This window comes from Aquila chrysaetos, chromosome 5 (genome assembly GCF_900496995.4).
Source record: "Aquila chrysaetos chrysaetos chromosome 5, bAquChr1.4, whole genome shotgun sequence".
Lineage (NCBI taxonomy): Eukaryota > Metazoa > Chordata > Aves > Accipitriformes > Accipitridae > Aquila > Aquila chrysaetos.
Window position 1 is genome coordinate 60,593,947 of NC_044008.1, and position 71,206 is coordinate 60,665,152.

The window sequence follows — 71,206 nt, forward strand, 5'->3', positions numbered from 1 at the left end:
CCTGCTCCTGCTCAGCTCCGTGGATGGGGAGAGCGGTTCGTGACATGGCAGGACGGTCCCTCGTGGGAGCATCAGCCGTGCTCCAGCACGGTGCCCGGCAGCCCTCCAGCAGCCGGATGGTCTGTGCAAAAAGCTGCATGGGCATTTGGTCACGGTGGTGTATTTAAGTTTGGGCTTTAAAATAACCCGGTCCCAGCCCTGCCTTTCTCGTATGCTCAGCACTTGCGCTGGCTGTCGGGTTTGCGTGTGTCTGAAGTGTGTGCCAGCAGGTTTACGGACATTGGAGCGCTTGGGGTGCAGCTTCCCCTCTCCTGGAGGAGCTGAGGCTGGCAGTGCCGAGCTGGGCTGGAGTTTTCTTCGCGGGAGACGTTACTGTAAATAAGAGCTTTGGTGCGTGCAGAACTGGGGTTTGGGGAACTCTTGTGTGCACCCGTGCAGGACCGACCCCCTCCTCAAACCCATCTTCAGGATAAAGCTGCTTGAAAGGAGCTTTTCTCATCAGCAGCGTAATCATTCTAACTCAACTAGGTGTGTCTTTATTGCACTCTAACACATGCCCTGTTATGTCTTATTCTTTAATGGGTACTTGGCATATCCTTGGTATAAGTCTGTCTGGGACCTATTGGAGATAAACTCTTCCTCCATTAACATCAACTGGAAGTTTTTATGGCGTTGATGAAAAATATATCTGGGACAAATCATTGTTTTATGTCTTAGAGAAGTAAGACCTAAGAGGCCTCCAGACACGCAGTGAGAGAATCATCAACCATTAACATGAAGGTATAATTTGTCTCTCATCCTCTTTAACATAGGGCTGAGGGATACTTTCTAGGTAAATAGAACGTTCAGCTGTCTTCTTGGCACGGCAGATAAGGGCAAATCCACTTCCTTGGCAGATTATAATGATATACATTAGCCACCCAATTTAGTGAAAAATATTGTTTTCTCCTAATTAAGCAAATTGTTGCAAGCTAGGTCGCTGACTCCTGGGGAAGTTACAGTTTCTGCCTTCTAGGCTTGCTGACAAGAGAATAGATTTATCTCCAATTCAGATCACTAGAGAGGGTTCCTGGTATTTTATTACCACATGCAACTTTCTGGATGTTACTAGGAGATTAATGAAGAAGGGAAGGCGGGGGTGAGGGGAGTTCAGCAACAGTCTGTGCATGACAAATATTAATTATATTTCATTTCATATGCAGATGATGCAATCAGCTGTGCAACGCTGGAGATAACACTTTTGTCTAGGTTTGTTTCTTGACCTTGAGAGGCCATGTTCCCCTCCCCCCCTTCTTCCTACACATCAGAATTCACATCTTAATTACGCTCTGTGATTTGAGTTCCCTTTCATACGCACAGATTAGCGAATGTTAACACATGGGATAGACAAGATAACTACCTGCAGGTCAGCTAACTCTCGCCCTGGAAGGATCCTCGTGCAGGATAGTCCCATAGCCCCAGGGAGATGGAACCATCACCAGCTTCTCCTTCCACCAGCTCGGAGTTGCCTCGTGAGGCCACATTAACTAACTCAGCAGTATCGCACCCGCCGGGGATGAGCGGTGGCATTTACCTATTGCAGGTCTGGGCATGGCAGGGTGCTGGCTGGCAGCACCCGCTATCCTGAGCAGGTGCCCAGCACCCCGCGGAGGCTGCAGACATCACCTCCCGCTTACCTGAGAGCCATCGCTCGGGGGTGGTGATGGGGAAGGTGTCGGCGCGTCAGCCCACGGTACTGCGTTAGCTCGTGCAGGGGAGCCTGGGCTCGGAGGTGGGAGCTGGTGCGGCAGGGCTCAGGGATGCTATTAATATTATTTATAGTAGTTAGGATAATTGTATTCCCGAACAGAGAGGAGTGAAGGAGGGTAGCAGGCACAAGGGACTTTTAATGGTGCTTTATTTAGGTTTGAGCTTTGGCGCATGCCTGGGGTGCAGCTCAGCATGGCCCCATGGCAATGCCTTACCTGCACCCCTCGGGAGCAACCTCCTCCAGCACTAGCATGGCAATGCAGCCGGGGAGAGCCAGGCAGGCTGTAACGAGCCCACCTTCGTTTGCACGCGAGGGGACGCTGCGGAGAGGACAAGGCTGGTGGCACACGGGCAACTGGTGAGCGGTCACCTTGTTAGGCATGGCGTCGCGGTTTTATTTGACAATGCTGCTAAGCACTTAGTCTGAGAGGCCAGAAGTATTTATTGGGAAAGCACTGGGTCAGCTGGATTGCTCTACGTCCTGCGTTAATGTTGAGATAGATACTGGTTGAATACAGAGTAAAACTCTCCCTTCTCGTATGCGTGTGAATATACATATGTACATGCTCTGCCTTTGTGTGTGTGTGCATATATATATATATATATATATGCATACATGTCCATGTATGCATATGTGTAATTAGAAGTGTCTTTAAGTGTCCCATAACAAAAATGGAGCTAGTAAAGAGCGTGAATTTTCTTAATATTCCAGCAGAGCAGCTCTTGGCCGGAATTCCAGCTTTTTATTAAAATTTGATTCAAAGCCTTCATCCACGGTAGTATTTTTTCTGTCTTTAAGATCTTAGTGCTTATAAATGTCATCACCCCTGGCTTTTATTTTGTTCCATGAACTCTCGCAGACTCTGGGAAGCGGCGGCGGTTTATTGTTATAAGGAGCCGCTCTGCGGGTCGGGAGCTGCCGGCCCCGGGTAGCGCCTGGCGAAGCCGCCCCGGTGCTAATGCACTATAAATAATCATAATGTAAAGAGACGCTGTCAGCTTAAATACATCAGGCTTGTTTTCTCACAGAGTGGCAATTTGCTCTGTCATTTATAGTTATGCAAAGTAAGGGTAAAATAGTAATATCCTCATCTGCTAATAGCTTACAAGCGGCTCGTCAGAGGAGAAATGGCTGTGCAGAGCCGGGGAGGGGTGCGTGGGGCAGCAAGAAGCCTGGAAACTCCTCGTGTCTGGCACCATGGGCTCTGACAGCTGATCGGCTTTTAAGACTTCTTCACTCGGGCACGTTTCCTTGCTGTTTGTGTTTCCCCATCCTCTTTCATTTGTTTTTCCAGCCCTTTGCACCCCAGGCTCCTAATTTTTCTCACTCTCTTAAGTGAACTTATTATTCCAAGGGATAGTTTTCTATTAAAGCTTGGTAAAGCTGCTTTGCTTTAACAGGTATTTTGTCCATAGCTATCAGTTTTGCAAAAATGCTTGGGGTGCTTAACACCTAAATGTTGAAGTTGGTTTTTTTTTCCTGCAGGAGCCCTCGGGGTCACCAGTCTGCTCTCAAACACATGTACCCCAAAGCCACAGCAACCACCCGGCACAGGACCCATGTCCCCGAGCCTCTTCCACTGGCACTCACACCCTGCAAGGCAGAGATGCTGGAGGAGGTAAGGGGAGGCTTTCTACACCAGTGAGGATTTTGAGATGTAACAGATCCTGTTCATCAGCTAATTACCGGGCAGCCAAGCACCAGCGGCCTCCCTTGCCGAACATGGCTCTTCAGTAAGTGGCTCATTAAGTAACGAGGGGTTTGCTCCGTTGGTGGTGTTAGTGTGGGCTGGCGATGCCACCCTGTGCGTGGGGAGGACCAGGTGCCTGGGAATGGGTGGCTTACACTGAACTTCTTTCTTATTCTTCTGAGCTACTCCCCCGGGGAACGTAGGCACCGCGCAGGCTGGGTCTGGCTGTTTCCAGCCTGTTCTGGCTCTGATCCCCCCTCCCCCCGAGGGTTTCTTCCAGGTAAGTATTATTTGCTTCTGTCCAGGATTAGCAGATGACTATTTCCTCTGGGTCCCCATTGCCCGAGGGATCCGCTACAGATGATGCTAATGCGCTTGTTTGAACAGTACCAGCAAAAGTGGCCTTTGCTTGTGCAAGGAACCCACCTCACCCACCCCCCACCCGGTCCTGCCATGTGCCCGTGGGTGCTCAGCAAAACTGGAGGAGGATTTGGGCTCCTCTTGCTGGTCTCAAGGTCAGAGAGACCCGGGTTTTGGGGACAGTTGGGTCTGGGAGCATACATTCCTGACAATACAGGAGCGTTTAAGGCCACACAGCGAATCCCCGGTTGTCAGTTTGCTTCAAAGCGAATCTGCAGCGTGTGCTTGATATGCAGAGCCATCGGCATGTGGAAGTGGGATTTAACGTCCAACGAGCCATAAGAAACAGCAGCGACAGCCCCAGCTTCCCTGCGGCGTGGCGGAGAGGCTGGGATACAAACCCCTAAATCCAGCATAAATGTTTTTCCACTATTTCTCTCTGATGGATGTCCTGGTTGAGCATCCTCCTGCCTGGCTCTGCCCCAGCTTTAGTCCCAAGCCATGACCCCTGGGCATCCCCCAGCAGCTGAGCAGCATCAGGCTTGTCCCTTGGGATGCTCCGCTCCCCCCCAGGCTGCTCCCCTGGGAGCAAACTAATCCATTGAGTATTTAATTGATTCATCATTTTCTGCCTTCCCATTATAGGTACGAGTGTTTTCCTAACCCTTCTAATTCATACAGGCTTGTTTTTTCCACTGTGGGGCTTTTTTTTTCCCCTCCTCTGTGCACAAACAGACAAGATAGCTTAAGAGCTCTTATCTGTAAAGGAAAAAAAAAAAATAGTCTTAATCCCCATTTAATAACATAATATCAGCAGGTAACATGTTCAATATGGCAAAAGAACTCCAGCACCAGGTCAATAGGGTAGCTATAATTTTTGGCAATAAACAAAGCCTGCTTTTAATTACTTCTGTGAAATTGCTTGATCCATGCATGATTAAATATTCATTCTGTGTAACTAGACAGTTTCTTTGTATATAGATCCATATTAAATTTAGCTGGCATCCTGCCCACACAACACATCTAATAAATTCCTTTTAATGTGCTGCAGCTTTGAAGACGTTTTCCCTCCCCTCCTCCCCCCCATCTAATTTGTATAAATAGCTGATGTCGCTGCCTTACCTGGGCGACCACGCGCTTGGGATACACATGGAATCTTTTAGGAAGGGAAATGATGGAATTTGGGGGAGACATGGGAAAAATAAACCTTCTGATCGCTTGGTGATGGATCTGCTAGGGGAAAAAGTGACTCTCAGACCTTGTTTTTTCACTGGCTTGCCAGCTAACTACTTTGGCAGCGTGTACAAGAGGAAAAAATCCCTCCTTTTAAAGTGAAGCCAGGGCTGATGTAAATATTTATGTAATATTTTATTACAATCTGAATTTACTTCTTGATTGAAAACATTTCCTAGAAACCTTCTGGAAAATCAAATTAATATGTAATTTAAGTATCTTGATTTTTTTTTTTTTTAATAGTGTTTTTACCAGGAATGCTGATGTCCATAGGTAGGGTGGAGAGGTTGGGTCTCAAGGTACACGATCGGTCCTGGATGCCCGTGGATGAGCGGACCTTGCCTTGATTTAGAGCCCTGCTCAGGAACAAGCTGCGTGCTTGGGAAACCCTCACCCTCCCCGGGGTAGGGGCAGCTCAGCCTGTCACCAGCGGCAACAGCAAACCCCTGCTGCTTTTTCTGCCTCTTTCTAATCGCACGAAGGCACGTTGATTGATACAGCGCAACGTTGACCCCAGCCAAGTGCAAGCAGGCAGGCACACGCACCTCGCACGTGGGCTGCGGTAATTAATAGGTTCGGGATGTTCACCTAAACACAACCAGCCCGAGCACTTCTTCCCATCTGCCTGGCACGGGGACGGGGCTCCTGGCTCACACCAGGGGACATTCCCCTTCCAGAAACGCCTTCAGCCCTCTGTCAGATGCGTGGGCTCTTGAGCAGTCTCCATTTATTCTCTGTTGCTGACACCAGTCCAAAAGGTGTAAATATTTGTACGAAAGAGGTGACGGGTGAGCTGCGGCTGGGTGAAAGCCAGCAGCGGGCTGCCAAGCTGTGTGCACGCGCGTGTGCGAGCACGGGGGAGCGCTGGGCGTCACTCAGCATCTGTTAATGTTCGAGGCTCTTTGGGATGAATCTCATATCCCCGATGGCTAGCCTTTTGGATGGGCCAAATTCAGGAGTTGGACTCTTGCTAAAAGCTGACAACTTTTCATTTAGTCCAGCAAATCCATCTTGCCTCCCACTGAAGGCAGCGGGCTGTGCTGGGGGTTGTTCCTGCCTGCGTTCCTGCCTGCAACCTGCCTTGGGGGGCTGCCTGCCCACACCAACCCCTTGCCGAGCATCCCGCTGGATCTGGTGGGACCAGGGGGTCTGGGCGCGGGAGGACTTTGAAGCCATGCCCCCCCCCCAGAGGGACAAGGGCTGGTTGGGAGTGTGAGTGGCTTTGAGATCTCTGCCTCAGCTGATGGGAATCACGGAGGATAACGATTTCCAGCTGGCGAGCGCTGTGCTCTCAGGGTCCCTTTTGCACCTCCCATCCAACCTGTAGCGTAAAGGAGAACCTCACCTGCACCTTCCTCCCTTCAAGCCAGTGCTCAGGCAGGGACCATTGATGGAGACACCCAGCTGTGATTTAAAGGCTTCAAGCGATGGCAAAATCATTTGCCCAAGCAAATAGCAGCAATGATTTGTGCTCCTCTATTTCTAGAAAGAACAACAGGACAATCATGCAATCCATCAGTCAATTTGGGAGAGAGAATCAGTTAGCTGAGCCATCTCTAACATCAGCAACACCTCCAAGTAGCAGACCAGTGTCCCCCAGATGCATCCGATGACTGTGGCACTTGAGTGTCTTGGTGTCACCCACCTGCGGTGGCTCCAGCACCCATCACTCCTGCTGCAGGGGTCTCCGGGCCAAGCCTCTGTCTGTCTGTGTTTGGTTTTCCACCACAAACCTCTTTATTGATATTGCAAATTGAATGAAATAGCTAGCAGATTTTAAAATTAATAATGTATGTGTTTCTGTCATCAAGACTGCATTGTTTAATGAAATCTAATTCAGCAGAACATAATTACTCAATGGGAAAAAAAATATCTCTTAAATAATCAAATCTGCACTGATAAAGCTAAATCCAATCCTGCTTCCAAACAGACTAGCCAAAACAGTGGTTTGGCTTGTACTTATAGAGCTCTACTTGCCCATGGGATGGGGCTTGGGGTGTGCGGGGCCAGAGCATGGAGCTGCTGCTCAAAGCACAGTTCTGCATATCCCCTACTCGCCCCGTTACAGTGAAATTTATCTTAGGAACAGTCCAGTTTCTAGCTGAATTCACAATATTAATTAGCAAGCCTGCATTTCAGACTAGAACTTATTATGCGTTATCTTCTGTGGCAGCAGCTTCTATAAAAGACTTTCTCTGCTTTTCTCCCCCTTTTACTTTTAATCTCACATTCAGGATTTTCCAATCAAAACAAAAGGGTGTTTCATCTAATGAGGATGCCACTAGTGTTTAGGAAGCATTATTTTTATTGTATGGTACCAAAAAAAAAAAAAAAAAGAATTCCTTGGAGGCCCAATACTTAAAGCTGGAGTAACAGACTGCTTTTAAATTTGCTTATAAGGAAATGTAAGAGTTGTAATGAGCAGGCAACTGAACTAAATGACTGGCAAGCCAATTAGCTTGCTTTAAAACATTGTATTCATTAGAATGAAAATAAAGCCAAACTTTTCAAAGATAATTGTGTCTTTTAAATATCAGTATTCTTGATCCACAGTTGTCTCATAAATATGCATTATTATATAATCCTTTAAAAAAAACATGCTCCCATTAATAAGGAGCACAAAAAGTACGCTAAGTGTTTGAATTTATTACATGAAACAAAACCAAAAAAGTAACAAAAGCAAAGAGATTTGACTTAAAAATCTCAGCCTGGCACTTAGCTGTCCCCTGGTGTGCCCAGGCATTGTGGTGTGCCCAGTGCTGGATAAAACGAGCCTTGGGAGGCGAGATCATGTGGGCCAGTGGTGGAAGGGAGGGATCCTGCACCACTCCAGAAGCCCTCACCAAGCTGTGCTGGATGGACCCAGAGGCACCCGGGACCTGGATCAGCACCAGGAACCACCCCCGTGTATTGCAGGTAAGGGACTGCTGGGCTTTGGCTTCTGGGCTTCACTTGGGCTTCTCTTGGCGCATCGCCGCATGATTTTGGTCACCCAACAGCAGTCGGGATCCCCTGTGCTGTCCTTGTCTGCATCCCACCCCAACGTCAAGGCCCGTGACCTCTGTTAGCATCCTTGCTCAAAACTTCTTGGGCTGAGGCTTTTCAGCCCAGCTTTGAGCCAGAGTAAAGGTTCAGTCCTGAGCCTGAATATTCAATTAGCGTGCAATTAGCAGCCGGGTTGGGTGGGGGGAGAGCCAGCTGCCGGGCTGCTCGGGGGTGGTGGCTGATGGTGGCTTTGTGTTCCCATGGCCTTTGCTGTCCTCCCCTGGGAAGGGGGGTCAGGAGGCTGGGAGTGGTTGGAGTATTTTCGTCTCTTAAAAGGTTTTGACCTTGCAGAGCTGTTCAGGACTCCTCCAGTCTGTAGCATTTTCTCAAGAGCACACTTGAGGATATTCTTACATTAAAAATGCAATTAACAGTAGTGGAGCCTTTCCCAAGGGATGCATGGGAGGGCGGGGGGGATGCTGTGCCTGGACCCCGTCCTGCACGGCTGGGATGCCTCGCAGCCGCAGCAAGCGGGAGCAGGAGTGAAGCCCCCGCTGCACTCAAAGTAGCGGCTGCTGTGGCACGTGTCCCTTTGCCCCAGCCGGGATGTCCACGGTTACAGTGAGAAGCCCAGGAGCAGAAGTTTATGGTAAATTTGGGCCAAAGTTGTAGGGTTTTTCTTGCCTGACCCACCGTGGGGCCGGCTGCAGGGTTCCTGCTCTGCAGTCCCACGCCCGTGTTTTCTGTACTGAACTGGAGACTCAACCTTGCACCTCACGAGCAGCTTTTGACCCTAATACATACAGAGAGGCCGCCTTGGGGAAAAAAAGAAAACCTGCTATTTCCCAATGCTTACTGTCCATTGCAAGCATCCTAGCTGAACCCTGGTATCCCGGAGAAATACATGATAAATGTTGGCAAATACTACTGTTGAAAACCCAGCCGCGGGGTGGAAATGGGGAACATGGGTTTGTTTAAGCCAGCGGAGCTACGGGGCAGTCACTGCGGGGTCCCCGCGATCTGATTAATTGGCTTGGGGGGGGGCAGGGGGGGGAAACCACCCTCATCGCTCCGGGAAAGTGTGGCTCCGTGGCTTCCTGCTCGCTCAAACAATTTCCTGATTTTATAACCCAACAGAGAGTGCGTGATAAATTACTTAAAGTGGGAAAGTTTGAAACAGTCTTAATTTTGCAGTTGTGCCGAAGTTTGCCACGCTTGGCACGACAGCAAAATGAAGGTGTTCCCCAACTCCCTCTAAAGCATCCCCATGTGACAATTAGGATGAGCAGGAACTAATCAGACGTTGCTTTTTTTTTTTTTTTTTTAACAAGAGAAAATATAAAAGGCATTATATTCCTGGCAAGAAAGTGCAGGTTCTGTGTGTGAGGATGATGGCAGGTCCCTCCGGTGAAACAGAGCAGCTGCTTTTGAAGGGAAATATTTTTCGGGAGGGATTTCACCTCACCTTGCAGCCGGAGGGGCCAGTACTGCATCAACCAGTGATGCTAGAAATGAAAGCGTTGAGAAGGTGAATAAAGACAGAAAGGTAAATTTTTCTTCTCTTTTCCCCCCTGGAGGTGATAAGTGCTACCTGCACTCCAAGCTTTGCTGGAACGTCGCGCTTTAAGACTAAACTAATAGAAGTTGCTAGCATGTGCAATTTGGAGCTTACACTGTAAAAACCTAACTTAGTTGTCCCTTATGGTTTTATTTATGGCTCTGGGAGAATTAGCCTGTCAAATGAAGAGTGTCACTGGAAGAAAGCAATCCATGGTTACTGCTTTACCTGGGAAATACTGAAGCCGCTCTTGTATTTCAGTCCGCCTGCTGACCTCTGCGCCGTTAGTGGTGGGAGAAGTACTTTTCCCCCCAAAACCCCCTGTGATTTCGGGGTGATGTCCGCCTCTGTCTGCTCCTGGTGTGGCATTGGAAGCCAGCTTTCACATCAAAAATACGCATGGCTGAATAATGCCATGAATGTCTTTAAACCCCCGTCCTCCTGCTGGTAAAATTTGCAGTGTTTAGTCCTTGTATTCCTAAGGACTGGCCTCTCCAGTGGCTTTTGCTGCACCAGAAGGTTGCTTCTGTCTTTCTCTCTCTCTACTTACCTGCAAAATCAAGATTTAAAAGACTTATTTAGTTGCCAGACAAGATGAGACATGACTTAATCAATGTATGTATGATATTTTGAGAACATAAAGCTCACGCATTAATAAATTATTGTTCTATTATAAGTGAAGTGCTGTAGGTTCAACCTGACAACGTGGCACAACGCCGACTAAGTGCAGCGTGATGTGGAACCTGCAGCATGTTCCTGCTGCTTATTTTCACTCATTATTCCAGTAATAAGTTGTTGTTATATGATAGAACAGGATAATTACCAGCTACCTTTTGGAAGGCAACTATAAGCAAGAATTGCAGACTATATAGCAGATTGAATTAATTTTCTGCCATTTTGTTTCTTTTCCAATCTCTCTCAGGGTAAATAGGTTCCTGCGGCTCCTGCCATTTTCTATTCGTTCCAGGCTTTGTTAAGAAAATGAAGCTTCAGAATCGAGCATCTCATCTATTTCGTGACTTGCAGGTGCTGTGTGTGTGGCTGGGAACGCACCATCCCTGGGCACAAAGACGATGCTCATCAGGCTGCGTCCGACACCGGCTTTGGCACCTGGATAAGTTTTTTCTCTTCTTTTTGCCTTTTGGTGTCTCCAAAAGTGAGGGCTTCTGGTAAGAGCCTGGAGGTCAGGCTGGGCTGGGGCAGGAGCAAGGGACAGCGTGGGGGGGGAAGCACCGTCCATGGCACCGGGCACGGGCACCTGGGACCACTCTTGCCTCAAATTCACCGGGAATTAACCATGCAAACTCTGCTAGCCACATACATGCGCAATTGGCTGGCTAATCTGCATATCCAAGTACCAAAATCACATACATAAATCAGTTAACCGTGTGGAAAAGCTTATCGTGATTCACCATTTGCAGGCAATAACCTAATTTTGGTACATGCATTAGCTGCAGCGCTGTGCACGCCTGGGTTATGCAGCAGGGCAGGTGCTGCTCCAGCAGCTCTGGCCGTCCGGGAAGGCACCAGACAGAGAAGCGTGGCTGTCCAGGTGTCTCAGGAATGGCCAGCGAGGCCGGCAACCTTCCCAGGTCCTGCCGGCAATGCTGCCCTTGGCTTTCTCTGGCTGCACAAGGGACGTCGGGGCAGGATGGGAGCAGCACAGCAGCGACCGTCCCACCAGCCAGGGGGGTACGGACAGATGGAGCAGAGCCGAGGGAGACAGTTGTACATGACAGCAGCACTGCAAGTGGCCTGAACTTTCTGGAGGCTTTAATGCTCCAAGTAAGCATTTAAATAATCTTACTTCTATTTATTTTTGTTGCCGTATGGCTGCTCCAGAAATGGCCAGAGAGATTTAAAATTGCTCCAGATTAGGAAACATAAGAGCATCATCCACTGCGGCACACATTCTTTTTCTGTCTATCTTAGTTATACACTAAATCCATGGAAATTGGATTTATAATAGAAATGCTGGGACAACCTTTGCTCCTGTTTTGCTACTGGCTGCTGCTGCAGTGTATTTCTAGTGCATCTTTTCTTCCCTCCTTCCTTCCCTCCTCGCTCTCATCTCTCCCAGCAGCAATTGGGTGCTGCACTTTACCTGGCATCCCCCCTAAGGTGAGTGTTTTAAAAACCCAGCAGCCCTCTATGAAAACACACCCTGCCCTGGCAGGTACCCCAAGCTCCCTGACTCGCCTCCCGGGGTGTCCCCAGCTCGCACTCACTCCAAATCATGGAAATTCCCCTTCTTTTCCTCTTCAGGAGCTGCAGCTCTGCAAAGTCCTTCCGTAGCACCCGAAGGATGGCTCCCAGCGCCCGCATCCTTAAACACCAGCCAAAGCACAGGCAGCCCTGGGAACTCACCCCATACATCGGGACATGGTGAGAGCAAGGAAGACCACGCGTGTTGTAATTCCCACTAGACTTTTCCCACAGCTGGAGCTGGAGTTTGATGGCTCCTCATTTTTCCATTGCTTATTTGTGGTGTCTGTGCTCTGCTGAGCTCATTTCCATGGGGAGTGACACATCCCAGACCTCTCTTGGCTGTTTCATGCTGACAAAACTCTTTGTCTTGCTGTAGGGTTTCACAGGGACATTGGGAAGGAGGTGTCCCCATGATGTGGCTCTGAGGAACATGTGCTCCTGGCCATTGCTCCATGCTTCTCTTCCCAGCTTCTGGTTTTGCAAAATGCTCACCCGTTTTGAGCAGTTTGGCTCAAAACTTTTATCATCTTTGGTTTGAAACTCCCAGAAAGTGATTTCCTGAGAGGAACAAAGCTTGAATGGTTTAGATCCCATCGGTGCAGGGGCTGGCCTGGATAGCCCAGCAAGGGCTTTAGCACACAACAAAATACCTTACAGATGCCTTAACAGCAGATCATCTTGTTCTTAGCGCCTACTGCTGAAGGGGATAGTGGGGGAGATGCATTATCGGGTTTCCTTCCAGAGATATTCTGCTTTATGGTTGGCTTCATAAGCTGGTGTGACTGGAGCAGCCCACTGTGTTGCTGAGTGCTACCTAAGTAGGGCCCAGCATTAAAGAATAATGCTAATTTTTCTTAAGAGTTGGCAGCGCTAATGGCTTTTTTGATTACACTGCATGCTTTGTTCTTCTGCTTGGCCAGCGAAGAACAGACACTTCCCAAGTGAACGTGCAGCACTTCGAGGGGAGGAGAGGAAGGGGCAGGGATGCCCTCGCCCATCGCTCTGCGGTGGCTGCGGTGGCATGGCATTTTCAGACGACAAGGATGGGTCCCCCTACTCAAACAGTGCCATAAATCTCACTTGCACAACGTGCTCATCAAACTGGGCCTATCTTGTTTTTTCCCTGAGGTCACTGGAAAGTTTCCCAGTGATTTCAGGGAGCTGGATGCGACCCATGACGGTGCACAACGAGGAGGAGAGCTCCTGGGAGCAGAGGGTGGGCAAAGCTCTGAGCATGGAAACTCTCTCAGAACGCGAGGGCTTGGCAGGCTGTGAGCTCTGCCAGCTCTTCCTGGTGGGTTTTGTGCAATTGGAAACATACACTACTCGGGTTTAATAATTAATCGGGGCTTTATTTAAGTCCATCGCTACACTGTACTGCAGTAATGATTCATCAGATACGTTCTTATAATGTGTACATTGTAATTTTTATTAGAAGGTAATTCTTAAGCAAAAAGCTGGTTGTTACCTGTTTGTATTCAAACCCATCATTAGTTACTATGTAGCGTGGGTCAATACACAGGCATAGAACAATCCCTTTTCTTCTCTTACAATGATTAACCCATCTATCAACAGTGTCTGTTTAATATCTCTCACTATAAACAGTCGTTATTTGCAAGCATAGCCAGATGGGCAGATAATTTAAAACATAACTTAGAATCTATTTTAGTTTTTAGAGGCCTAACTTAAAAAAAAGAAAAAAAATCATAGAAATGCCCATGCAATCACACGCCCAATTTGTGTGCGTAATTACCTTGATTACATGTGTGCTTGTGGTAATTGTCACCACAGATGGTATTTGGATGCATGAATGGTCACTTGTGCATGCAAAACCGCGCCGCATACCACACCAGGGTAATTGCACATGCAAATTGAATGTATATCTCGCGCACCCTGCGCTGCAGAGCGCGGCATGCAGCGCTGGAGCCAGGGCTGCCACCGCGGGCGGCCGTGCCAAACCCGTGCCTGGCCTCCGGGAGCCGGCTCCGCTCGCGGCCGGGGTGGCCGTTTCAGGCACTTTGGCAAATACCACGGAGAGATGGAAGGAGGCTGCAGGGGGGTCCGTAAGGCACCGCAACCCGGCTGCGTGTCCCAGCTGGGAAATGCCACGGGCAGCTGCCAGCAAGCGGGTGCTGGGCCGGTGCTGCCTTTTGTGCCCTCGCTGGTGCTGACGGGGCATCACCCCATCTGCCCTTTTCCACATGACAAATCCACCTTCAAACGCCTTTTTCAGGGCAGTTTCCTCTGCAGAGCATGCCGGATGGCTGCCCAGCGCCACGACCCCGCGGGCCCCGCGAGAAGGCACAGCCCTGGCTTGCCCTGGGGAGTGCTGCTGTACCGGGGGTCGTGCGAAAAGCCTCTGAGGGGTGGGGTTTGCCCCATGTTGTGCCACCCCATTAGAGCGTCCCCGTGCCACCCCATTAGCACACCCATGGGCCAGCAGCTCTTGAGGCCGCGGCTCCTGCTCGCTGCCGGCCACCACCCTCGGCTTAGAAGAATTAAAGATGCCTGATGCTGTACTTACCAGGGGAGGAGAGAGAGACTTGGGAGGCAGTCTATCTAAAAGTTATTATTAATTTTTATTGCTGCATGGATTTAGAGATTTGGAAGAAGATAAATTCCAAACAGACATCCATTACCCAACCGACAGTGTAGCTTAAAGATAACATTTACATTCTGACGGTGTTTATATATATCTGATCCCACTCAATCTGCTCCCTGTTCAAACTTTTTGCCACCTTCAGAAGGATCAATACCTACATCAAAGGTTATATGAAGGTGGCCAGATTCTTTTAAGCTGTTTGCATAGCCCTCAGTTTACTGTGCTAACACAGACTGGTACTTCTTCCAATAACTCTGTTTGCCTTGTATTAGGGCTGTTTGCTGAAACACCTAGCAGAATCCAATAGAGGACAGACTTTCTAAACATTTGGTCACATCTGTCAATCAATAACACCAATTGGTTTCCTGATACAAACAGCAAACTCTGCCAAATCTAATATTTGCCCAAACTTTTACTGACTCTTGCTGGTTTTAAACAGTAAAAGGCAACTGAGCAGACATTAGTGCAGAAAGGTTCTTGCTAATATTTAACTCTGGGCAAACAGAGAATAATTCCAGCAATGAAAGGAGCAAAAACAAACAGTGTAATTATTGTCCCCTTTTTATTTGAGATAATTTGCTTAAATGTACAGCTATTATCTGTTAATATGGTGAGGGATAATTAGAAGGGACCAAATCAGGGTTTGGCTGAAACTTACACACAGGCGCGCAGCGGTGCAGATTTCAACTCTTGAACCTTGCCCCTTGGGCTGAGAGCGTGTTTGTGCAGGTGATCTTGGAGCAAACAGGGTGATGTTATCGGGGTGGAAAACACCTGACTCGAAAACAACTGAAAAAAAAAAAAAGAAAAAAAAGAAGAAAAACTACTGGGAGGACTCCAGGCAAATCTGAATTCCTGCTTAAAACAAAAAGGAACAATAGAGGCCAAATGTTTCTCTGGAGTGACTGCCAGGCTGGGATGGCCAGCCAAAAATTGGCGCGAGTCTTTTCCATAAAACCAGGAGATGTTTTTCATCTGCAGCTGAAAGAAATCAGAGCTGGGCCAGCTTCGACACCCCAGACGTGAGCGGGGCTGCGGGCCACAGGCCGGATCCAGCCCATGGTGGGGAGCCGGGGACCCAAGCGGGGACCGTGCTGTGCACAGGGGTGGAAACACCTTTGTGCCAGTCCCTGGTTCTTGGTAAGGGGTCCCCAAAAAGTGACACCACCCCTCCTACCCAGGTGGCTCCTTTCGCTGGTGCTGGTTGGGAGGCAGACTGTAACGGTGCGGTTCATCTTTAATTCATCATCTTGTGGAAGGAAAATAAGTGGGACAGATAACGATCTGCACAGTTTTCCTTTTGGGTAACCAAATATATCCTTGTGATAAGTGACAATTATTCTAAAAGCTTCTCTTTGCAGGTAAGGTGCTCCAGCTCCTCTGCCTCAAAGAGTCGTTTTTCCCAGAAAAGGAACCTAATTGGGCTCTGATCAAGAGCAGAAAATACCTAAAAGATGCAGAGAACAATATTTTATCCAGGTAACAGCCTTTTCATTCTGAATGCACAGAGTAACAATACGTGCGACGTGTAGTCGCATCTCTAACGCTTTGTTTATTGCAGCGTGCTGCTAAATATTAGATAATGGTAGTTAAAGAACACTTTTTGTAGGGGAAAACAACTGAAGGAGAAAGGAGGCTTGCTGCCCTGCGTGGAGAGGCAATCACACCGCAGGTGATGGGGATGATGGTCCCCGATGCATGTTAATGGATGTGAGCTGGTGCTGGCAACCATTGTGCCCGCTCGGGTTGAGCAAGGCAGCAAATCCACCCCAGTTTGGGTTTACAAGCAGCTCCCAGTGCTCCTGCCCCGAGTCCCTGTGATTGTTCCCTCAACTCCTGCTCAGGTTTTGGTTAACCCAGCTCATGCTAAGGACTAAGGTGTGCTGGGAGCAGCGCCGTTCGGTCAAAGTGAGAGCACCAGGTGGGCAGGATGGGTGGCCATGATGCGATGCAGGGCCATGACACATCACGATCACCTGCAGCTTGCCATCTCCTGCAGCCAGCATCTTTTGTCTGGCAGTTTTGTCAGAATCTGGTAACTTGGGGAAGTAGTATAGGTCAAACCTCCAAGCTGGAAGCTGTAAAACATCAGCTTACCCAAAAAACTTTTGAAGCGGATCCAGCAGCAGCTGGACTACTGAGGCTTTTGTGCTTCCCGGTGTGATACAGGGGATGCCCACACCGTGACGGAGGAGGAAGGGTGAGCACTCTCACCCTCGGCTAGGGAATGAATTCTTGTTTTTTATTTGCTCATAGGTGCACGATATTAAGACTTACGGGTTATAAGTTATGAAACCTTATGACTTGAATGGTGAGTAAGTGAATTCACATGATAGACTAGTGCGGGCAATAGGGGACTGAGCCCCTGTTTATCATGTTTGTTTATTGTATTTCTTAATGAGCTTATGAAATAAAGTTTAAATCACAGAGTGCATTGTCCTGTAAATTTGAGAGATCCAAACAGACTGTGACAGTCCTGTGGTGGGATAAGCCCCTGCACTGCTCTTCAGCAGAGGTGTGAGGGTGCGAGCACCACGTCCCGGCTCGCTGCTGTTGCAGCACCGTTGGTGAGCGCTGTGTTGAAGTACCCTCGGTGCGTTCACGTTTCTGAGCCCGTCCCCTTCCCCCTGCAGAAATCACGTGGGTTCAAGCTGAGCTTTCGGCCCCGTGCGTGCCAGACCTGCGGCCGCTCGCCTTCCTCTGTGGGACTGTGTGCTCAGCATGGCTGTGAGCCCCGAGCATCCCTGCCTTGAAAACAGCCCTTCTGCTGCTGGGTGTTAGTCCGGGCAAGAGACGTGCCAGCACGTACGTGGAGAGTTGCCACGTGCAGACACGCGCATGCTGTGCATGGCAGAAGTGCATGCGTAGGGATTCAAAACTCATAAAGTTTCAAGGAGCCAAAGCTCCGGAGAAGCCCAGCCAGCGCAGAGCGTGGCAGCAGATGGCAGTGGCACCGTGTCGCTGCCTGTCCGGACAGCCCCTGGCAGCTGATTAACATATTAAGTGCTCAGAGAATTGCAAGATTTGGGGCTTTGGGGACCTGAAATGAACTCTCTCCTTTTTGTTTAATGTCAGGTGGAAGGATTTGCATGTAACGGCATAGCTTGTGGCCTTGAAATTCAGCCCCAGCCACGTGGCCGAGAGATGGGAATCGTTTTGATGGCCGCTGCGCCCACCCTGTGGCCCCCGTGGCCAGGGTTTGGCTCCATGGGGGATGTCTGGGCTGGCTCCAACACCGTGTGTATGGTGGATGGAGGGATGCTTGGGCTGGCCTTCAGCTGCTTTGGAAGCCGAGGTGATGCCCTGTGCTCCCACATGGCAGGTCCTTGCTGGCACTGAGGTCCCAGGGAGGAGCGAGAAGCAGCGCCTGAGGCTGCAGCATGCATCGACGGTCGCACACTGTGCCTTGAAACACAGAAGGGCCTGGAAGAAATACTCACCTGTGGAGAAATGGGACCCGTGACCTGAGATCCAGACATGCTAATTAGAACTTTGTTATAGTTTATATCTAGACTGCTCTAATTTACAAGTTGAAAATTAGCTGCATTGGACTTGATTCTCTGTACCAGCTTATTGCTGCGATATTTTCCTAGACACCAAGATGAATCAGAGCATCGCATCTCATTTCATACCATCTAGAATATATTTCCTGAAGAACGTTAAGGGTGTTTTACTATTAAGCAATTAACCTGGATGCTCTGGGTTAGGAGCTGCTGAGCATCCATCAATCATGAGAAAATGCAGCAGGCGGGAGCAGGGAGGCCATCGGGCAGCTGTAAGAGCAAAGCAGGTCTCCTTGTTGTGCCTGTGTGGGCGGAGGGGAGGCCTTGGGCAGTAAGCCACCCATTGATTTCTTCCCTGAGCTTTGCAATTTGGCCGGGCTGCAGCTTGCACAAGAGGACGAGAGGTGACTCCGCTCGCCTCGAGAGCAGCTGGAAGACCCTGCAGGAGCTGCAGCCCTCCTGCCATCCTCCCTCAACCTCTTGCATCCAGCAGGAATGGCTTCACATCCAGGTTGCATTCACCAGGCGAGGTGTATCGGTGTTGCCCAAACGTGCTCATTCGGAAGGTTGCACAACAGAGCGGCTGCTAATTAGCTCCTGGCCGAAGCTCTCAAGGCGAGTGCCAGCTGCTGTCCCACTGTCTTCACGGCGAAACCCCGGCCCTGTTGAAGTTCGTTGTGAAACTCCTTAATTAAGCGAGCTGGACTGAGATTTTTGCCCTGCCCCGCTGCTCCCTACCGTGCCCTGACACGCTGGCCAGCGAGCTTGTGGCTGTGCCGGGACGGGCTCCAGAGCAGCCCAGGCAGGGCCGGAGCCTGCAGCCCTGGCCCCGCTTATGTCTGATGTATTCGCCCAGACCGGTGCTTGCACTGAGGTCAGGACCAGAAAAACAGAGGTATGTTATCTCGGGTGACCTCCGCTGCAGCGGGAAGGGGATGCTGCGGAGGAGCCGATTCCTGGAGTGATGGCCCCTGTTTGCCTCTGTCAGCTGTGGGGATGGGAGCGGTTTGGGTGGATGGTGGTGTAAATGCCGGTGTGTAAAATATGCTCATTTGTTCTTTACACTTTGAAATTGTATCTTGGGGATGCCCAGAGATGATTTGGAAAACAAAGTTAATCTGAATTCTTCATTAAAATGTATTTTTCTGCTTTAATATATATGAAAATCTTCAAAAATGCACAGTTTGGAAATATTGGCTATGGGGGTGACGGACAGCTCCCACCAGCTGGGATGCTTCTTCTAACCCATGAGCAATTTTGCTGCTCCAGAACTCTTCCCCATCCCACATCCAAACTAGTTCACTGAGAAATGTCCACAAACTACATAGCCAGCATTAAATATTTTGTCCTTTTTCTGGAGATGGCCGGTCAAAAAAGTTTCAGTTCTATTTTGACTTTTAAATATGTTGAAACCTTATTTCTGTCTGCCTGGAAAACCCCACACCAGCTCTCGCAATGGTGGGTGCTGGTGTCAGAGCACACGAAGTAGCTGCCGAGTGGAGTTACCTCCCCAAGCATGGCCCGTGTGGGGTGACCTCGTGCAGGCAGCCGAGATGCTCTTTGTCTCCCAGGGGAGACAGGCATGGGGACATATGTGCCACCACTGCCTTCTCACTGACCAGAGGCTCAGCACAGGAAGAGCTGGGTTATCATCACACAGCATCTCTCAAAGGTTTCTGTGGATTAAGGAGATAAGCATAAAACTATTTTCCTAATGCTCCTCCTGGCCTCCGTGAGCAGACTTGCATGTTGTTTGCCTCACGCAATTTGCAGCAAACTCCCAAGCGATGATGTATGACATCCCGACAGACTCGGTACTCCAAACACCGCTGCTCCGCTGGGATGACTCCCTGTTCCGCAGACTGGGGAGCACGGTGAGCAACCGCTTGCGATGGAGAGGACATTTGGTTACTCCCCTTCAGCCAGCCTGGAGGAAAAGTGGCAGGGAAAGGCCTTGGGTTTCATAACTGGGACACAAAAGGTGGGTGGGGAAGGCTGGGGTAGGAAGGGCCATTACCACGAACCCAAGTTGCAGTGCACAGCCATGCCCACGAGTGCTTGTGCCCCTCCTGCCCCATCCAGTTTGGGGACATCTGTCCCCATTTGCCCTGGATTACGCTATAAGACTGCACAGGCAGCCATGAAATTTCTAAGCCTTTAAATGCCCCTTCAAGGCAATCTGCATTATTGCTATTTATTTAGAATGCGACGCTGACCCAGATGTCACAGGGGCTTCCCATAGGAGCCAGCCCTTGCGTGGCCAAAGAGCGAAGGCAGCTGGTGCAGGCGGGTGAGGACATGCCAGCAGGGACGTGTGTGATGATGGGGAAAAAAACCCTGGTAGTTAATGACAGGAGCTGGTTGCTCTTTTGTGGGTGAACTGAGCTCGGAAACAGGGAAGGCACCAGAATTCAGAGGTGATGGCTGTGCTGGATGTCAGTTTGAAGTGCTGGAGGTCGAGGATGGTACCCACCAGCCAACGCTATGGAGGCAGAAAGGGCTGAGCTGGCCGGGAGCAGAAAGTGAAGAGCAACCTCAGGCTGTGCTGGAGCAACCCCCTGGGAGAGGGGGGGATTTGTGGGGATGGGGAGTGGGCAGGGGGAAACCCAGGCACCCAGAGAAGGCAAGGTGAAGGCCACGCGATCTCTCCCGGTGGAGCATTGCCAGCAGGCTCTTGTAGATAAAACCCTTGCCGAGGCTTCCAAACCACAGCAGGCTAATTGTAACTAATTATGAAATGTAATTGTTTGAACACGGCACAGTGCTTTGACCTGAATAATGAGGAGGGACACAGCATCCCTCCTGCATCCCCCCACATGCCGGGCAGAGGGGCAGGACCTGGGAGCAGCGGGGGCTCCTGCCAATATCTGGGTACAAAAGGTCACCAGGAATGAACCCCATAGGAGCGCTTGGTGTTTTCATCTTCAGGCAGATTAAAAACCTGCAGCAGGCACCAAAATTGTCCCCTGTGATGGTGCAGAGAGAAAACACTCTGGGCTGGGAGTGGGAGACTTTAATTGCTCTGATTGTTAAAGGCAATGGTGCAAAATACAATGGGAGTGTAGTGGGAGGAAAGACAGGTCCAGCCCCAACATCCATCAGTCCACCCGGCCAGCCACTCCTTGCAGACCAAATCCTCCCCTCTGCCCATATGCCTTCACTTCACCCCGGCAAATGTGTTTATTAAAAACACCAGAGAACCCCCAAATTAAAGCACTTTGCGTATTTTCCTGCATACAATCGCTGTCTTTGTGGTAGGCAGGGACTGGAGGCATCAAGGCTGGGATTTCCTCTTCCCCCCCCCCCCCCCCCTTAATATTTTTTTTTTGCCTTTGGCAAAAATTCCAACATTGGTTTAATGTTTGTAAAGCAGCATGAGACCCGAAACGAAAGGTGCTACATAAGCACAAAGCATAATTGAGAGCCTGTGTGATGGGCTCTATAGAAATGCATGTATAATAATAATGACATTAATAATAGGCTGTTATTTGTCACTGAGCAGACCTGAGGCCCAGGCACGCCCCGAGCAGGCTAATACAGAGCAGAGAGCTTCAGTCTGCATACTGGTTTAAAATAATATCATATAATAATACCAAAATTGCTCTCCAAACCCTGACACAGTCCTGCTCAGGGCTCATGTACAGCCACCGAAGTTACCCTGAGCCTTGTCCCAGGACACAAACAGCTGCAAACATGGTTTCACAAAACCAGATACCTGCTATTCTCCTGCTTTTGTTAATAAATGAATGCTTTTATGAGTCACTTACTGCCCAGCTGTTTTTTTTTCTCCTTTTTTTCTGCCCAGAAAGGGAGGTGTCTGCCTTCTCTGGCACACGAGGACATCTGGAGCAGGAGGTTGTTTCCACGTCCAGCCTCCATCATGTCCTGGAGGCATAGGTCACCCTCCTGGTTAGTGATTCCCCACTGAAGTACCAATGGTTCCCCAAACAGAGTGCTAATTTCGTCAAAAAATATTAATTTACTGTGGCAACATCCTACCATCACTGCATCTGCTTCCTGCCTTTGCATTCAGCCTGTTTTGCTCCTCAGCAGGTTCGTGCACATGGAAATGAAGCTGCTGCCGTGCTTTGTGGAGGTCCTGGAGAAAACATTGCAGCTCGGCTGTGCTGCCTCATCCCGGAGCGGGGCATGTGAAAGCATACCCAAAAATATTGCAGGACAGACCTCGGTGCCGGGAGACACAGGCCAGGTAAGGGGCCAGGATTTGGCCCTTTCTCCTGAGCTCGCCTGAGCTGCGCGGCCCTGGGGGATGATAAAAGCTGGCTGGGAAGTTTTGTAAAAACAAACTTGGCACGTTTGGCTGCCCGGGGAGCTGAAGTGCAAAATGGAATATAAGAGCAAAGGCGTGTGCAAACGCCTTCACTCCTTCTGCAGCATCCAAAGGGCTTGGGTGCAGGAGCGATCTCCCCTCCCTCGGCTGAGCTCAGCTCAGAGCAAATGTCTTTCATTTGCACATGGCCCAGCTCACCCAGCTCCAGTAAATTCACAAGTGAGAGGATGCTGGGGCCACCATGTCGGGCCCCTGCAATGGAGGGACCCCAAGGGACCATCCAAACGGACCCCCGGCACCCCAGCCCTTCGCAGGGCAGGAGCCTCCCTTGAACCGTGCACTCACGGAGAGGACCGAGCTGCTACGACTTCGGTTCTGGATTGACTCAGCTTAGCAGGCTGTATTGGCTTTGTGCAGCAAGGTTTTGGTAGCGGGGGGGTTACAGGGGCGGCTTCAGTGAGAAGCTGCTGGAAGCTTCCCCTGTGTCCGACAGAGCCAATACCAGCCGGCTCTAAGACGGACCCGCCGCTGGCCAAGGCCGAGCCCATCAGCGACAGTGGTAGCGCCTCTGGGAGAACAGATTTAAGAAGGAGGAAAAGTTGCTGCGCAACAAAAATGGCAGCCGGAGAGAGGAGTGAGAACGTGTGAGAGAAGCAACCCTGCAGGCACCAAGGTCAGTGAAGAAGGAGGGGGAGGAGATGCTCCAGGCGCCGGAGCAGAGATTCCCCTGCAGCCCGTGGGGAAGACCATGGTGAGGCAGGCTGTCCCCCTGCAGCCCAGGGAGGTCCACGGTGGAGCAGATCTCCACCTGCAGCCCGTGGAGGACCCCACGCCGGAGCAGGAGGGTGCCCGAAGGAGGCTGTGACCCCGTGGGAAGCCTGCGCTGAGCAGGCTCCTGGCAGGACCTGCAGATCTGTGGAGAGAGGAGCCCACGAAGCAGGTTTTCTGGCAGGACTTGTGACCCCGTGGGGGACACATGCTGGAGCAGTGTGCTCCTGAAGGACTGCACGCCGTGGAAGAAACCCATGCTGGAGCAGTTTGTGAAAAACTGCAGCCCATGAGAAGAACCCACGCTGGAGAAGGTTGTGGAGAACTGTCTCCCGTGGGAGGGACCCCACGCCGGAGCAGGGGAAGAGTGTGATGAGTCCTGCCCCTGAGGAGGATGAAGCGGCAGAAATACCATGCGATGAACTGACTGTAACCCCCATTCCCCGTCCCCCTGCGCCGCCGCGGGGGGTAGGTAGAGAATCCGGGAGTGAAGTTGTGCCCGGGAAGAAGGGAGGGGTGGAGGGAAGGTGTTCTGAGATTTGGGTTTATTTCTCCTTACCCTACTCTGGTTGATTGGTAATAAATTGAGTTAATTTTCCCCAAGCTGAGCCTGTTTTGCCCGTGATGGTAATTGGTGAGTGATCTCTCTTGTCGTTATCTTGACCCACGAGCCCTTTGTTATATTTTCTCTCCCCTGTCCAGCTGAGGGGGGCGGGGGGAGTGATTGAACAGCTTTGGTGGGCACCTGGCGTCCAGCCAGGGTCAACCCACCACACAGACCCACCAGGGATTCACTGTAAGGTAGCAGAGCCGGGGGGAGCACCATGCCGGAGATCTGCCTGCCTTGCCCGCACTGCGGGCAGCACTCACGTGGTGCATACAACCATACAAGCCCCTCTTCGAGCCCTTGCTCTGGTCCTCCATGTAGGGTGATCACCCCTGCGTGCGTAAACGCCTGAGCGCAGGTGCCTGAGTGCCTCTTGGTGGTGATGATTCAGCCAAAGCAAACAGGCAGTCCGTGCCCTGCCCAGAGAGCAGCTGAGCAATGATAATTACCTCTTTGTTTCCTTCTTTTGGAGTTATTTGCGGCAGAAAGCATGTTTGCCTTTTTCTGTTTATTCACACGGTCAGTCCTCAAGTGCTTGCTCTCCATGCCTTCGTGCCGTTTGTTCATGGCCGGAGGATGAGGAAGATGAGGGTCTCTCCCCTCTACTTCCCCCCAAGCAGTGTTAGCCCCTGGTACAGGCTTCCGAGGGTCCCCTCTGCCCACCCAGCTGCACCATTTGGGGCTTTACTGGGAAGGGAGCCGACTGATGAACACTTGCTAGACGGGGGCTGTTCTCTGCCTCTGTGTACATCCGATATGCACACACGTCTATTTTATATAAACTAGTGGACGCACGTGGGAGGTAAACAAGGCAATCAGTCTGGCTGTGCAATCTGGAAGGGAAACAAAATATGTCTGCAAAGTGAGTGCTAACGGAGGAGTGCTAAGCGGGGCTGCTGAGGAAGGGGAGCGCAGGGCAGCAGGTACCCGCGGCACCCGAGCCACGGGTGCCACCCCACTCTGGGTGGATGAGTGGCAGCGTGGGGTGCTGGTAGAGCTCATCTCCCTTGCAGGATGCCATGCTGATGCTCCATATAAGCCAAAATCGCTGGGCGGCCGTCCTTGCCTCTTCCTCTACTGCTCTCGCTGTCCTTCCCACCGCAGAGGGGTCTCTTCTGTCCATCCATCTGTCTGTCTGTCCATCCATGGCACGGTGCTGCTCTCCCACAGCAGGCGCGATGCTGGGAGGCACGAGGGTGCCTTGGCATGGGGCAGCATTCACTCACCCCGGCCCGAAACAAACCCCTCCAGGTCCCACCCAAGGAGACAAGCAGAAACGAGCCTTTCCGTAGTGTTTGCTCTGCACGAGTACACAATAACGCTGTAACCTTGGGCTGTTTGAACTAGCCAGGAGTGTCATTGCCAGCATTATATTCAACAGTTGTACTTGACTGAATAAGCAGACAGGGTTTTTTTCCCCTCTGTCATAATGGCACTATCCCACGGAGGGGTGATGGATTGCTTTTTCGGTTGCACATGCTGTTATCGCTGCGCTGTTCTAATGCTAGTCAAACATTATTGTGAATAGCCAAACTCAATAGCAGCAGTGTTAGGCTGGAAAGTCAATATTAGCTGAGCAAACAAAGCAAATAAAGAGTTGCTATTTGCGTAGCTATGAGTATTTGTATGCTCTGCTGCTGAACAGGGTACTTTGAAATAAAAAAAAAAAAGTTTTTTCTGCAAGGCAGGGAATGTTTTTTATTTAGGGCAGAGGAATCGGCTTTTTTTAAAGTTCATGTTTGCTTCCTTAGAAGTTGTGGTGGCCCCACGAGCAGTGCAGGCACGGCCTCCCCTCGACCAGCTCTCAGGGAGCAAAGCCGGGCGTGTGAGGCGGCTGCCGGCCATGCCGCCACTCACGCTGGCACTGTCGGATCCCCTGACCTTTAATGCCGCAAGAAAAAGTGTGGGAATCTGCCAGAGCAGCCGAGTGCTGAAGCAGCAGATGATATTAAGTTATCCATTAAAAGGCAGCTCTTCTTCTGGAGGAGCAGCGTCGTGTTTTGGCAGTATCTCCTGGCAGACCCGTAATTGCTCCTGAGCGGCACCTCTCTGCCCCGAGGATGCTCCTCTGCCGCTGGGCCAGGGGCTGTGCGTGGGAGCGCCTGTTCCGTTCTGATTTGATTTGTGTTTCCCTGTTTCTTGTTAAGTTTCTGGCACTTTTCGAGGTTCGCTGCGTGACCTTCTAAACAACACATGCCTATTTATAACCTGCTGTCTGTGGCCCAGTGCCACTTTGAGAAGCCCTGGGAATGAAATCCAATAAACCTTTCCTTCATTAATATTGTATAGCCCAACGTATGCACCCAATGTGCATGCTAAAGAGGGGATGCCATAACCCATCTTCATCCCAGGCTTGTTTCCTTATAGAAAGCGTTGTTAAGTATACCTACTGAGCCAGGTTAGCTCAGGGGCAGCAGGTCCCAGCCCCACGGTGCCTCTCTTCGCCCAGGACCCCTTCCCAGCTGGGGATGGATGCGCTGCATTACTGGTTTAGTCTGCGTAGCATTTTTCATGCAATCTCCAGCCCAGGATGCTTTGGAGAGCTAAATAATACAGCTGGGGGATTAAATAATTAATTCCAAAGAAGGAGAGTAGCTGTGAGGCATAGGCGAGGGACTAAATATATATACAGTCATTTTGGCTGAGCTGGAACAAGATGGAGAGTCAGGGGTGGTGAAGTGCAGGCTGCCTCTTCCTGGGAGGTGCAGGAAAGAGGGCTCTGGTGCTGGGAAGGGGAAAAAAGCCTGGAGGAGATAAGATGGGGATAAGGGCAGTGCGAGATGTTCCTGCAGGTACCAACGGCTGAGAGTGTGCTTGTGCCTGGGACACCTGCAGTCTTAGCTAGCGGAGAGGGAAGGTTGTCCTTGAAGATCCCACTGCAGAAAAGAAATAAAGTCTGGGAGGTGTCTGAAATCTGGAGGCTTTGGTTTCCCGCTGGTTTTGTGATGACCACTTTGGCCAGAGCAGTTTCTGGGAACTCGGCAGCAGAGGCACTTTGCCCTTGGCCAAGCCAAGCACGGTGCATCAGCCACGCTTCCGCCCTGGCCTCGGCTGCACGTGCCCTCGCAGCTGGGACCGCTGGGAAGCGGGGGGCCAAGCTCTTCCCCAGGGGAAGGGCAAACCAGACACCCCCCTTGTAACCACCCCACTCCATGCCTGCAGCCCTCCTGCCTTCTGGGGATGACCGAGAGCATCCTTCCACTTCAGAGAAGACAAAGAAAGTGCCGGGAAAACATTATGGCTTTTGCAAAATGAGCAGTGGCTGGGGGCAAAGGGAAGGAGCCAGGACCCCCACCCCAAAATGTGCTCTTAAAGAGGCAGGAGAAGGGCAGACAGCTGTGGCCTCGAGGATACAAATCACCCCACAGCTCATCTACAGGAGGGGACAGGGCCACAGGACTGGCACGGTGGTCCTGCTGCCCAGCACTTTGCCTACAAGGTGTCACCCATCCTCATGCAGGTGCATGTGACACACCGTGGCTTTGGGGACAGCCCTTCCCCAGGGCTTGCACACTGCAGCACCCTGCTTGCACCGGCGCCGACGTTGCCGGCGGGCTCCTGGGGACAGCCCACGTCGCAGGGCTGCGGGAGCAGCATCCGCCAGGGAATCGCCTTTGGGGGAAGAGGAGTGCACCTGCACTCTGAATTAAGCCCATGCATTTGCTGTAATTTTCTGCAAGCGTCCCATTATCGACTTGTTGCATCGCCAGCTGCTGCGTGGGTCCCTTTTGGCCATGGTCGTGCTCGGGACCCGTGCGTGGGGCTGGGGCAGCCCTTCCCTCCGTACTGTCGGTGCTCTGCTTCCCTGGGGCTTTTGGAAACATAAAAACATCCGCTACTAAATTCCACTCGGTGAGTCTTGATATCATGAAGCACATTTGCTCTACAATTATAGCCCAGGCTAATGCTGTTTGGAATAATTAAATTCACATGACAAATGTAGTTGCATTAATTTTATTTATCTTGAGTGGGTTAACAGGAACTAGCAATGGAAAAAGTAATTATTTCGCTTCTAGGGTGCTGGGATTGCTGATTTGGAAACCTCTCCGAGACATATTCCTTAAATGTGGAATAGCAGCATGTGAAATGCATGAGGAGCTAATACAGTGCATAAAAATGAACATAATTTCTGAAAAATTGAATTAATGAGGCAATGAGACTGTTTTAATGAGCACAAGGTCTGCAGTAAATGTCACTGTTCCCATGTCTTTATTGTAAATTATAATGTGCATTTTTAGAAAACACTGCCTCGATGCAAGCCGAGGGGAAGCTGCTGGAAGGGGCCGAGCTCAGCCCGCGGGGCCCAGGCTTCGCAGGGAAGATGCACAGCCCACTGCTGCTGGAGCAGAGCTCCTCTCCTCCTCCGAGCTTGGCACCGGTGGTGCTTTATTGACATTGCTTTTTTTTTCTTGCTGGGTGAACAGGAGTGTTTGGTTGTGGAGGCTGACTGGGAGCAGGACCAGGAGCAGGACCGGGAGCGGGAACAAACAGCGCAAGTCTGCGGCAGCTCCTGCCCACGGCACTGCGTCTGCTGCTGCGGCCAGGAGATGAACCGAGCATCGATCTACCACGCAAATATTAGCCAGGTCACCGTGTGACTTCAGTGGAGGTTTGGTTTGATCAAAAGCTCATGCAACTGTTTAATTCTCTTGTTAAATAAGGTAGGTGAATGGCAAGGGAAATAACGGCTCTGGGCTGAGCTTCCCTGCTTCAAATAAAAGCTGTGGCTTTGGTACCGCTGAATTAAGCAGCAGTAGCACCGGGTCCCATGTGCTCGGAGCCAGATATGAACAAAATCCTTCTTAAAACTGATTCATCATCCAAAGTTATTGCACGTTGTCTTTGTAATTTTATTCCTGAGCATCAGCACTGGGAAGGTTTGCAGAAAGTGGCTCTCCTGGGCAGGGGCAGCCGGGATTTAATCCGAGCATTAACTCCCAGCAAGAGCTGGTGGATGAGAAGGAGGATCTTTTGCTTTGCTCTTCTAATCTCTCAGGGAAGCTGCAGCAGACTTTCTCCCTGCTGCCCACAGCTGATCTCCCCAGTGCCGAGGGGCTGCCGGAGGCTCCCAGCAGGGTACAGCCCATCAGAGCGTGCAGGGAGCGCACGGGGAGTGTGCAGGGTAGCTTTGGTAAACAGGGACGTTTCCTCTGCCTCCTGGAAACGAGGGCCATCCTTCCCCTGACGTCGCTGCAGAACGCGTATAGACGTAATGTTGTCAAAGCTGGCAGGCGGCCCAATGCCGCTGTGATGGGCATCACAAGAGGGTGACATTTCCTGTTGACTGTGCAGGACACGAAGCATCATCTTTGCCTCCCCTGGCCCTGGCACCTGGTCGGCTAATTAATCTCTATGAAATATATCCCTGCAGACCGCCCGTCAGCCACCTCTGGGGCATTTTGGGTTATGGCAGTCCTCCCGATGCTGTTGGAGAGGGTGACACCGGTGTGATCCTACAGCCGGCTCTGCCCTCGCCCTGAGCCGGGTGGTCGCGGGCTGTCGTGCAGATGGGCGAGCATCTTGCTTCGTCTTAGTGCTTGGAGCCCACCGCAGCCCGAGCGGGTCCTGTTTTGGCTGGCAGCAGCTCGTGCCTGTGCCCCCCATCCTGCAGCCCCGCTCCCAGCCCTGCCGCCCTCCCGGGCTGGGAACGGCCCTTTGAATGTCCCTGCACAAAGCCCCTCTTGTACTTTGCACGTTGCTATGGCCTGCCCCTGCCTTCAGCGCTGCCACCGGGGCAGCCGGGATAGATTTGGCCCTTGCAGAGGTCTCGCCTGCCCAGAAATTGCACAAACTTGTGATGGCAAGAAAGGTCACAACCCCCGGTCGCTGGTGGAGCTGTGCAGAGGAACCTCCCGTATTAGCATCATCTACAGATGCTTTATCGGTCATAAACCCACCGTAATTTTCTAGGGAATAAAGCCCCGGTGTTCCAGACCCACATCTTTCCAATGAAAACAAGAAAGTCGTCATCGCTTTTCTCAAGAAAAACAGAAAAAATAACCAGCTGCGACAGATGTGCTGACTCACCGCTCACCTGGGGGGATGTCCCAGGCTCCCCACGCACCTAATCCCTGCTGCTCCCCAGTCGTCAGGAGGATCCAAGAGCTCCCCGTCATCCAAAAAGCTGGAGCCGGCACAAGCTGTGCCAGCGCCGGAGGAGAGGCTCTGCTGGCACTGGCGCCAGCACCACCGCCTTCCAGGATGATGACTGGGTGAGAAGATGAACCCCAGCACGTAGCGCGGGTCATCCAGGGTGCATCCTCTTCCAGGAAGGCATCTTTGTCCCGGGATGAGGTATCTGAGCTCACAGGGCTCCGCCGATCCTGCAGCTGTGGGTGTTTCGGGTATCGGTCCTTGTCGCCAGTGCCGGAGGCTAATTGCGAAGCCAGGGCTGGTGGGAGAAGCTGGGGGCTCACTGCTTCTCCACACCGGGTCCCCAATGCGATGCACCTGACTGCCTAAATGGGCCAGTATTCCTCATTTTCAGCTGTAAGGTTTCTGGTAGGGATGACTAATTTAATGGGAATTATTGTTTAAGAGCCAGTGTGGCTCCCCCAGACCCCCGGGTTCCATCGCCCAGCACTGGTCCCTCCCAGACGATGGGGACCACGGGGCTGGGGGGGGCTGCTGGGTGCTCTGCTGTGAGGTAGCCAGTGAACTGGGGCAGAAAATACAAAGAAAAATAAAGTTTTGACCATAAATTTCAAAAAATAAGTTCCAATATGGGTCTTTCCTTCTTTTGTACTTGGGTTTCCCTTCAGTTTAAAAAGCAGGAAAAGAAAAAAATAAATACAAAGGCAGCCTCAAGGAGAAGGTTTTTTCCTATTTGTTTTCCTCTCTCCCATTCTTCCATGGAGGAAAGGGGAGAAAAAGGACTCAAAGGAAAGGAAATACTTTCATTTCCTTGTACAGTGCCCGGGATGTGGCAGGGGTAGCAGGCAGGACCACGGTCGCCGTCCCTGCCCCGCTCCGGTCCCCCAGCCTGGGACAGCTGAGGCATCGCTGCAGGATGTGGCCGAGAGCATCCCAGCCCGGCGGGCAACGGAGCCCATCCAACCTCCCAAACTTCCTAGGCTGGTCAGCGGGTGTGGAGCCGGCAAATCTGAAGAGGGCTTTTCAAAATCAGGCTTTTTTAAACTCAGAAGAGGCAAGAGCTCTGTGACCAGCGTCTTCTGGCAAGCGGCTGCCTGTTTACAGACATGTAAATACAACTTCACAATTGCCATAAATCCTATTGTGCAATATTCTCTAGAACCAATTAGATTCTGACATCTGCTTAATGTTTAATTACTTTTTGACGAAGGAAATGGAAAAATTGACAAATAGTTTAATCCATCAAATGTCGGCCTTTTGTGAGTGTGTTTATATAAAGCTTACATGCCAACGTCTCTTAATTTTTCTTGCTGCTCTGGCAAGGATAAGGACAAATATTTATATTCCAGGCACACAAGATGGCTTTCATATTGTTTTCATGTTTAACTGATTTCAAATGAACTAAGATGGCTCTTAATGTGGTTATAAGAATTTGCCATTAATTTTCACTTAAAATTGGATCCAGCTTGCTACATGTCTGCAATATATTAAAGTTAATAACGATTTGTTTAGAAAACGCAGTGCTTACTGCTGGCTGATTGGCACACGCTTGCTTGGTGGAAACATCAGATTCCTATTATATTTAAATGATAATTAAGCTTAGAATATTACTCCTATTTTGGAGCGCTTAATGCGGGATAGTTTTGTTAATGCTATGGGAAAAGACAGCTCGGTGTCCCTCCATCACCTCCAAACCCCGGGAAATGTTCCTGCTTTGCTGTGGGATGCTTGGGCTCATCCATCCGAAGCCCAGGCCAGTCTCTTCTGCTGGATGAGTATCCGGCTGTGCAGCCACCTGGCCTGACCGACCCCAGCCAGAACGGCTGCACTGGGCTGGGTTTGCCTTTTCCTCCCATCCACCACTTTTGGGAAAGGCGTGGGAGAAGGAAAGCAGCCCAGCTCCCTGATACTTCACTTACACATTTAATAAAAGGAATAAAATATCAGAAACGCAGGAGAACCTTTAATAATTCAGCAACGTCGAGTTGTTTCATTACCTTAATATTTGCAAAAATTGCCAGCAGCTCTTGACACCTTTTCTCGCTCACGATCTGAGCCAAAAAAGCCACAAGGAAGTACGATATATTCACCTGCCCTCATTATGCTAATCACAGCATTGCAAGGCTTGCCTGTAAGTGTCCTCACTCTCCGTGATGGAAAAAGAAACGCAGCGCAATAAATTTGACCTAGAATAGTTGTTGGGAAGAGAAAAATGCGTAAAGCATGAGAAACCCACTGATCTTACTCATAGCATCTTTGAAAACGCTGTTATTAACTGACAATAAATCTAACAAACTTTATAATTAGGTTACTTCTTTCCTTTGAACTCCCATTGCCAGAGCCATTAGTTAGTGCAGTGCTGTGATTTATAAGCGAGAAGCAGCACTAAGTTCGTCAGTTTATCGGCTTTTATTTTAAAAGGCATTTGTTTTCCCGTCTCCGAGGAAAGCCTGCTGCTCCCTGAAGCTTTGTTGGAAGTCGTAACGTGTCAGGTTGTTTTCTTTTCTCTCCCTGCCGAGACTGCCAGCCAGCATCCCAATTAGCCCCAGCAGTGGAGATTTCGGGGATGAGGGGAGTTGTCCACTGGGAGCTGGATGGAGAAGGAGCAGGTTCCTTCCATCTCGGCCATCACAGGGGTGGCAGACCGTCACAACCCACGGTCACACCTGGGCTGACGTCCAAGGGGTGCGAGGAAAGCCGGAGTTGTGAAATTTTCCCCTGTTTTGGGGACGTGTTTGTATTCTGAGCCTGAACTGTCTGGGAAATGATGAAAGCACTGCCAAAACGTTTCCACATTTATCCCATGAATTTTGAAGTTGTCTGATAGCTTGCAATAATTTAATTTAGCAATTAAAAATTCTGCTGCTGCAGGATTGTATGGCCATCCTTCACGTGCCTGTTGCGTGATGTTTGTCCCATCCGTGCATGGCATTGCCCATATTCTCTCTCCCTCTGTGGGGTCCCCACTGTCCTGTGAGACCCCCCCTCCCATGGCCAGTCCCTGAGCGAGGAGCGCAGGGGGGAATCTGCCTGCACCCCTCCCTGAGGAGCTGCCAGCAAGTCCCCTCCCTGCTACCTTCCTCAAGAACCCTCCTGCCTGCAATAACTCAGCTTTCCTTGGGGCTACCAGCATCCTCGTATTTTTTCCATGCTAATTAAGGTTATTATTTGTGTTTGTGGGGAGCGATGAATGCTGCACTTGCTGCTCACTGCAGCGGGCGCTGTGCGTGGGCCAGGCTGGCTTGGGTGCTTTTTGTTAACAATCTCTCGAAATCAGCCATTTCCCTGCAGGCTTTTTGCTGTCAGGTCATTGCTTTAAAAAAAAACAACCTCTACATGAAAAGGGTTCGATTTCCACAGCCAGTCGGCGGGTTTTCCCACTGCCTGTGCTGACAGAAAGGGTTTTTTATTGTGCATCAATTACTTTCAAGTGAATGGGAGACATTATGTTATTAAATCCCACCCTGCCTCTCGAGGTGCTTTTAATTTGTATGTTTAGGTTTAAATTTCTTCAGGAGTGCCAAACCTTGTATTTGTTTTCCTTGGGCTATTTTCATTTAGGGTTTCGGTAACTGTCAAAGCCTGCGAGTTAATTGTAGCTCACAAGGTTATCTTTCAAAGCTAACTTATATTTCTGTCATATGCTGGAGCCAGTTCTTGACTGCCTATCTTTATGATACTGTAGATTTTGACTCTTGTAATTATCCTTTGAGTTTAAGCTGATTATGTAGACTTTATAACCGGTGTTTGTTTAACTTACCCACAGTGTGTTGTTTGTACAGTGGCTCCGAAAGTAAACACGAACCTGATTAAACAGCTCTGCCTGCCACCAATGGCCGTTTTCCCAAAGATACACTAAAATAAACAGCGGAGGGGCTGCGGGAGGGAAGCGGTGATGCTCGCTTCCCTCCTTGCACTCAGTTGCAGAAGAGCCCCGTCAGCCCAGCTGCACCAGAAAGAGTTGGTTTGAAAACCGGTATTATCTTAAGCCAAGTAAACCCAGCCTGAAGGTGTTCCCCTCTGCTCCGGGGCAGAGGTGCCTGTCGCTGGGGAGGGAGCACGGCGCTGGCACTGCCACGCTGGTGGCTGGCCGGGGGGTTCGGCATCGCAGGGCCGCTGCCACCGAAGGAAATGGGGTCTGCTGGGTCCGTACCGCTGCACACGGGGTCATCCCGAGCATCTCCGCAGGACAGCGAGGGGCTTGGATAGCCCCAATTCCCCCTGCGCAGCTGGGGCGGACCCACGTTCTGCAGGGCCCCGGTGCCACGCAGGGCTGGAGTGATGCCGTCAGGGCGAGAGGTGGCGTGTCTGTCTGTCCTCTGAGCTCCTGGGTGGAGAAACGCCTCTGTCCATACCTGCAGGACCCACAGTGCCGGGATTAGAGCAGCGCTTCACCATGCATCGAGCACCAGACCGGGATCGCTGCAGAGCTCCTTGGGGCTGGCTCTGCTGCGGCGGGCTCGGCTTTGCAGGCGTCCTTTTGTAAATGCACTCATTTCTTATTAGAAGTAATTAGCTCTTGGAGTGGCACGGTGTGTTACGCAAGCATTTGAAGCTAAGGTGTTTTGGCAGCTCCCAGCCCTTGGATGGCTCTTCTGGAGGTAGGTGATTTGGACGGGGAGCCCTCGACGTGACGGCACAGGTCGGATCCTGCCTGCTTTCCCCGATGGGGGCCAGGCGTGGGCACAGCATCCCGCTGCTGCCAGCCGGGGTGCGGGGCCGGGGGTCCCTCTGAGGGGGCCGAGCAAGGCTGCTGGGGATGGGCACCGTGCCGGCTCGCCCTGCTCAGCACCCGCGGGGATGTTCTGCAAGTGACACATCATTAATAAATATTTTTCTTTTCATTAATCAACAAGCTTTAAACTTACTCTTGAGCAACTACAGTTTCTCACATTATCTGGTCTCTCGCTGCAACGGACAGGTTAAAACGTGTGCATCTTATCAGGTTGGGGTTTTTTCTTGTTTGTTCTCCCAGCCATGCCAGCGCACCTTCCCCTGCACAACCAGGAGCCACGCTCGGAAATGCTGGTCCGACCGGGCACCGAGGACCTGCTGCTTTTGAGGAAAGGACACCCGGAGAGGCAGACACTCTCTCCCAGCTGCTGGCAGATGAAAGGCGGAGGCTTCCCCCCCCAGGAATGGGAGCAGGGACCCTGGACGAACTGTGCGGGAGGTTTCTGCAGGTCAACGTGGCTCCTAACGAAGGCACGAGCTCCCAAAAATCCCCCCCTCTGGTGCCAGCTGCTCGGCTGGCTGGTTTGGTTTGCAAAAGGTGTGAAGCGGGATGGCAGGCATCCAGCATTCCTGCGGGCTCCTTTTAATATCGGGTTTAGACAGATTGGAAAAACTCCTCATTCGCACAGGCGCCGTGGGTGGTTTCCTCCGCTGTCCTCCCTGGCCTCGCAGCACCGGTTGCTGCTGCTGCTGCTGCTGCTGCTTGGGGTCCCCAGGACTTGGCTCCAGCCCCACTCTCGGTCCCTTTTGCCTCCCCCCTTTGCTCGAAGCAGAGGAGACTTGGCCGCTCAGTTACAAAGGAAAAGCTGCCTCCTCCTTTTCCCCCAGCTGCTACAAGCACAGCCCCCTGACCCTGAGCAATTTTAGGGACAATAGATGCTGTTTTCCCATTTCAACACCTCCTCAGGGTCCCTTGGACCAGCCGGCGAGTTCACACCTCCTTTTTGTCTCACTTTCACCAGTGTTTTCTCCAAACTGGGCAGGTCCCTGCCATGCCGGACCACCCCTGGGGCAGCTCTGCACCCACAGCCCTTCTCATGAAGAGGGTCCACAGGCTGAGCCCTACTGCTTAGCATCACCGCTGTGGTCCCCGACTCCGGGTATTGCCTGCTTGAGGAGGGAGAAACTCTGCTTTTGCTCTTTTAATGACGTTTTCTCACCTGCATTAAGACAGAAAAAAAATGCCAGCATGGCCTGCTGGGGACAGGGGGTCTGGATCCCTCTTAGCAGAGTCCTTTGCCTTCAGTGAGCACTGGTGGGCGGTCGGTGCCTATGGGGGGGCTGGGAGAGGACCAGAGCTTTCTCTATGGGGTCGGACTACCCCTATGCATGCTGTACCCCACAGCGTGGACACAGGGGACTGGTCAGACTGGGAAGGTAAGCATGTGGAATGGTAGCCAAGGAAGGGCTGGGGTGTGCAGGAGCTGAGGGACTTGGTCAGGGCAGGCAAAGACATCGCTGCCATTCCCGGGGCGTGTGGGAAGGGCCGATAACCTAGAGGGAGGGAGAAACTTCACGTGAAAACTGAAATGTGGCAGCCCAGGCGTTAGAGGAAAGGGTCATGGGAAGAAAACAGCTTTTTCTCTTCTGCTGGAGATGCCCCTCTCAGTTCAGCCCTGGGCTGGCAGCCTCCCCCACGTCTCCGCTCCCTCCAGCACTGCTGTGGGGAGAGTTTCGGTCTCTTCCGAGCACTTTTATCTCTGCAGATGGAAGTGTTTGAGGAGCACCAGAAAGCCAGCGAGGATGACCCCAGGCTGTCTCACGGCTCTTATCATTCTCCTCTCCTCCCCCAGCAAACACCTCCCATCCCCACCTGCCTCTGCAGCTCCCTGCCTGCTTCTCCCCAGCTCCAAACCACTCTTACCCCATTAAACACCACTCCTGCTATCAGGGCAGGTGCTCCTCAACTGCAGCCTCGCTCAAAGCCAAGCTCTAGTGCCATAACGGAGGGCTTTTATATTCTTTTTTTCCCCCAGAGGAGGTTTGTAGAGGATTCCCTGAGCCAAGGCAAAAACTCTCTGCCAGGTCTCCCTGTTCAGCACCCGGGGAAATTCCTCTGGCCCTCCTTAGAAGAGCACCGGGCAGCCCTAATTACAGGGAGGGAGCTGGAAAGTGCGCAGATGTCATTAACCACCCTCAGGTTTGTTCTGGAGCCAAATTAAACAGCGAGGGTGGTAAGAGCTTCCCTGAGGCACAGCCCTTCGCCCAGGAGGGCTGAGCTGGGATGGTCCCGCATGCTTGAGCAGCACGGTGCCAGCTCCGGCAGCACGGGGGTCTCCGTGCCAGTCCCACCAGGGCTGGGGTCTTCACCCCAGCAGTGACCCACTGCAGCCCTGGGGATGGGTGAGGATATCTCTCAGAGCTGCTCTGCTGCCAGAGAAACCATTGCATGTGCCCATCCCCATTGCTCTGGTCCAGAACCCTGGCCCCGGGCTGGTCTCGTGGCTGAATTTCTCTAAGGCCATGTTTCTAGCCTCTGGCCTGGGCTGACATCCTGAGCCAAAGGTGATGCTGCTGTGTCAACCGGCATACATTGGTATCTGTGTTTATTTCTGTGTCATGAAAATACTTGTGATGCGTACTTCTTATTCCCCTTTCTTTTTATGGAAGTACTGGATTCTCAGCCCTGTGCTGATAAAAGCCTTTCACAGGGTACGTTGTCTACCCAGCCCTGTGGTGGGGGTTGGATAAGGCAGGGGGCTGGGGCGGGGTTAAGTGCCAGGGGGCTCAACTGATGCCCACCTGGGTGCTGTGCACCCTCAGGGTGCTGCCGGCTCTATAAATCAGGCTTTGCTGCAGAGGGCTGCGGAGTTCTGCCCCGGGGCTAGGAACATCACAAGCAGCGCTTCTTTTTCTTCCTCTGGTTTTCTAATTGCTCTTTAGCCTTTGTTCATATATTTTCAGTGGTACGTGTCCTCACGTACGAGTGGGAACAGACAGGGAAGCTGCCCGGTGCCAATGCATGGGGGTGGATTCTTCCCAGCAAATTGCTATTAGCCTCTAAGGGTGAAAAAAAACCACAGCAGGCTGCGAGACACCCACGAGATGGTGTTTTTCAGGAGAATATCGAGAAGCAAGAATGCACTCAGGCTGCTAGAAAAGGCCCAACACCTCTTGTTTTTAAAAGCTTGATGGGCTTTCAGCTCTCCTGCACCCGCAGCAGCACGCTGAGCACCTCTCTCCTGAAACCATGGACTGCGCTGGCTGCTCTGCAATATTCAGGTGTGTGCATGGCTGCAAAGCGGAGGAGGGTTTTTTCTTTCCTTTCTGGTGGGCATTGGAGACCCACAAGCTCAAAAAAATCAAGCTCCCCTTGCATTTTAAAAGCTCTGAAACATATGAAGCCTTATCAGTCAGCCCCTTACCTTATGGGATATATATGCAGTTCCCAAGCTGTGCTAAATCAATATCTCTCCACAGACGGATAGAGAGATAAATTTTAAAGAATAAGCTTAATTTTATTACTGTCTTCTGAGTGGCCATTGCATGACAACGCAGCACCAGATTGACAAGAGTTTGATGTTCGGTAATAGCACATCAGCAGGCCCCCGGTACTTTGATGTATTATAACAGTGCATCATCAGAACAATGGCGTTTTGATATATTGTATTAGAACATAATCAGAGTGATGGGGCTTTGAGATATTATGTAAGTACATCATCAGAGCGGTGGTGCCGTGACATATTACCTTAGAGCACTGTCAGAGCTGCCGCGCTTTAATGGATTTCAGTAATACATCACCGGGGCCGGGGGTCCTTCGGAGCCGTGGTGCTGACAGTCGGAGGGACCGCTGTGCTCGCTGCAGGACATCTCTGCCTCTAAAAGACCTGACCAGTTCGTGTGACAGACAGAGCTTTCTGAAGAAGGTCCGGGGAGGAAATGCTGGGGGGGTTCAGGGCAAGCACAGCCCCTTCTCTGTGGGGCGGCTGTGGGGCTCAGGGACCCCAGCTTGGAGAAATCCCCCTGCACACAGCCCGGGCTGGGGAGAGGGATGTCACTGAGCTATTTGGGGCTGGTGCTAGGGACTGGGCTTGGGGCTTGCTAGGTGCCATGTTTTCCGGGGGCCACATTTTCTGGGTGTCAGATTTTCAGGGCTTTACTTTTAGAGCAGCTGGCACACCCATTCTTTCCATCAGCGATGGGTAGCTGAGAGCCAGGACTTGTGGTTGCACAGCGGTCCTGATGCCACCTTCACTGCACAGTACTAAACTTCAGGTTGCATCTCTGAGCTGTGAAACGGAGGATATTTCCAGAGGAGCCTCGTAAGGACAAGATAGCGCTGGCAGAGCATGCTGGCAATGAGCAGGGCCGTTGTCTGTCATTAGCTGGAGAAGATCCCTGCATTTTCCTTCTTTCATCCTTTGGTTTTCCTTCTTTCATCGCATCCCCCCAGCCATGCCCTGAGCCCCGTATCTGAAGCCCCACAGCAGTGCGGGGGCATCCCTCCTTCCCCACCCGAATCCTGGCTCCTGGGGCTGGAGAATCCTCTCGGCAGCATTTTTATGGAAAGATATATCAACTGCATGGCTGGTAAAAAATCACTTAATTTAGTCTCTCTGTGGCTGGGACATCCTGTAGACCATTTTCATCTCTCTGGGTGGAAGGAGAAAGGTAAGTAGCACGGGTAAGTACAAAAAATAATAAGAAATTCTGGAAATCGCAGCTTATGCATACTGAGGTTTCACAGAAGTGCTCGTCAGTGTGACACCTGGGTTGAATGTCATCTTGTTTTAGGCTTTTTGTTGGTTGTTTCTTCTTGCTTTGGGGTCAAGCAGTCATTTGCACCGGCCTAAAAACATGCTTCATTTTCTTCTCCTCTTCACTTCAACAACAAAAGCCATCAACTATGAGTCTCAGGTGAAATTTCCTTTTCTTCGCTGAAACGGACACATTTCATCTCTCTGAAATAGAAACATGTCACGATGTTGGAGCTTTCTTATCTCTTTTCAAATTACATTGGCTGCATCTAAATATATTTCAAAGTAAGAGAAGAGTCATTCTATTTAAAAACGCCAAAATAAACATTTTCACCTTTCCGAAGTCTCTTCTGATGGGATGTGGCTAGGGCTGAGTGTTGCTGACTGGCTTCCCAAGACCTTTGCCAGGCCCAAGAAATGGATGTCTGACCTGAAAATGAATTCGGAAACGAAGAAGGAGGCAACGCAGGACACTGCCAAAAGGGAGCTCTTGGAAGTGGAGAACAGCGCTAATATTTTGGGAAATTGAAATTCCAGCCATGAAATTGCCTATCATTTATCACCCCCAACCACCTTACAAAGTAAGAAAAACAGGCATTAAGCCTTATTGCTTTTTAAATACTTATGATCTCGGGGAAAAGCTGTCTAATCTACTTCCTTTAATACGTATTCTACAAAAATGTCCGTGAGTGTAACAGTAATGTTTGTGTTTATATGTGCATTTGCACGTATGAAGAAGCGATGTCAGGCTGTTGTTGGGATGCTCAGATGACCAACCCCATCTCTGGGGCTTGGGGGCTGCTGTCTCCTCCCTGTATCCCCAGTGCTGGGGGGACAGTACCATCTCTGAAACCAGACCTCCCCGGCACAGACCAGGACACCTTTTCCTATTTCGCAATAAAGAGTTCAAATCTATTCCCTTACAGACCAGGACTGAATTAAAATCTCAGCAGCAGCCCTAGGCACCAGGGCAGAGCCCAGAAGAGGCAGTGGATTTCCAGGCTCAAGCCCTTCCAAGCCCAGAAAAGCAACGCTTGCCCTCAAAGCAAGAAGAAGGTTTTGCTGCTGCTAGAGCATGTCACCGAATAGTTGTTTTCTGATTTAAAGGTGGCAAGCTCCTGAGCATGTCTCCCCATCCCTGCCATGCTGCTGCAGCTCCATGCCCTGAAACCTGTAAGTCTTCAATGGTCATACCCCAAAACTTGCTGGTGTTACCACTGGGAGCAATGCTTGAGCTTATCATGGTGCATATTCTGAGGGGTTTTCCTCCCCGGTGCCGAGGTCCATGGGGCAGCGATGCTCCTTCTCTGCCACAGCACTGGCCACCCTTATAGTTTCTGCAGGTAGGAGTTTGTGGGTGTTGGGGGTACCAAGCTCTGTAAATGTTCATAGCAGCGCCGTGCAAAGGCATTTAGGGCAGGTACTTCTGTAATTGTGATGCATTGGAAAAATTTGATGTTCAGCGGCTGTTTCACTTGCACGGCCACCCTGTGCCGGTCCCTCCGGCTCCAGGCACCCGCAGCCATCCCAGCTGGTCTGGACCTGCCACCATCTCCTGCAGGGTCTCTGTGACTCTGGGCACCATGTGCCTCAGCTCCTGCCTTTCGGTTAATTTGCTTAAAATGGAATCAGAAAGAGCAAAAACCCCTGTTGGGCAGAGTAGAGTGGGCTGCAGGGGCCTCTTGGACCCGCACAAAACCCGAGCTGCCTCCTGCCAGTGAGACGGTTGTGGGGTGCCTGGTTCCCACGTTTTTTTGGGGATGCTCTTCCCTGCCTGAGCATCAGAGGGTGCACAGGGCAAGAGCAGAGAGGGGATAGGTGGGAGCAATGCTTGCTGCAAAAGCAGCTCTGCAGGGCTGTTGTCACCATGACTGTTCTCTCTGGGAGCGGGCGGCGATGGGAGAGGATGCTCGGTGTCCAAACAGCATCAGCCTGGTTGGTGTTGCTTCCCAAAGCACCAGCGCGACCCCCCAGCACCCCTGCAAAGTGCAGGTCTCCCTGGGGGTTTGCATGCAGTGTGGGCAGCTTCTCCGCACGCCGTGGGGCATTCGAGATTCCCCAGCGAGGGCAGATCTCCTCCTCCTCCTCCATGGGCAGCATTTCAGAGGCTTCCTCGTACATCAACACCTCGCGCTCCAGAGGAAATGTTGGAGTTTACCTGCTAATGGTCAACCACAAGGCAAAAAAAAAAAAAGGAAGCAAACAAACAAACCAACCAACCAACCCTTGAATGATAGGGGAACATAAATTATCCAGAACTGGCAAGAAATGAAAGTGTTGCATGGTCCCCTGACAGCAATGGGATGAATAACTGATGATGATTAGTTAAATCATAACATTGCTCATGCCATGCATAAATGATGAGCCAACTGCTTGCGATGCCCTGATGAGATGCAGCGTTCTTAGCTTTCTATCATTCCCACTTTGTAGCCCCAAAGAAACTACCACATTTCTGCATTTTTGTGTTATCTGGCACATCAAGCAATGCGACAATGAATATATATTGACCTTATTATAGCAGCCGGCTGCTTGTGCCAGAAGCAACCAGGCATACTTTGCACAAATTAAAGCTGTCAGCATGTAATTTATGGTTCATTGCAAAAGAGGAACAGAACTCTGAGGGGAACATTGTGGTTTGGGAAGCAGGTAGGTAGGCAGATGAATTGCATGATAAAATATCTTGCTAATGATGTGATGTTAAAGCTGAAGTGTCATTTTCATTCTGTTTTGCACATTTTTTTAGTTATTTCTTGCTTGAGATGATTTTCCCCTTTCCACAGTTGGTTGTTTTTTTTTTTTCTTTCCAAAAGCTAAATTACTGGTTATACCTGAAAAGGATGAAGTAGGTGTGATAATTTATGAGCAGACAGCCATTGTCTGAAGACAATGTGGTGGCATCCTGAGCAATGTTGGAGCCCCGTAATAGGGAGTTGTCTTACGCGTGCAGCCAACAGCCTTGACATCGGGGCTGGGTGTGGATGATTAAAGTTTTGCTCTTTTTTCAGACTAGAGAACAGTCCTGAGGAGAAATAAAACAATCTAGCTGTGCGCCTTCGCTCCTGTTGACACACACACAAACACACACGTGATGGCAAAACAGTACATCAAGAAGGATGCTCGACATTGCAAACAGCATCCTCGGTGCCGATGTCTTTTGGGTTCAGGGATGCTGGGTCTTTCCTGCCTTTTTGTTTCCCAATCGCTCAGCAGCTGAGGGAAAAGGAAAGGGAGAAACAAAGGGAAAAAAATATAATTCAGAGAAATAGGTGGGGGAGATGTGTTCATGTGGGATTATGTCACCTTGAATAATGCACGGAAGTGCAGGAGCGGGGAACGTGAGAGCCGAGCGAGGAAAAGCAGGGGAGGAAACGGGGATTTATAGCCTGCCGTGCCAGAGAGCTCTCTTTAGTCCAATAAATAAATGATAAAATAATTAAATTCTGAAATAAAACGTCACTGAATTATTTAACTGCTCACCTAGGACTAGCTCTGACTCAGCCGGGCGAGTGCTGTTGCTCTGCTGCGGGTGCCGCCGTGCTGCCAAAATCAACGTAGGACGCGGAGAAGCTCTCGGCACGGGGTGAGCGGCTGGTCCCTCGTGGGATGGTGTCTGAGGTTAGGAAATCCGGGGTTTGCTCCACCTTGGAGCCGGCCCAACACGGCTTGAGAGATTTGGCACGGCAGGGAGGGGAGGAAACGTCCTTGCCCAGGCGGAGCGGGTTGCATGGGGACTCGGGGAGCAGGAGATGTCCCTGGTGCAGGGACCCCGCTGGAAAGGCAGGAAATTATTCTGCTGGTGTTTTGGAAAGCAAGAGAATGTGTATGCATTTTACAGAGCAAGATGTACATGCCATGAGAGATGCAATCGGGCAAACCCAGCCCCGCAGCCCCCAGGCACGTCCCCTCCCTGGACCGATTCTGTCCCTGCTCTTGCCATGGACAGAGCTGCTTGGCAGAGCATCCCTTGAGCGGGATTCTCTCTGAAATACCGCTTTTATTTTCCCTTATCTTGGCGATTTCCTCGCTGACACGCTCTGCCAGCTGGTCTCCGCACCTGCCACTCACGGGTGGATATTTTACTTGACACGGCGAGAGGAGGCTGGGCGATGCCATCGCTGTCAACGTGCATCCCGCGTGGGGCGATGCAGAGGCAGCAGCAGGGACAACGGCGTATCGGTGCCAATCTGGGGTGACAAGGCTGCAAGACGGAGGAGGTCTGGCCGATGTCACCGTGTTTGGAGAGAGAGGTGGGAGGCAAAGCAGGGGGGGAGGAGCGGCTGAGCGGTGGCAGCAATGGTGGCTGGAGTGACACGGGGAGGCACTCGTGTGCCCGAGGACAGCCTGCCTTGCCAATCGGTTTGAGTTCCAGCTCTCCAGCATCAACAAAAGGTAAACTGAGCCTGAGAGGTGGCTAAGGCCTGGCTAAGAGAGGTCCTGCCAAGCTGGGAGAGTCTTCCCAAGAGGTCACCGGAGCCGCTGCTCTTGGGGACGTGCTAAAATGCAGAATATGCAGGAAACCCACAGGCAGGCATCAACGATCACCAACGTTGATACTTCCTCTTCGGACACTTTAGTTACTGTATCTGAGTGGGCAGCTCATTAGTCCAGCTCCTTTGCCTGTGACAGGACGCTTCACTGCTGTAACTGGTGTTAACTGGAAGATGACTGCAGCCAGGACTTGTGCTTGCACACTGGTTGCTGCTTGCTTCTGCCTTGCCGTGCTGCTGGAGCGGGTCCACATGCATCCCGTGCTGTGCCATCGCCCATCACGTGTGTGCTGGGGCTGGCACCCCCGGGGACCTGGCAGCACCTGGCAGCTCCCTGTGAGTCAGCCACCACCTCAGTGGGAAGCTCAGGAGAGGGTGGGAGGATGCTCGTGTGCAGCAGCTGGGATAGCCCCGCTCGCATCCATCCCTCACCGGCAGCTGTGCCGGAGTCGCCCGCGTCCGCCCGGCGTGCTGAGCGCCGGGGGCTGGAAGGGGGACTCGGCACCGCAGCCAGCCACGGGGTCCCATGGAGGGGGTTTGGACAGTGATGCTGTCTGTGGTGACAGCCCCCTCCAGGTCCCCACTGCCCGTGCTGCCGTGAGGACCGTCAGAGCTTTCACCTTCCTTGCAGGGAGCACGTTTCTTGAGCAAGTGCGTGAGTGGCCCTTCAACACAGCATTGCATTATCCGTGTCCATTAAATTGCCACTTCTCCACCCCGAGCAGTGACCTGGTGTGACCAGCCAGGCAGCCCATTCACCAGCCCTCTGCGAGCTGCGACAGCAGAACTCTGCTTGCCTCCCGGTGCCGGGGCGGCTGCTGCAGCATCCCCCACCAGCCATGCCCCCACCGCCAGTACGGACAAGACTGATGCTGCCAAACCAGACAGCCAGAGCTCCGCACCGCCTATCAGAAAGGGGAAAAAAAGTTTTAAAAAAAAAAAAAAAGCCCGAGTTGGCTTGGTGCTGGCACTGCCTTTGAACCAAATGTCTTGCTGCAGCCAGTGACAGCTCTGCAACAAGAGCGGTGGCAGCATTCGCGAACTATTAGTGTTAAATTATTCCAACAAAAGCAGGCCTTGATGTTGTGTTGAAGTTGATAACTTGAGGATGTGTTTGAAAAGGATAAAAGCTTTGCCTTCAAAGGCTGGCTCCTCTTTTGTATAAGACACACTGCTGAGCGAATTAACCATTTTTGTAACGAACGCATCGTTCTAGAGGTTAATTAGCAAGCGTTGGGGCTCATGGTTTGGTAACTGTACATTAAAAAAAAAATAAATAATAAAAGGATTAGCTGTTTTCTTGATGTCCAGCAGCATGTCTCGAATGCCACTGTGCTGCATGCATTTGCTCTGGGCAGGGGCAGGAGACGCGTTTCCCCAGCGGAGAAGGCGCAGGCACAGGTAAGGCCGTTCACGGGGCATTTGGGGTGACTGAAGCAGGGGATGCCAGAGGTGCCGGTGCCGACATGCCTGATAACACATTCTCCTGTTCTTCTTCCCAGGACTAAAGCTGCAATCTCTTTCCAAGAAGATTTTCCATCACGGGCTTTTCTCCCCTGTCAGCCATGCGTGGCTGTATGTCCTGACTGTGATGTGAGCGGCCAGCCTGTTTCAGGTCCTGGGCCATGGGCACGGCAGCTAACGAAGGGGTAATTTAGCCATCACTGCCTGTGCCACGTGCTCAGGGCCAGCAGAGAGGCTGCAATCCTGCCGCGAAGACAACAAGCAGGGAGACATGTGGGAGGAGGGAGGTGAATCGTGAAGTCTAAAGCTTCAGCCCCAAAATGTGACCTGGATTGGAAACGAACCCATCTTGTGCTGCAGGAGCTGCTCTGACAGAGGAGTGGAGGTGGGAGAGCATCGCATGGTGCACAACCCAGTGCAGGGGCTTCCCTGCACCACCCATGGTGCATCCGCATTGCCTGCAGAGCCAGGCAAGGGGCTTTGCTTGCCCCTGGGAAGGGGGTGTTTTAGCACACGCTTATATCCCAGTGCTGCAGCATGGCTTACAGAGCTATAACAAGAGAAAAAAAACCCCTTTTTTTCCTGGATTCATGATGTCTGATGGGAGCTGAGTGTGGGAGCGCTGGGGTCTTCCCCTCCCTGTGCTCACGCAGCCCTAAAACCCCCACTCCGCTTCCCACCCCTCCAGGCTTGTGGGGGTGAAAGCCCAACTTCTCAAAACGTGGTGGGGCAAGAGCCCTATGTCCAGCCCGGTGCGATGGTGGGTACCGCTTGTTGAAGGACCAACGGCCACCCCTTGTCATCACACCAGTCCCCCGGGTGATGCTGGCCCCGTGTCACCAGCAAGAAAGCCATCCCGGCAAGCAGCAGCGCCGAGGTTGGGTTTGTGCCATCTGACATTGAACCAGGGCTAAATTTGTCCGGTTTACACTTGGGCGGAGTGACAGCCGTGAGGAGAGAGAAGTGCCTTCCATTTTCAGCGCAATAAAGATATGATGGAAAAAAAGTTTCATGGTGGATTAGCACCCTTGAGGTACTTGAAGCTGTCACTTACAATATGGAAGATCCATTGCCTGACCTCTGCTCTGTGCTACGGGAGGGGGAAAAAAAAGAAAAGAAAAAAGCCTTTTACAGGATCCCTTTTGCAAACATGTGACAGTCCACAAATCAAGGCCGTAACATGGAGAACTTACCCAGTAATTAGTTTTATAAACACGCAATTCAGTTGATGTAACAAAAGCTGTAATTTAAAATTTGACACCATCTCCCTTTGCCGGGGGCCGGCGGGAGGGAGGTTATTAATAGCAGGAGTAAGAGTTTGTATTTTTCTTCTCCGTGGCACTTGGGAGGGGGGCAAATGACCTCAGTGTGAAGAAACTTTATTTTCTACTGCCTCTTGATTTATGTGGGGAATCTGTTGCATGATTAGCGCCTATCATCAATAACCAGGCGGTGCAGGCTGACAGCTGCTGAGTGGAATGAAGAAACCCTGTGAAGCAAATAGCTACAAATTTCCCTGACAGCCCTGGTTCGATTACACGGCGTCAGCTGCCAAAACACCAGTTATTACAGGCATGGAGTGCCATGAATAGCTGAGCAGAAAGGAGCACGGGCAGCGGTAACACGGGTTGGGATGTTAACACCCCCGGTGCTCTTTTCCCTTGGCGAGGGCATTCGGGGATCATTTATTTACAGCCACCCGGGCTTGGTGTGCGCCAGAACCTGGGTCTGCTATTTACACTGATGCTGAGGGATCACCTCTGCCAAGATGAACGGCTGCGTGAGCGGCAGCGTTTTTTCCCCTTCCCAGCCAGAGATATTAACACTAGAAATAAGGTTGTAAGAAAGCCCATGCCCTGGCTTTCCAGGTGAACCCTTTCTGAGAATTTGCCAATACACATATCCGTAGGAAAAAATTGGAGGCGGTATGGAAGTAAATGCAGGACGTGCTGCTTTACCCGCAGCGTCGAATCCTGCAGTGGAAGTGCTGTGTAGAGCAGCGAAGGGGGAGGCGGGGGGGGGGCTGCTCACCGCTGGGCTCCAGGGCAAGCACCAGCCACGGCCCTCCGACCACACGCTGCACCATCCAGCCCTGGGCATCCTCACGCAAGGCTTTGCTTGTGAACCAGGCTGCTGGCAAAACCGGCTTGGGAAATAATTAGAAATTTTAAGCAAATGTTGGAAAACCATCATGAAAAGCATGAACATGCAAACTGGAACCTTAGCAGGCACAAAACGTGATTGCAGTGTTACAGGCACCTAACTGGGGGGTCGTAGCGTTCCCCAAGACCGGCACAGCCCGTCCAAGCTGAGCAAACACAGCTCGAATTTAACCTGCTTAATGCTCGCGGGGAGCTATTTGCAAACAATCCGAGGCACCAAGCTTCATTCCCAAAAACGAGAGCGGTTTTGAACAACTGATAGATCTGAGAAACATTTGTCTGCTGGCAGCCTTTCCACGTGGGAATGGAGGTAACACTGAGTACACCACTTACTGGAAATTATTCAGCCCACACCACTTAATGGATATGCCCCTGGCAGACTAAGGATCTTCCCTCCTTGCTTTAATAATGAGGGTTTTTTTCATCGAGGAGGGAGATGGGGCGGTGTTGAGCCCACTGCAGCACCGGCTGCTTGGGCCCCTTCCCCAGATTTTGGAGACAACAATTGCAGGGCGAGGAGAAAGGAAACATTTTGTAAATGAAGACGAATTTGGCATTTTTCATGGGAATGTTTGTCAGCAAACACTCGCTGTGACACACAGTCTGCTTCCCAGAAGCGTCTGGGAGGTTCAGCCTGCCGAGCTCTGCCACAGCTCAGCCCCGTGCACCGTGGGTCTAGGGCTCGCACTTTTGGTAAGGATAGCCCGCCCAGCATCGTGCAACCCTCCGCACCCAGGATTTGCCATTCCCTGGCTAGTTTCTGCTGTTTTCCATCTTGAAAATAACGCCTTTGAAGTCAGTTGCCCTTTGCTCACTGCAAGGTCTCAACAGGGAAAGGACAGGACCCACCGGGCAGACCCCCAGGATAGGGCTGGCTGGAAGACGCATTGCCTGAGGTTTCCTATAGGAAAAGAATTTCTTCCAGAGACGGGCATGTTTTGAATTTAGGCTTTCGTGTCAAGTTGTGTGCCAGTGTTAGTATTTAATTTTGTTTTGATGTTTATATACTTTTTTTTTTTTTTTTCCTAAAGCCGCAGAGCACGTACTGGCTGGAGCGCTTCTGGTGAAATCTGGTTTTCGTCTGCACGTGGCATGTCTAAGCAGGGAAATGCCTCTCCCGGGATGACGTTTCCAAAGGGAAGGCTTTGGGGCTGGAGGAGAGGCAGGTTCACCCTGAAGGCCTGGAGCTGGGGGCTGGCTCCCCGGGGGGCACGCTCACAGCTTCTCTCCCCCTGCAGAGGGGAGCAGTACCTGGCTTTGGACCCTCCCAGCTGCCCTGCGGAGCTGGGCATTGTGGTTAGGGCTTTTGTTTTCTGGATGTTGACGAGAGAAAACGTTTTAGCTTTTTTTTCTTAAAAAGGTCAGAATTTTGCCTTTCTTTCCTGTTTAGAATGAGAACACCTCCCAGTGCTGAGATTATTCATGGACACAAGCCACCACTTTCTGACTGGGATTTTTTCTTCTCTTTCCATAACATCAGTGCTGTCGGGGACCAGCATCGGGGTGAGGACCAGGCAAGGGGCTGGACAGAGAGGCTTGCTCAAGGCTCTGTGGGTCCCATGCTGCAAGGATGGCCGGGATGTGCAGCCCACTGCAGGCAGTGCACCCCACTACAAGTCGTACACCCCACTGCAGGTAGCGTACCCCACGTCAGCAGCTGCTGTACATTAACACTGAGATGCCGGGCTGCACCCAGTCTGTGTCCATGCGATGCCCAGGCAACCTAGAGTCCCAAATCACATCGTTTTCTGCTGGAAACTCTCCAGGTGCTAATGAAATATTTATGAGTCAAGGCATACACGGCCTCTATGTAAGGAAAGAAACTGTTTTTATCGTGAAGATGAACTTGAGGGGAACATTTTATTAGAGAGCATGGTGTTGTAAAACATTGTATTCAGAAGAGGATGGCATGTGATTTCCCTCCTGTGGAGCAAGGCTCAGGCACTGAGCTGGAAAGCCAAGCGTTTCCTTACCCAGATGTACGATGCTGCCATGGGGCTGAGGTCTCCTAAAGACAGGGTCTGCTCTGAAATGCAGTTGATGGTCGTGAACGGCATTTGCTTTCCAAAATAGCATCCTCGTTGGGATAGTGGGATGTCGCTGGTGTTTCCTCATCCTTGCGACTGCCTGGCTTTGGTAGGAGATGCGACATGCTGCCCAGCACCCCGAGGAGGGCTTGGGAAGGCTTCCCATCATCTGGGATGGAAATCCTTCCCCTGACAGTGCAGGACGGATCCGGCAGCTGCACTCAGCTGGGCATGATGCTCCAGAGCTGACTCCCATTTGCCTCTCACCTGCTCAGCTGGAGGTGAGCTCCGCTGCTGGCCCCTCTCCCGCGGCACAGGGTTATTGGTCAGGTTTTAGTTTCTCTCAGCTTTCCTTTTTAAATAATGGAAGTGTCAAGCCTGGTTCACGGGCTGGTCAACGTTTTAATTCCTCCCTAACTTTATAAGGCAATTTCATGAATTATACAGTGTGGTAACAGAAGGAGCTAAATAAAGATGCAACACTAGCTGTGTTTAATAAATACACCCTCGCTATCCGTGGAAGCTATTTGCAAGTCAAAAATATGGCACACGATGATCTAGCTGTCGATTGCAAATTTTTTAGATTACTGCTAGGTCAGCACTATTTTATGCTAAATCCCATTAACTAAAAATAAAAGGAGGAGGCTGTGCGCGGGGAGCTGTAAAGCAGAGGCAGCCTCGCCGTGGGCTCCCTGGTGCCGGGAACCTACCGAGCTAACGACCAGGCATAAACGGACAAACTTGTATTTCGTCTCCTGACAGGCACTAAGTAGCCTCTCGGGAATTCAATAAGCCTGTTTAGGTGATGCCAGGAGGCATTAATAATAAAGGTGACCCTCACCTATGGCCTGATCCTGGGAGGAACAGAGCAGCCGTCGGGAGAAGGAGCAGGAGAGGGTGCACAGGAGGTGCTGGTCTTGGAGCTGCTGCTGAAACCCCACCAGAGGGGACAACCCAGCAGAGGGGGATGGCTGCTCTTGCCATGCTTAGCTGGTCTTGATGGGCAAGAAGAGGTTTTTGAGGAGCACATCCAGCAGCATGAGAGAGCAGAGAGCTGGGTGCCAACAGCTGCATCGCCAAGTCTCTCTGTGGTAAGCAGCAGCCGCCTCTTTCTTCTGCCTGCCCTGCACACCTCTGCAACAGACTGGAGAAGGGCGAGGGGGAGGTGAGGATCACTCCCTTGATGTTTGCAAATAGCTTTGAAAATAGGCAATTGTGCACTTGTGGCAAGACTGTTTATATTAAGGAAATGTCCAGATGCGAGTACATTTTTGCTGTTTTTCTCCAGCAAACGCCAGCTTGCTCTGCTTGCACGCCAAGCCTCGGTGGCAGCCGGGCTCCTGCCTGCCTCAGAGCTGCTCGGGTTGCCTTGCAAAGGCTGTGCAGAAATACCTAACAGGGGTCATTGCATTGGGCTAAATGCTGGCATCGGGCCACGCCAGCTCGGGGCGTTAGGAGATGCCACGCACCAAATGCTACACACAGCATCAAGCAAAAGGTGGGAGAGAGGCAGGCAGCAAAGCCCAGGCTGTGCTGTACCTGGAGGGCCCTTGCCACAGCATTGGAGCCTGCAGAGCCGCTTTCGCTCAGCAGTGTGGCGTGCCAGCAGAGCCGAGCCTGGCACTGCCACCAAAACCACCATCCGGCACCAAAGGCAGGAGCGGGAGGAATGGGATCCAGCCGGGACTCAGCTCCCAGGCAGACTGAGGGTGGGTGAGAAGAGGTACTAACACGTGCGTTCCTCCTTCCCTACAGTGATGAGCTGCTCTCCCAGTCAGCCAGAGAAGGTTTTCCATGTAGCCCCCAGCCCACGCAGCCCAGCCAAGTGGAGCCGGCGATGGAGCAGGGGAATTGCCATCCCCGCACAGTCCCGGGATGACCTGCAGCCCGGCATGCGAACCTGCTCCACCACCCGCACCTTCCTCCCCGCACCGGTCTGCAGCTTGCTGGCATTGCATCAAAGCCGTGGGGAGGTGCCTGAAGCCTGCCTGGCTCTGCAGGGGCTGCCACAGCTCTCCTCGGCTCTGGGGCGGTTAAACAGCCTGCAAACATCAGCGATGCCCTCCTGGTTGTATTGATAGTCGTGCCTGGTGCGGGCGATGCCCTCCTAAAGGTGTCTGGCCAAGGTGACTCCAGCACAGCAGGACTCAGGTTGCATTCACCGCTCGGCCAGCCTTGTTTCAGCAGCAGGGATGGACTGAGGGAGAAGAAATACTAATATTTGTGCTTGTCTCCCTCTCCGCATGCACAGTAAATTGACCGTTAGTTACCAAAAGTCTATAAAGACAGACTGAGGGTGGTTCCAGACCTCAGAGAAATTAGCTGGATTCAGTTAAGCTTCTCCCGTTGCAACCAAATCAAAGGGCGAAGATGTTTGCAGGTGCTGCGTGCGCTGGAGCAGCAGCCCAGGGGGACAGCCATGCCAGGCTGGTAACGATAACGGGTTTGAACGTTGTTTCCCGCAGCTGGAGTGCAAACTGGAGTCTTCCCTTGAGGTTGCAGGTGGGCACTGGTGCTCGCCTCTGAAGCGCTGCACAGGCTCAGCCCGGCTGCATTTGGGGCTCCCATTGGCACTGGCCGGCGCGCATGGACCCCTGCCTCGTAGCAGGACCCCGCATGGCCGGGGCACGGTCACACACGCGTTGCACACCCCTGCGATGGGGAGGGAGCTCGGTCCTTCTGACAGCAGCCCCTTACCCTGCTGCAGCGCTTCGTCCTCAGCACTCGAGCGAGAGCTTTACCTCACTGTGCATTAAGCTGCGCTCTCTTACATTAATGACATCGGTCTTGGCTGCAAATCAGGCAGACCCAGTTCTCCCTTCCCATGCACGTTACAGAAATCCCAGTCTCTTTTCCAGTGTGAGAGCAGAAAACAACTGGAACTGCGTACTGGGAGGAAACTACCATGAAATAGCCCTCAGTCATAGATTAGGAGCATGTCATATGTTTCATTACCTGCTGAAAGACAGTTGCTGTGTGCTTGGGAATATTTATAAAGCCAAACTATTTACAGCTCTCTGCCTTTTCCTTGCAAGCATGCAGCCAGAAAGGCGTTAATAAAGTAGCCTTGATGATCTGAATGATTTATGGAGCAGCAATTCTGTAAATAGGGTTCAAACTTCTAAAGATTTATTTGTTTTCCAACAAAAAGTCATCCTAGTGGTACGCGATGTATATACCATGTAGGTTCATTATGCTATTTATATCTGAGATAAATTGTTCAGTGGGCAGTATGCCAATGCACCAGTTTAGCTTGATGCTAATGTTTTCTAAGAGACTTTTTATCCCCCTGGAAGTTTTGTAATGAGTTCATGTGACTGCCAGCTATCAGGAGATGTGTGTTCGAGCCAGACATCACACCACTCAAGTGCCCCGCACAGTCAGGCCATATTTCTGATTTTTTATTAAAAATTCTCTTTGTTCCCCTCTGTCTGCTGTTGGTCCTTCTTGCGCTGAAGCACGCGAGCAGCAGAACGCTATGTTGGATTTTGAAGTGCAGGCAGCTTTCTTTTCAAATGCTTCCTTTAAAAACCCCTTCAATATTGCAGCTTTTAGAAGTCCCCCCTTTCTGCCAAGCCTTTGCATTACTTTTGTCCTTTGTTCTGCTTCCTTTGAGCCTGGTCCCCCTTCCATTACGCCTGCCAGAGGAATCCAGAGTACAAAGCCTTTTACCAGTGCCTTGCTTGCTTTCTGTCTCCCTCCCTCCATCCCTCCAGCATCCTCCGTGATGACATCCCCTCCATTGCTCTACAGCTGTTCCCAAACTCCCCTTCAGCATATGAAGCTGCAAATAACTCCTGCCCCACATAAGCACAAGGGGTTTGGATCTGTGCAGCATTTGAATCCCGGGGGCTGGAAGGTTTTTTGCTCTGGCTTTCAGCAGAAGCTGGGATGCGGTGGATAAGGCTGACTCCCAGTGGCTCACAGTCCTTGACTCGGCCGGTTCTTGCTCTGTTTCCTATTCAGGCGATGAATTGCAGAAGCACTCTTACTCTTGGAAATTTTGCCTGTGCACATAAGTAGATTTTTATCCATTCCTTCCAGATGCTGCAGTTATAAGTGCCCGTGTACATTTTGTTATGGTTCCCCAGATAACAGCATTTGGAGTATCACTCCTTCAGAAAATCCATGCAAAACCATCTGTGATTTTCTGCTCTTGGATGGATAATTGGATTGTAGTGGAGGGTGGGCTTGGGGCTTGGGTTTGTTTCCTTGCCTGAAAACCCGAAGGTACTTACACCCAGGCTCCCAAGAGGTTTTCAGAAAAGAATGAAGCCTTACATGCCCATTCCTGGCTGGAGGTGAGCAGTTTGCCACCAGCAGCCCCAGTTAACCCACAGCTGCCCCACTGGATGCCTCACGGCCACTCTTGTACCATCACTCACCAGGCAGGAACCTCATTTTTCCTGCTCTGGGCTTGGTCCCATATTTTAAAGCACCCTTTAAAGAGCTGCAGAACTTCTTTGATATGCTTTTAATATCTGTGATAAGTTCCTTCAGGGCAACCCAGCTTTCTTTTCTTTCCTCTTGATTAATTAAACATTGGGTAACGGTGGCATTTTTAATTATCTATGGACAGGGCAAAACAACTGCCAGCAGAGCAGCCTTCCTCACCCATCCCTACCACGAAACACCTTGAGGAGATGGCACCCAGGGCCACCAGGATTAAGGATGCTGCTGCACAGGGCACGGCAGCGGCACATGGTCCCCGGTGCTGCGGCACATCCTGGACGGGACCAGCAACGCGGTGGCGGTAAATCACATCACAGAGCAGGCGGAGGGAGGGAAATGAAGCGAGGGAGATGCTGGCAAAGGCTACGGGGCGGGCATGGAGCAAACAGCAGCCCCAAATCACCCCAATGTTGCGTTGCTTGAGACCTTCATGGACTTCTGGGCAACCTGCTGGGCCATCAGCACTGCGCCAGCGCGGTTGGTCTTGTCAACTGGAAGGGCATTTAACTGCAGGGCATTGAGCATCTGGTGCCACGTTGCAGTCCAGCGGCCGTGCCGGTGGAGGGCTGAGCCAAACCAGCAGCGGGGGCATTAGCCCAGCCACCCACCTGCACCGCTCTGACTTGGAAGCACCAGCCCCGGCTCCTCGGGGGTCACAGGAGGCCAATTTTGGGTTTATGCAGGCAGCAAAACCACAACGACCTCTAGGAAAAATAAAATTTAAAAAAAGCAAAATACAGAAAACAAAGAACCAGCAGGAATTTGGATGGGGAATGGGGCTGAAGGATGCCAGTTAATGCTGCAGGCTGGTCCAGGTGGCTGGCTGGCTGCGATTTGGTGACAATCTGGCCGGTCCCTGCCGCCCTGATCACGCTTGTGCATGGCCCGGATGTGGCAGGATGCAGCCAGAGAGCTCCAGGGCTGCACATGCATCCCAGCGATGTGCTCTGCCTGACCCTCTGCCCGCCCAGGGGCTGCGATGCTTCTTCCACCTGGTCCCCAGCACAGAGACAGCCCCAGTTTGTGACTGGCATCCCTCACAAGGAAGCCCTGGCCAAACTGGTGGCTGTGGCTCCAAGGGAAAAACCTTCATCTCCCACCGAGCCAGTGGTGATGGAGACATGCTTATAAATGCACTTGACATTTGTTGGGTTTGTTGCTGGTTTTTTTTAAGAAATAGCAACCCGTCTCCCATCTGCCAGCTCAAGTGCCATGGAGCGCATCTCCAGCAAAGCCAGACGGCTGCAAAATAAACCTCCCAGGCTCTTTCCCGTCCAGTCGGAGGAGTCATTGAGAGCCATTGGCTGTGCTGGCCCAGGGATGGTGCATTCCTGCTCACCTGATTTATTATCTCTGCTCAGCACACAGAGAAGAGGATTCTTCCTGGGAAGAAAAGTTGGCAACTCGAGGCAGTCCCTTGGAAACAGGCAGTGTTTGTCTGAGCATTCATTCAAGGGAACAGAGGGAGAAAGGAAGAAAACTGTAGCAGAGAAAGATTAAAAAAAAAAAAAAAGAGAAATCAGAGGCACTTGCAAAGCTGGACTAACTGGACTACAGCAAGGCAGTCAGTATTTCTGTTCCAGAAGGCTGGGACAGAGACCTACAGAGACGAGTTTTGCATATTCAGAAAAGTAAACAGCAGACTCAGCCTTGTTTTTTTGCAGAATTACAGGAACCAGAGATGGAAAAGACCTATTAACTCATCTTTCCATTTCCCTCCAGGGCAGAGCAGGATTGCTCCCTGGAGGAGATTATTTTTAGCACTCTGTTGAACAGAGTTTTCAACGTCTCATGACATGGAGGTTTCTTTTCCAGGGTTTTAGATGTATGACTGATAAACCAGGTTCTGCCAAAAGAAGGCTTGACCCAGAGATGAAACGAGGATCAAAGCAGCACTATGAGGTTCAGAAATGTTTGCCTGCATGTTTTCTCTCTCTAACATGTTTCTGCATCTCTCTACAGCAAGCCTTGCCTGGGAAGGAAGCAGAGGCAATGAAGCCCCAGTTCTCCTGGGATTTTTGTTCTTACAGAAAAGAAGAAATGTGACAACTGCTCTGGAAGAAGCTCCACGCGGGCATCCCACGTCCCAGGGAAATGTGATACACACTTGCATTTATGGGGAGAAAAAAGAGGCACTGCGCTGCTAGGTAAGCAGCACATGCAACAGAGTGTCCCATAGACTCAGCAGAAGGAGGTAAGCCGTGCCAGCAGGTGATTTCTGGCACGGATTTGGGGTGACTGTGCTCCCGCACAGGCTCTACAGAGAACCTGGTGAATCGGCACCCACCGGCGCTGCACCCACAGGACCTGCACATCTCCTGCCTGAGGTTCAGGGGACCTTTGAGCTCTCACACCCACAGCATATTTTAAATGGCCTGAATTAATGCCGCAGCCTTGGTCTCCTCGGTGGGGTCCGCTGCAACCCTGCACGCCTTGCTGCAGCTGCTCGCTCAGGCCGTCCATCGCTTGCAGCTTCCCCGCGCAGCTCCTCCGTGGTGCTGGCATCGCTCCGGGCACGGAGTCCGGCGGCTGCTCAGCTCCTGCAACTGCTGCAGCTTGTTAAAAAGGAGAGACACGCACCGGGCTCTCTCCTGGACGGGTCTCTCCCTCCTTCCTGCGACTCTCTTTGATCTTAAAATTGAAATTGTTTTCAGCCTGCGAGTATATTTTTGCTCCGCGTGGGCTGAGCGACGCCAGCCGAGCAGGGCTTTCGCTCCCCAGCAGCCCTCGGCTCCTGGGGAGCGGCTGCAGGACCCGGCGAAACCTCGTGTTTGCGCCCAGAGCGATTGCAAACAGTTTGCAAATGGTTTCAGTGGCTGTTTCGGCGTGAGGGGGAGGGAGAAAAGGGGAGGAACTGGACTTGGATGCTGCCTCTGAAATGATTGTTTGCAGGCCAGTAATTCAGGTTGCAGACAAGGCCCCATTGACTCTCCAGCGAAGACAGAGCAGTTCAGTTGTTAACACTGGAGAACCGGCTCCTGCCTGCGTGCCACGGGGCCGCCCGGAGCTGGACCTGCCGGACGCCGGGGCAGCATGGCCAGGACACCGCTCGGAGCTGCCCGAGGGGCTGGCCCGGGTTTTGGGCAGCCCCTGCATCCTGGCTGCAGGGACGGGCTCAAGACGCCAGTTTGGAGCCTGGGGTGCTGCGTGAGAGCTGCTCTTCCCAGCACCCTCACGGTCCCTTGCCTTTAGCGACAGCACCCATGAGGTGTGCAAGCAGGAAAGCACGCAGGGGCAGCAGTACACCCCTCCCAGGTTCATGGAGCACCCGGTGCAGGACGGGAGCTCCCTGCGCGCTGCTCCTCTCACCTGAGCGCCCAGGACACCCGCCTGTGCACGGGTGCTGCCAGAGACAGGGTGTGCAGGGGGTTTTGCAGGTGCTGCATCCCCACTGAGCACTGCGGTACGCACTGTGACGGGGTATTGCAACGGCCAAAGTCCCAAACAGGTTTAGGTCATGCTCCCAAAGGGTCTTGGCACGAGCAATCTCCCAGGCTGCATCCCTCTGGGATTTGGGGCATTCCTCCCATGTTTCCTTCGAGCTTTTTTCCCTTGCAGCTCAGAGGAGGAGGAAATGTTTGTCTGCAAGAAGCAGGTCTCTGGCTGAATTCCCCTCCTGTGGGGGATCCTGTGTAAGCAAGAGGTTTAATTTTATGCGGCTGTGCTTTGCTCAAAAACATTAGCTTAACATTATCACGGGGTAAGTCAACAAATATGGAAAAATCTACCAAGGTTACATTTTACCCACTTTTCTTGCACCTTTGGAGATGAAACTCAAGCTACGCTGCTAAGTTACAGTGATTTACTGGTGGGCTGAGAAGCTGGGTTTTAAATACTGCATCTTTGGGATGCTGGCAACCTTGCTTCCTATAAATCTTAACTAGTATTTCTAAGCCCTTTTATGCCAGCTGCTTTCATGTATTCAGAACCTTTTCCGTGCAGTAGCCTATGAAAATATTGAAACGATGCCCAGAGCAACACCAGGGTATGAAGGGGAAAACTTTAAGATGTTTTGTAACTATTTTTTCACAGAACCTGCCAAATCTTAATTTTTCCAGTTTACAAGTAAGAGCCTCTAACCATCTGTTTGCTGTCAACTGATGTTTGTTTGGAAAGGAATTTTATTATTTTTTTCCATCTCGCACTCCTGTTCTTACAACTAGTTTACTGAACTTCATAAATGTCAGCTTTCACAGTTGTTTTGTAAGCCAGTTATGATTTAGGATTTAATCAAAATTGAGCAGTCAGTGTCTTTAATCAATCTGAACGGAGATCAAAAACAAAGAAACGGAGACTGAAAAATGAAACATTTAATGTATCCCAACAGTCTTTGAAAGAGCCATATTTCCAACATAATAGCTACCAGGAATCATTATAACAAACTTTAAAAAAAAAAAAACCAATACCCTCCAAAACTGCTTGTCGTGTTTTTTAAAGATAAAAAGGGGCTAAGGCAATTTAAAGCTTAAAAGCAATTCCAACTTTTTATCTCATTAAGTATTAAAAATAAACCAGCATCAGCCCCTCGCTGTGGCGCAGGCAGCTCTCGGCACGACGGACGGGGCTGCCGGTGCCCAAAACACCTTTCGCCCCTCCCCGGTCCAGCGGTGCCGGCGAGGTGCCGGCACGGTGCCGGTGTGGTACGGGCAGAACCGCACCATGCTCTCTGTGAGGATTTTGGCATCGGCACTACCGCGGTCTGGCACCAGTCACGTGTGCCCCGAGACACGTCGATTTCGAGCGTGGAGATAAAACGGAGGGAGGTGGGAAGCGGAGCCATGAGGTGACCCTCCACCGCTCTCCGGCCTGCGCGTTGGGATGCAAACGTGGGTGCTGCTCTCCCGCGCGAGACCCCGCGTTCCCACCTCCCCCCGTCGCTGGGGGGTTATTGGGCGTTTGGGGCTCCGGCGGGGGAGCAGCTCTGGAAAAACCCAAGTCATCCCAATGGGAATGACAGGACCCGAAACCTCCTCCGTCGCAGCCCAGTCCCCTCCTTAGCTGGTGCGATGGCGGCCATTAATGATGCCCGGGGCTCTGCAGAGCCGATGTGGGTCGGGAAAACCAAAATTAGCTGGGGTGGCAAGCGGAGCAATACCCTGATGAATAATGAAGGAGCAGAACCAAACTTGGAGGGGCCTCTCAGGGCATCGGGGCCGTGGCCCCACGCCGCGGGCTGCACCGGGTCCCCCCGGCGCCGGGAGGAGTAAGGGGAAGGTCAGCCACGGCGACGGGGGTGCGGGGATGGAGCAGGGCGGCGCTCGGCTCGGCTCGCCTCGGCTCGGCTCGGCCCTCTCGAGCGCCCCCTGCCGGCGCGCCGCGGGTGCGAGCCCAGAAAGGCGGCGCGGCGGGGCGGGGCGGGCAGCGGCGCGCGCAGGCAGGAGGCCGGCAGGCCGGCAGGTGAGCGGTGGGAACGCCGAAGCCTGAAACGCCTTCCTCTCCTCCTCCTCCTCCCCCCCCGCCCCGGTGGCTGATTTAACTTCATTAAACTCTTAGTTTTGCCCTTTGGCATCCCCCGCTGGAGCCGCCGACAGCTGTGCGGTGCTGCCGGGAGCGGGACGAGGCTTCGTGGGGACCCCAGAGCATCACTGTGGGTTTAACTGGGGAACTGGCCCCCGACCTTTAAGTTCAAACCATCAAGTTCCGCTTTGCACTACAGGGTTTTGCTGCTTCTCTCCTTTTTTCGCTTGTAAGGCCCCATCCCCTGTTGGTTTGTGGGCTCCGGGGTGGTGGGGTGCCCACATGGGTGCTTGTGAGGTTAAAGGTGCTGAGCTGCTCCTGGGGGACCCAGCACCACCTCTGGTCAGCCCTCTCCAAGGAGGGGAGCTGCTTCTGAGCCCCGCAGTCAGCTTTAATGGGCAACTGGGCTTGGACTGGTGGGAGCATGGGGAGGACCTGGGGTCCTGGGGTGCCTCAGCCAACAGGGATGTGGATCTTCAATTCGGCCACGTTGAGCAACTGCTGGGTGCAAAGACAAACCCCAAACCTGCTGCTCCGCTTTTGCGGTGCTCCGTTGGGGTGGGAAGGGAGCCCTGGGAAAAGGAGGCTGTCCCTGCAGGAACATCTCCTCTCTCGTAGCAGAGCATCCCCCTTCTGCTGCGGCATCGACTTGCAATAAATGTTTTGATTTAGCGTCAAGGTTTGTGTAGCAGCAGGGAAGACCCACCCCGGGGTGATGTTGTATTCCATTTGAAACTGGCTCTTGGACGAGGCGCGAGAAGGAGTGGATTACCTCCTTAAAGGGGTTTGTACACGCAGGAGGGAAATGCGGGGTGTCCTGCCTCATATTCTGGGGTGCAGGCTTGACATGGACGCGGTGCCATGCCGTGGGTGAGCTCCTGCATGCCGGGATGCGGCCCTTGCATCAGAAAGGATAGTTAAAGCTCTGACCAGCAGTCGAGCCGTACCTCCGAGCACCTCCGGCCCGGCATTTTCTGGGTGTCCACGCTGGGCACCTCAGTCCTGCTGCGGGATGCGGGTGTGCCCACACACTAACAGGGCCCCTCTAATTACATCGCTGACAAGGGAGTCCTCGCACCCGGCCTCTGCCTCTGTGGTTGAGACAGTTGGCTGCTGGCAGTCTCTGACTGATGGGGTTGCTCTGTGGTTTCCTGCTCTCCTGTAATTTTCATCCCAGTTAAAGCCAGGCTTAATTTTATTTCTACTTGGAAGCAGTTGCGCTGGGTCTCAGCGGCACAGGGAAGGTGCAAAGTGCTTCGATGGAGCCGGGCCAGGGCTTTGCAGAGATGCCGGCGGCATGAGAGCTGCCACCTCCAGCACGAGAGCCAGAGTGCTGCGTGGTGGCAGGGCTGTGAGCATCCGTGTCCTGCCGGGCTTTCGGAAAATGCCCCTGCTCCAGTGACTAAGCCCTTTGACTGCTCTTGGAGTACCCGCTCCCCACGGAGGAGAGGCTTTGCACCTCCCCAGGCAGGGACAGAGCAGGGAAGAGAAAACCTACCTCGTGCAAAAGCTGCTGCAAGCATCAGGCAGGTGAAAGGCTCCCTCCCTGCTGCTTGCTCATCTCCCCTCCGCTTTGCAAGTGAGCATCCTGCAGCCAGCGACCATCCGATGCCCGTGGTATTGCCCGTTTGCCACCATGGTTGGTGCTGGATGCTGCCCATCCGTAGTTAGCACGCCAGGAGCCTGGCTACTGGCAAATGTTACCTGCATCAGGAAATCAGGGGGTTTATTCCTGCCTGAAACCCAGGCTCAGCGTCGCCTGGCCTTGCAACAAACAGCCAGCGCTTTGCTGGTGCTACTCTATAAAATTCCCTCCGAATCGAGGGAAATGGGTTTTTTAAATCAGTTTTAAAGGCCTCCAGGGGCTCCACATATTCTCGCAGGCCTTCCTCTTTATTTGTCCCCTTATTGTAATCCCCTCCGCTTAGGATGTATGGGCAGAGCCGAACATCTGGCTCTCATCACACCTTCTGTTGACTTACTGCTCAGCACCAGGGCTGAGATGGCTCCCAGATGTTGCAGTGTGTCGGTGCCCTGTCAGCCGCTTGCTTTTACAGTGGGGGATAAACAGAGGTGGGTTTGAAATTGGAGGGGGGACTGAATAAGTGTTACCTGTGGGTTAGGGGCATGCAGGGGCTCATGCGTGTTTCACACGCCTTCCTCGGAGAGGTCTTATTTTTGGGGAAAAGCTGCAGAAGTCATCCAGGGCTTCAGTGGGTTTCCCTGTGGGTTGTGGCAAGCGTGGGACAGCATCGGCGGGGCTGCCTGCGAGGTAGTGGATGGTCTTTACTGCCCTTCTCACTAACCTCATCCCTGAGGCTCTTATTGGCGTGCTTTGCTTTATTTTTAATTAAAGGCAAGGTGTGCTGGTTTTGCATCCCCATGTGCTGGGAGAGGAGGTGAGCAGGGCCAGCAACAAAGCTGCCGTGGTGCTGATTGTCACACAGCCTGTCCCAGAGCTTGGAGAAGACCTGGCGGGGTCCTGCAGCACCTCTGCACACCCACCTGTGTGCATTACATGTACCCCTGGTCCAGAGCTGTTCAAAACCAAAAGGCATGCACTTGAGTGTGAAGCATCAACTCCCACTGAAGCAGGATAGGTCCTTGGGGCTTTTGCTGCCTTGGTTGTCTCTGGCACTGGTAGTGGTGTGCTGTGGGAGCTGGGACTGCTCAGCACGAGACGTCTGCGGTGCACCAGCTGTGCTCGGATGCTGCCGAGCTCCTTGGTGCCTTCACCAGGGTTGGCATCTCATCTATGGGTGGGACCTCCTGTGACCTTGCAAGGGTGACAACCACCCAGGTATTTGCTTGCAGATGAGTCCTCAAGGCATCCCAGCGGGGCTGGTCTTCGCCCAGCCTGTCGAGGTGCCGGCAGGCAGCGGATGGCATTGTTAACAGGTCTGAAGCCTGATCTTGAGCTCTTTGATGCTCTGAGCATTGATGTAGCTTTGGTTCATCTTTTTGTCATTGATATAGCATGTTTATCTAAAAAGGAATCTAGTTTTCATTATTGCGGATTCGGGGGCTTTTTGGTCTGCATGCCAATGAGTGGGAAGGGAGCTGTGGTGGAGCCCCTCCGGAGAGGCTGCTCGTTAAAATGCCCTCTGCAAATACACGCCTTAGACAAAACAGCTCTGCTGCCCGAAGGCATTTCAATCCTCACCGAACCTTTGCTGTGGAGGAAGGCAGTATATCAGAGAGCCAGGATTTCTCCAAGGCAAATGAATCTGTTCTCATCTGGTTTTCCTCTTTGATGCATTTTTATGTTAAGGGGCCTAAGTGCTCTTTTAATAGTTCTGGCCCTGTCAGAGAAGCTGTGGTTTCTTTGCTTTCTTGTTTCTTCCAAACTTCCCTCCACAAGGCTCCCTGACAGCTCCTTTTCTGTGATGGAGATTGCCAAGCCCCTGCGCTTCACCAGCCCTGAGCTGGGAATATCTGTAGCTTCCAACAGCAATGCTCAAAAATGCATCGTGTCAGATTATTTGCCTCAATGATTGGGGGCTCCCAGGAGAAGCCCAGGCTCTTAATGACAACAGCAACAACAAAAATTAAGTCTGTCTGGTGTTGGTTGTGAGGGTGCCGGGATCCACAGGCTCGTGCCTGACTCCAGGACGGTGCCGAGCTGAGCACAGAGTCCTCCTCGGGTCCCTCCTGCCCCAAGCTGCTGTGCCAGCTGGTCTCTGGTCCACCTCGCCAGTTTGCCGCTCGAGAGCTGGAGAAAGGCAGCACTCGAGGGTGATGGGTGGTTGTGGTGCACCCGCCTCCCTCCGCTCCTGCTGTTCTGAGCCACGGCCAGCTCTGGCCACGGGTTTTGCAGCATTGGAGAAGCTTCTTGTCCTTTGTCCTGCACACACCACGACTTGGTCCAGGGGCACGAGGTGGGTAGTATCGAGCTGGATGACAACCAGGTTTGAAGCTTGGTATCTTGCTGTGATTCGGAGGTCCTCACTTGACGTCCTGCTATAGCTGTAGCTCTGCTGGCAGAGACCCCCTTGTGCTTCTGCAGACTTCAGGAAGCCACATAGGGACAGAGGAGCAGGACAAGCAGGTGATAACTAGTGACATACCCAGAGCGCACAGGAGGGCTATTGCAGGCGCTTTTTGGCAATAACCTTGGCCGGGTGCTTTAGTTATCACCCTGGGAAGGGTCCTTGCCTCCACTGGCCCGTGCTGCCCGTGGAGGTCAGGGGAGGTCTCCTGTCTTGCCCCATGCTCCTAGAAGCATTTCCCGGAGGTCTCTGCTCTGCAGCAGCGCAGCCTGCTTGGCTATGGGCTTCCTCCGCTCTCACACGGTGACCAAGGTTGATAGGACCTTGATCAAAACCATCTGGGGCAAAGGGTGGTTCACACCCAGTACCTGCCTGGTGCTGAGCTCGGTGCAACCCTGATGTCCCCTCGGATGTCACAAATGACCAGGGGGGCTGTCTCAGAAACACCTCCTGGGGTACAGCCAGTCTGGCGGTCCCTGCATCAAGGTGCCTCCGGCTTCGCCTTCCTCCGTGCACCCCCAGAGAGCTGGTGGGAGGGCAGCGCGCCGACATCCCTCCGATCTGTTCTTGCAGACGAAACGGGGAGATAGGGAAACCTGTGGCTTGGCTTGCTTTAAAGAACAGTTTCCCTGGCCTCTTTTTTGTATGTGGGCTGCTTTTTTAATTAGCTTTTTTTAAATATAATTTTAAACTTCTTTCTTCTGCTTGCATTTTTATCTCAGCTTAGGATGCACAAAGCTTGACTATTTTGTTCTCAGAGTCAGCTGGATGATCAAGGTTTTTGCAGTCTACTAAATTATTAAAGGAAACTCAGTTACTCACTAAATATTATTGCTTCCATACTGTCAGGGAGAAGATCACAGTAATATTTTGTTAATTCAAACATCTTTCTCTTTCTCTGAGGTTGCTGATGACAGGCAAAGTGCTTGCATAATATACAAAGGTGCTCGTTACAGAAGGAGGACATAATTAATTTTAGCAGTAGCAATAAGTCTTTGCTACATGCAAAGCAGCATCGGGGATGCGGGGCTGGCTCGGCGAGTCTTCTCCACGGCTCGGTGGATGTTTCTCATGAATCATGGGGGTAATGCGTTTTGCGCAGCTGATGCAGTTGGAGTGTGATGGTGGGGTGGTGGGAGGCCGCCCCACGCATCCCGACGGCTTGCCTGGCTGAAGATGGGCCGGTGGTCGGGGGATGCGGCATTGCCGTCCCTCTCAGTTCAGAGGACACCGGTGTCCGAGTCGTGCGTGCCCAAAGTGGAGAGGCTTGTAGCAAGGCTGTGTCCCCTTGGGTTGGGGTCCCAGCTGAGCGGTACCCGATTCCTGGAAGGGCATAGCAAGCCCCACACAAAGATGGAAAGGCGGATGCAGAGCTCCCACTGGCTCTGCCCCACAGGGACGGAGCGGTACCTGCGGTGGGTGCCCTGCCTCCCTCGGGGTCTGCGGGGTGTAATCCTTCCTGCATCCCTTGACCCCGAATTGCTCAGCTGCTCTTGTCTCCCCGGGTACTGCTGGAGGGGCAGAGGCACGCCTTGTCCCCGTGGCTGCCGGTTATGTTGGGAGGCACGCGTGGGGCTACAGCATGGGAAGGCAAGGCAGGGCTCTGTTGGCATCGGCATCACCGGGGGGTTTTGTCCGCGCCCTGCCTGCGCTGCAGACATCCCCGGTGGGACGGTGGCACATCCCTGGCGCAGGGCAGGCACACCCGCGCCTGCCAGGCAGACGCTGTTTGGTGATGCGGCCACGCACAGACCGGGATTCGTGTGGCTGTGTGGCAAGTTGTATTTTCACACCAATGTTTTTTGGTTTGGTTTGGTTTTTTTTTTTTTTTTTTTTTCCCAAGTCATTACAAGCTAAACAGCTCAAATAGTCTTCAAGGTGAAATCTGCTTTTCATTACTCTGTAAGGGCACTGCGGCTTCATTTTCATAAGTTACATTACCATATGCAGCATTATACTGCTTTGCTCTGCTACATATTGTCAACATTAAATAACCTCTTTTTGTGGTTACATCATAAAAATTCTTTAGATCTTGGAAGCAGACTGTGAATATTTGCATATGTATATCTTTAATTTTCGCAGAACAGGCTGGCTACCAGATGGGTAAACCAAATAAGCCTCCAACATTTATCTGAAAGTTAGACGTTTTCCTGTGTTGTTAACCGCAAAGGAAACTAGGTGGTTTTCAGCCATGCTGAGCCACTGCCAGTCCCTAACCTTCAAATATTTTCACAGGGAGGGGGAAGAGGGAGGGAGCCTTTTCCTTCAAACCAGATGGCCGTATGGAATCAATAAAAGGCAGTTTTCAAAAGTTTGTTTACTTAACATTGGATATAATATGCCTTTGTGGTCCCTTTGCACAGCAGAAAAATGTGATCCAGCAACCGAGCTAATGAGTACAGGGAACGCGGCGCAAACCGGGGACGAGCCTGTTCCAGTTATTGGCTTTTTCTTCTTTTTTACCCCAGCAGCCGATGGGCTCAGTGGCTGGCCAGCACCCCGGGCTGGGTGCTCTGCAGCCCCTGCCGAAACCCCATGCTACTGCCCGTGCCCCCAAGCCTGGGACATGGGGGTTTGTCCCAAAGGACCTGCTAGGTTTTGGGGTGAAGGTGCTCTCCCTGGGAACACGGGACAGAAATTATGGTTTTTTCCTATTGACAACCCCGGATTTCAGCGTTTGGAGTGTAATGATGTTTTTTGGGGTCTAAGGGTGTTGCCCCTTCTCCCACCCACATCCCGAAAACCTGTGCAAAAGGCAGGCTCGACTCTCCGCTGCATGTGAGAAATGTCTGAAAACTTGTAAGGTATTAATCTTCTGCCGTAATTATTTTTAAACATCCCAAATTATACAAGTAGTACAGCAAAAAACAATGTAGCCTTGTCTTTAAAGCAGAGACTCTCATTATGGCAATCTGTCATCTGTTAATTCATTAGAGCCCTGACAGAAAGAACTTAGATCAAAACTGTTTTAAATGATTCCTGATGACACACAATGGCAAATTTCAGCCATTATTCCGGAAATGTAACATCGTTCCTTCTGCTGCCTTCAACAAGGGGCCTTCCGCTGATATTAATTGACTTCTAAGTGGTTTCATGTGTTGTATTTGCGTTATTGCTCAGATCTCTGGTTTGAAATGCTATTTGAGCAAGAAATCTTGTACTTGTTAAAGGGACTGATCCAGCTCCAAATGGCAGAGCATGGTTTGCCGGCGGGTGCCGGGGTTGCGGCACAGCACGGTGCAGCCCATCAGAGCGGCAGTGCCGGGGCACGAGCACCGCGAAGCACTGGGCTCGCCGAAGTGTGGGAGGCCAGTTCTCCCTGACAAAAAGAATAACAAATATTAAGAATCTTTTTAAAAAAAAAAAGTTTGGGTTTTTCTTTTTTTTTTTTTTTTCCCCGTAAAGATCCAAGCTGGATTTTAAAGCAAGTACCAAATTTTATTTTGCTTTTTTAATTTTTAGGAGATTTTGTGGTTGTCCACATGGCCAGAGAAGCCATCCAAGAGTCAACATCTGCAAACACAGAAGCACCAGAGTTTCTGCTGGCAGAAACGCGAGAGTGGGCAAGGTGCTGGGCAGGTTCTGGGTAGCAATGATTGTTAATGACTTTAGTTGTAAAATAGCATTATTGTTGCTGTTCAAAGCAAGATGCAGGAACTGTGGAACACTTTTAGACATTTTTCCTCCTACATTTCAATATACTTTCCTGCAGGTCCGCTTTCCTGAAAAGCCCTGGCACGTCTCTGCTGTGGGGAGCCTGTTCCAGCTTCTGCTCTGCCCGTGAGTGCCTGACCTCATCTTCATTTGGGAATTGAGTCACATCCCCGCAGCTCTCTAACTTGCCGAAAAGCTGTTTGCTGTCGGTGGTTGCTGAAAAGCATGAGCCCCTTTTGCTGTTTGAGGTGGGGTGCTGGGGCTCACCCGGGACAGACCCAGCCTCTCTCTGCCCGCACGGAGCAACATGGAAACCTGAAAAAGATGGGGGATAACCAAGTCCTGCTGTTCATGCAGCTGGTCCCTCGTGGCTCCTGTCCCTAAGTCAGAGCCTTTGCAGCCAAATAATGTGCAATCTCCCATGGATGCTTTTCCTACAGTTGAAACATGGTCCCCAGGACCATCACCGTGGACGAGAAACAAAACCTCTTTGCGAGGCTGGATTTTCGTGGTGCCCTCCCACTGATCACAGCTGCGTGTTCCTGCCCAGAGCCCGGCCGTCCCCAGCTGCATCCCACCCTGTGCTCCCCTGTGCCACCTTGAGCCCTGCGTCCCTGCGTGGGGGGGGGACCCACTGGGTGACGCGGGTCCATCCCCAAGGGCTGAGCCTCTCGCAAAGCAACCTGAAACACGAGAAGTTGGCTGTGCTGTCAGACACTGCTGTTAGAGAAAAGGAGAGGAAAAACCAAGTTTTGGTACAAAACTTGATAATCCAGACTTTTCCAAAGATTTCCATGTCGTGACACAGAATGTCTTTACTCTTGCCGAGTGATGAAAGGCAATGCAGTGGTGTAGGGTTTTTCCTGCTGCTGTGAATGTGCACGGGAGGGTGCTGGGTTTGCTGGTGGCTGTTACAGCGATGCTTTGTTCTCACGTGATGCGTACCTGCCCGCACCGAGCCTGCCGCTGCCTTCGCCGGAGCCATGCTCCACGGCTTTCCCCAGGACGTATCGGATAGCTGCCGGGCAGGTAATGGAGAGGCAGTAACATGCTTGCAACGGAGCAAAAGTGGTTTTGTGAGTTGCCAAAAGAAATGTATTTTGTTCTGCTGAAGGCGTCTCTGTACTTTTTCCAAGTGAAGTATATGAAAATCCCGCTCAAATGATGCGTGAGTTTCTCATGAATTGGGCTGAGAGCTGGTAAATTGCTATGTTTAATTAAATACCTTGACTTACTGTACTTGAGGTGAAGCCAAGTATAGCGACAGGCCGTTTTTATAAATTATGAGAAAATGAGGAAACCAATGATGATCCATAACGTACTGTAGGACCAATAAAAAAAAGAAAAAGAAGGGATTTGAATGCTCTTTTTGTGCAGCAAAGCCCCAGCCATTGCTGGGCACATCCCAAAGGGCCATTGGAAATGTGGCAGTGGATCAGCTTTGGGCAAATCCCATCCCGTTGAAAAATGTTGTATTTGCTTTCCCTTGTGCTGCCTGTTGGCTGTGCCCCCCTGTACCCGGTGCCTGCCTGGGGGTACGGGGCTAAGGATAAAATCTGCATGGGGGCAGCTGAAGGGGTTTTGGAAACAGCCTCCAGGCTGAAAGTGGGTGCAGGAGGATGGCTTGTGACACGTGGTGGGTGGCAATTGCCCACCCTGCAGAGCATCCCCCGGGGCTTTCTGGGCAAGCCCAGCGCTTTGCTGAGAGATGCAGCTCAGCTCACCCGGAGCAGCTTGGTCTGAAGCAGGACCTGGGAGGGAAGGATGCTGACTTGGGCCTTGGCTGGAAGAACGATGCTCACGCACGGCTGTGCCGGTGGTCTCGCCCATCGTGTTACGCTGCACTTGGGTCCTTTCTTGTTTACACGTTGGTAGGAAATGCGCTGAACTGAACGGTGAACACAGTCAGGGCTTGACTTGTCACTGAAGGTTTATGCAGGAGCAGGAGCAGCCCTGCTCTGGCATGAACCTGCAGCTCCAGAGACACCGGGAGCCCGTCCCTGTGCCGAGGGGTGAGAGTGCGGTGATGTCCCCCCTCCCGTAGGGCTGGCTCCGCTGCAGGGATGGGGCAGCTCACAGGGACAGGGCTATTTTTGGTGTTAAAAGCCTTCAGAGGACAGGATTACTCCTTGGTCTATCCTGCTTTCATGGCCAGAGCTGTCCTTGCCTGCCGCATCCCGGTACAGCCCGCAGCACCCCTGCGGCACCCGGTGCTTGTCCCTGCGCGGCTGCCCGGGGCCGGGCGCCGGAGGAGCAGGACACCTTGGAAACTGCTGTCCCATCTAGACTATATTTTCTATACGAATCAAACAAAGTCACTGGGGAGACCAGGGTCGGGCGCAGGAGGACTTGCATCCACTTTATTTATCTTCGGTGGCTGCTACCTTGCTGTGCATGAGCATAACTCTTCTGTGCATAATTCAGTGTCTTTGTACTTCATCGTACTTTAAATAGCACAGCGGAGCGGAGAAATAATTATTCTTTTTGGTTGGCTGGGGTTGAGTCTAAATCTGCACGAGCAGCGGCTGTTCAGGGACTTTCAGTGCTTGAGTCAGCGATCTTCTGACTTTGTAACTTCAGAAGGGGACAAGCGCTTTTCCTTTCTTTTTTTTTTTTTTTTTTTTAAAAAACAATATATAACAACAAAGATATAAATCTGTGGCAGCCCTGAAGCATAAATAGCAGCAGTGTGGCTAGCTTGCTCTGCCGCCCGTGACCCGTGAGAGGTCTTCACAGCTTGCTTTTCAGCTGTAAAATTGCTTCAGTCAGCTGTGACCGGCTTTGGCAAAAAGTGCAAACCGGCCCAGCACCATCTCCCCGTCCCTCGTGGGGGCACCTGGGCGATGCAGAATAGGTGCAAAGATGAACAGTAACCATCTTCTGAGCTCCCTTCCTTCTGGCTGGGAGAGCAGGAAAGGACGCATCCAGTTGGTGATGACAGGGTTGAAGGGAAGGAAGGTGCACGTTTGCTAATGAGTTAATTTGCAGGGGGCTGCCTGGCCAGGGAGGCTTCGCATGCTGCTGCAGGTTTTGCACGCTGCGGGTGCCAGCAGAAAGAGTTGTGAAAATATCAACTGGAGTGTTTACAGATTTTTTTTTTTTTTTTTTTTAATTTTTTTTGAGACACTGTGATTATGAGCCAGACTTTTAGAGACAGGAAGGGCCCGGCAGATGAATGTATCAATCACTTCTTTCATAAGCTTTTGAAGATTTTGCAAATCATTTTATTGCTTAGGTAGCAGCCTTCCCGTGAAGGCAACAAACCTGGCACTGGATCAGGCAAGGGGACGAGTGTATGGCGTGACGAGCCCTGCACCACAGGCGCTCTTCTTCTTCCAGATCCCAGGGTGAAGAGGAGCAAAGCCCTGCTTGGGGCAGCCAGCCCGGCTCCCTGCCCTTGCGTTTGCTGCCCTCTTTTTTTTCCTCTTTAAATCTCAAGTGTTTGGGTTTGCTGGATGGCCTGGTAGGTCGGGGTAAAACTGTCAGTAAACACTGGTCCCCCAGCAGACCCTGAGGACTTGAAGCTGACCAGTGGCTTAAGAGACCTATAAACTTTGGGATTTATTTAGACAGAACAGGCTTGGCAGATTGGAGACTTTTTTGGTATATAAGTGTGTGTTGCTCCCCACTCCTCCAAGCTGATTCTTCCTGTAATACTACGGATAAAATATATTTGTGCCCATTTCATAGGCTCTACTCCCCGCTAATTAAAATCAGTGAAACAAGCCAAACCCGGGGGCTAGGATGAGCTAAAAAATGGGGTGCCGGATGCCCGGCGGCGAGCCGGGAGTGATGCCAAGGTGTCCTTGGGTGCCGGGTGCTCCCTCACCCGGAATGCTGGCGTAGGCGAGCTGCGGGATCGCCGCCCTCTCTGCCACCCACTACGCGTCCGGGGAGATGGAAGACAGCAGCTCAGTGCAAACAGAAGAAACTTAGATCTGTGAGAGGTGGCCTTCAGTTTTAAAAGTGTCCTCAGCAAGCTCTTGTTATTCCTGGTGAGGGTACAAAATGCGTGTGAGCTATCCCTCCCTCTGCGCACGTGTGTATGCGTGCACCCACGTGTGTCATAAGGGAAAAGGTGCCAATTTCTTGTCCATGCAGCCGTCCCTGGCCATGAGATGTTGTTACAGGGATCACCTGGGGCAGCCTGTTCAGACTGAGCTCCTCTCCTGCCCAGCACCAAGGGCATGTTTTTCCAGGAATGTGAAATATTCCACAGGAATTGGTTTATCCAATCTTGGCCTGTCCTAACACCTGGTCCGATAATAATGTATCTTTCCTGTAATTCAAATACTCTGTTTCCACCATGCAAAAAATAATTCCACCATGCTGAGCAGTAATTAAGCTGCTGGTTTTTGGCTCAGGTGGTTTCCCCGGGATGGCTCTGTGTTCACCTGTGTCTCTATGTCATCTCAGTGAGGATGACACCTCAGCT